This window comes from Hypanus sabinus, chromosome 5 (assembly GCF_030144855.1).
Source record: "Hypanus sabinus isolate sHypSab1 chromosome 5, sHypSab1.hap1, whole genome shotgun sequence".
Lineage (NCBI taxonomy): Eukaryota > Metazoa > Chordata > Chondrichthyes > Myliobatiformes > Dasyatidae > Hypanus > Hypanus sabinus.
Window position 1 is genome coordinate 68,881,584 of NC_082710.1, and position 69,142 is coordinate 68,950,725.

A 69,142-nucleotide genomic window follows, 5' to 3' on the forward strand; every position below is an offset into this window, starting at 1 on the left:
TGCATCATCCCAACCTGATTGACATCTGAGACCCTGTGAGTAAGGATAAAAGAGGGTCTGGGGAACAACCCCTTCAGACGCACCAGGAGAAATGCTGGAAATCCAGTGACAGCGTTTTATAGCGAACGCTGGTGAGGGCTTGTGTGCATCCTTTCTTGCCAGGGTGGCAGGCTCATCATGGAAGAACGGCTTAGCTAAAGAAGAGGCCACAAGTGAACGGCCACAACAACGAGACTCCGACGGATCGAAATCATAAAAGGAAAGCCGGCAAGTTTTTCTCCCAAAACTCTCTCTCTCTCTCCAACTATTGCAAACCCGGCAGTCCCCAAAGGCTGCAGCCTGCATGAACTGAGTGAACTTTATATTTCCATCAGACAATACATTATCCCCTAGACCGGGGGTCGGCAACCTGCGGCTCCCGAGCCATTTGTGGCTCTTTCACCTCTGTGCTGCGGCTCCCTGTGGCTTTGGGAAATAATTGGTCAGTATTTAATTAAAATGTATTTTATGTTAGTTTGTTAGCTTTTGAAATGTAATTCTAAATTTGAAGATTATGGTGATCTTGTACAATCTAAGTGTGGCTGGCACATCCGAAACGGCTCACAATTAGCCAGCATTCCGGCTAAGGGAGATAGCCTACGGGGGTTTGTGAGTACGCGTCTTTTGCAGCATCTGCGTCCATGGGGGCTGGGTTGAGGGAGGCTTAAAAGCAAGGCTGTTTAGTTCGAATAAAGCTATCTTTGACTGCAGTTTACTGACACCGCTACAACGTGTTTTTATCGCTGGCTGTCCAGACGGAAAGTGCTGAAACGCTTTGTCGCGTGTCTGGAAGAAGTGAAAACTTTCCTGGGCAGCAAAGGGCTCACCTTTCCTGAGCTGGAACAGCCAGAGTGGCTGGAAAAGCTACACTTCATGGTAGACATGACAGCGCACCTGAACACGCTGAACACAGCCCTTCAGGGGAAAGGACGCACAGCCCTGCACATGTTGGAGGATGTTTTGGCATTCGAGCGCAAGTTGACGTTGCTTGCCAGAGATTTACAGAAAGGCACTTTGTCTCACTTCCCCAATTTGAGAGAGTTCAAACAAGGTCACGACATGATAATTTCGGAGTATTTACATTCTGCAATCATCGCAATGCAAACATCGTTTGGGAAACGCTTCTGTGAGTTCAGAGAGGAAAAAAACACATTATCCTTCCCGGTCACTCCCTTAAGCATCGATCCTTCCCTACTGAATACGACTGCATTGGCAGGTGTGAGTCAACCTGATCTTGAGATGGAACTGGCCGACATAGCCGACAAAGACATATGGGTGTCCAAGTTTAGACGCTTGACAGCAGACCTTGAAGATGTTGCCCGTCAGAAGGCCGTTCTTGCTCAGAAACACAAATGGAGTGATATTGAAAACCTTCCAAAACCGGACAAACTTGTGTTCGAAACATGGAATGCTATGCCCGACATTTATGTAAACATTAAAAAGTATGCGCTTTGAGTCCTGTCGATCTTTGGATCCACATATGTAAGTGAGCAGGTGTTCTCCAACATGAACTTTATTAAAAACAAACATCGCGCACGCCTCACAGATGACAGCTTGCGATCCTGTGTAAAGATGAAGGTGACGTCATACAGCCCTGATGTGCAGACGCTGTGCGCTGAGGTCCAGGAGCAGAAATCCCATTAACCAAGTATGATAAATATTTTAATTGCCTATTATTTTATGTATATTCATATTTTTTCATTGTTCAGTGAAATAGTCCTTTTATTTTTCAGGCTGACAGCTGGCTGATGTTATTTTTGGTTTGCTGCTGGCGGAAAATTTAAGTTCGGCGTTTTTCATAAATACAAGAAGGACTCAAATAGACATTGAGTATTTTACTTAAAAGTAACTTTCAACCCAACGTCTTTTTTTCGGAGTTCAAAATGTTTTTGTTGCATGCAGAAATGTAATTTCGTTTTCTCTGCAGGAGTTCATCAATTTCATAAATGCAACACATTATAGTTTGTTTATACATAGCATAAAGGCAAAAAAAAACGTTGTATGCAGTGTTATTTCATTTTAAATGTCAAACGGGTTTTGCGGCTCCCAGTGTTTTCTTTTCTGTGGGAAACGGGTCCAAGTGGCTCTTTCAGTGGTAAAGGTTGCTGACCCCTGCCCTAGACAATGATAGAGCTTATTTCTTATTGATTATTATTATACCCACACTTTTAGATTTAGTATTGACGACTTATATTATCTGTATATTTGCATCAATATTATTTTTGTGTATTTTCACTAATAAATACTGTTAAAAATCGTATCATCAGACTTCAATGGACCTCTTATCTTTGCTGGTAAGTGACCCAGTTACGGGTTCGTAAGAGCCCCAACTTGTTACAGCTTCAGTGATTTCTTTGTCTGGAAGTCACTTAGTTTAGTATGCTTCCAAAGACGAGGAAGATGTAAACTCAATTCATGCATAAATTGTTTAACTGGCTGTGGTTGGTAATTTTTGCATCATAATGGAACATAGAGTCCTAGAAATGTACAGCAAATTCTTGACATTTTAAATAATTAACCTTCGGAATGGTTTAACAGATTAGATCAAGATAGACTAATGCCATCATAATGCTTCCAGTTCTGATACTTGTGCTTTTGTTTGCAGAAAAGCTGGTGTTTTTTTTAACGTTGCAGGGCTACGAGGCTGAAAATCAAGATTCAGAAGTATGGAGGTTGTTGAATCCATCTTCACTTAGACCAGCGAGAGGTCCATTCTGAACATCAAAATGATGTGATCAACCCAACTGACCACCTCAGCAGTGGATGAATGACAGCATCATGTACTGTTGCTGCTGACAGTAGAGTTGCTCAGTCAAAAATCCTGTACAAGTGATTTGATGAAAACTTTTTGAGATAATTGTTTTCTTTCTTAAAGTATGTATTTATACCGTTATTGTTAAATATTAGATAGCTTTCTGGTTTCAACATGCAGTTTCTTTGTATTCATTCTTTAAATAAAATGTTTGACAGAAGTTACTGTTTTCTTATCAAGCAATGATTTACATAGGACAGGAAGAGAAGGAATTGATGTGAATGTATCTCTGTTTTTCATATCTCTGTTATACATCCGATCTATTTACAAGGTCATACAAACAGTTTATGATCTGAGTAAGCAGTTCATCTGTACTCAGTGATGTTATGGGAGAGGTTTGGCCAAGATATTGGAGGAACCCACAACTGTTATTAATACCTCCAATACCTCCCTGAACTACTCTGAAAAATGACACCTTCAATGATGCAGCCTTCAGAGTCGTCCAGATTATGTTCTGAGAATGTGGGAATTGACTAAATCAAAAAGATCCATTACATAATAAAACACAGGGTAAATGCAAGCAGGCTTTTTCCACTGAGGTTGGGTGGGATTATAACTAGAGGTCATGGGTTAAGAGTGAAAGGTGAAAAGCTTAAGGGGAACATAAGGGGAAACTTCTTCATTCAGGGTCAAGTGGTGCATTCGAGCTCAGTTTCAATACTTAAGAAAAGGTTAGATAGGTACATGAATGGTAGGGGTATGGAGGGCTACAGATTGGACACTTGACCAGTTACATGGTTTGGCATAGACTAGATGGACCAAAGGGCCTGCTTCTATACTGTACTTCTAAGCATATCTTTATCCCACTCCCCTCTGCTTTCCAAAAGGATCGCTCCCTCCACAATCCCATTGTCCATTCATCCTTCTCCTTGAATCTCCTGCTTGCCACTTATCCCTGCAGGCAACCAAAGTACTACACCTGCCCATTCACCTCCTCCCTTACCTCCATTCAGGACGTCAAACAGTCCTTCCAGGTGAGGCAATACTTCACCAGCGAATCTGCTAGTGTCATCAGTCATGTCCAGTGCTCCTGATGCAGCCTCTTCTACATTGATGAGACCCACTGTAAATTGGGAGACCACTTTGCTGAGCACCTCTACTCCATCTGCCTAAAGCAGAAATTCCTGTTGGTCAGACGTGTTAATTCTGATTCCCATTCTCGTTCTGATACATTGGTCCATGGCTTTCTCTTCAGCCAAAATGGGGCTACACTCAGGGTGGAAAGGCAACAGCTTGTATTCTGTCTCTAACCTGGTAGCATGAATATCGATTTCACCTTCCAATAGAACAAATTTCCCTCCTCTCCTCTCTTCTATTTCCCACTCTAACCTTTTACTACCTCTGACCTACCTATTCCTGTCCTCCTATGGCCCATTCCTCTCCTATCAGATTCCTTCCTCTCCAGCCCTTTATCTTTCCCACCCACCTGGCTTCACCTATCACCTTCTAGCTTCTTTCTTCCTCTCCCCCTTCCATTCTTATTCCAGCATTTTCCCTCTCCCTTTTCAGTTTCTCTCTTGGCCCATATCGTTCACGGTTTATTCATTTCCGTAGATGCAGCCTGACCTGTTGAGTTCCTCCAGCTTTTTGTGTTTGTTGCTTTGGAGTTACAGCATCTGCAGACCTTCTTGTGTTTGTAGTCCCCTGGTTTACTGAATGGCTGAAAGGTAATGATTCAATTACCATTGGTGTTCTTTGGAAAAGTAGTCACTTATTGAGCAGCCACTTTTCAGACAGCACAGTCTCCAAATTGCAGTAACAGATAATCTGATGTTGTGATGTTGGTTGAAGAATAAATTCTGGCCACAGAATAGTGTAATCATCTCTCTGAGAAAACTGGCAACCATTGTCAGCTGATGGTTCTGCCTGTGCAATCACAAAAGCACCTAAATGATTTTGCTCAAGTCTCTGAGGTAGGAAATAAATCTACAACATTCTGATTCAGAGATAAGAATGTAATAGCAACAAGACACAGATTGAGGGAAGTCTGTACTGTAAACTTTTATTAAATTACATTTAATATTAAAACTTGAAGACTATAGGTCAGGAATTTTCCTTTTCATAGAATGCTGTACTTGTCAATATTTAACTTTTCCCATGCATTATGAAGAGTAAATCAATCAGTCTCAATTAGAATTGGCAAGAATGGCAGTCAGTTCAGTGTTCATCGGAGAGATTGAGATTCCTGTAAAACCCAGTTCAACATTCTTCAAACCTCTGAATTTTGACCTGAGACGTGGTTGTCCTGAAATACAGAAGTCAGTCATTTAATCTTATATGGAGGTGGACAATTAATCTTATATGGAGGGGATTTCCTGGGATCCTCAACATCACCAAATCAGACTTCAGCAACTTTGTTTCCTTCACATGATATCTAGAGCTGACTGAGAATGTGGGTGCAGTAAAGGCATAGAGCAGAACATACCCCAGCTGTGCTCCAGAACCAGACAGGCAGGGTACTGGCACCCATCTGATAAGCTGCTCACCAAGCACTGATCTGGACTTCACCAGCATCACTCAGCTGCACGCCTCTTCACATTCTCAGTCCAGTTCATAGCCCAGGGGTTTGAATAGAGTTCGTGCATTTGATATCAAGGCAGAATTTATCTGAATGTGGTGTCAAGGGCCCTTGGTAAATATTAGTCAGCATGAAATATGATTTCTCCATATCAAAATTTGGAGTTCTCATTGAAGACTGATCATTGTTTATTCGATTCACCAATGAACCTGTCGTTACTTGCACGCATCAAGATCTTGACAACATTCAGCCTTTGGCTGATTCTGTCTTGCACTATATTGCTGCCTCAAAACAAATTTCGCAGCATATGTCAGAGATAATAAAACTGGTTCTGATTCTTACAAACTTGATTGAGTTTTTTAATGAGGGGGCAAAAATGTTGATTAAGGTAAGGCAGTAGATAATGGACTTTAGTAAGGTTTTTGACAAAGTTCCTCATAGTAGGCTGCTCTGGAAGGTTAGATCACATGGAATCCAGGGAGAGTTGGCTAATTGGACACACAATTGGCTTGATGCTAGATAGCAGAGGGCGATAATAGAGGGTTGTTTCTTGGACTGGAGATTCATGACTAGTGGTGTGCCTTAGTATTCAATACTGGGCTGATTGTTGTTACTGGTATCAACAATTTGGATAGGAATGTATAGGGCATGGTTAGTAAGCTTGCTGGTGACACTAAAATAGGTAGAAAGTGGACAGGAAGGAAGATTATTAAAAATTACAAAGGAACTTGACTGGCTGAGTGAGTGGTCTAAGGAATGGCAAATGAAGTTTAACTGCAGTGAGTATGTGGCGTTGCATTTAGGAAAGTCAAAACAATGTAGGATTTTCACAGTCATCAGTAGGGCCCTGGGGACTGATGTAAAACAGAGGGACCTTGGAGTACAGGTACATGATTCACTGAAAGAGGTTTCTGAGTATTGTTTATAAAAATTGGGAGATCATGGTGCAGTTATACAGAACACAGCTTTGGTCACATTGTTATTAAGTGAGATAGAGTTCAGAAAAGATTTACAAGGATTTGGGGGTTTACCTGGGTTTAAGGGACTGATTGAAGGGAGAGGTCTTACAAGCTAGAGGATTGTTCCTCAGACTGAGACTGAGAGGTGATCTTATTGTATACCATCATGAGGAGCATAAATAGGGTGAATGCATTTAGTCTATTTCCAAAGTTGAGGAATGAAGAACTAGAGGGCATGGGTTAAAGGTGAGAGGAAAAGATTTAATCAGAACTTGAAGGACAACTTTCTTACACAAAGGGTAGTATCTGTGTAGAGGCAGATGCCAGAGGAAGTGGTTGAGGCAAGTATAATAGCAAAATTTAAAAGACAGTAACGTGAATTGAGAAGGTTTAGAAGACAAATAGGACTAGTTTGGATGGTTGGTATGGACCAGATGTATTTAACTCTATGACTGTATGACTCTAAATGCTATGGAAAATATCACCTGCAAATGGTCAGAAACCAGATGAATTGATGAACTAAAATTCCAACACTTGCGGAAACTCTTCATCTGAGAACCCAGTATAACAGATGCTGTTCAATTTGCACTTTTTTGTCCTATGTGACAACAACATGCGGCTGCAATACGAACAAGCTCAAGAACATGTCCTTACCGGATTTTGAGGCAAAGAAAGCATTCATTGTTATGGGTGATCCCATCTGTGCCACACACTGGTTCATATTTGGTGGGACATTTTGTACCTAAATGTATCCTCCCACAGAGTGGCTGAAACAGAGAAGGGAATCAATTATGTGAGCCAATCTCTCCAAAATTATAAATTCATGATGAAAATGAGTTGTAAAATTACCTCTACATAATTTTTAGACATTCCAACAGCTGAAAAAATAAGAGACATATATTTAAGTGTCTTGAATATTGTCACATTGCAAATAAATTCAACGGCATACATCTAAGAGAAAGGAAGACACAAAGAGGGAAGAGAGCACAAAAGGAAAGAAAGCAAGGCAAAAGGTATGAAATAATTTGTATCCAGGCAAGTGCTTTTGATTGGCCATACCCAGTGTATCATGGGAAATATGAAAGCAAGATCTGCATCACTGATGACTACAAAACAGCAATATAATAAAGACCAGATATTAGCCAAGGCAATAGGTGTGAGTTCCCTTCCTCTCTTCAGCACTGTGCCATGACATGGGTTCTTTTACTTCAACCAAATGGAGAAAATAGGCACCTGCTTCAGCTCTCATCTGAGAACTATCCCCTTCCTCAGTGCAAAGCTCTCTCTCTGCTCCAATCAACAGCAAGCGATGCAACATCTTTAGGGGGTAAAGACTGTTTGTTGCTGCAGACTCCAACATCTGCAGTCCCTTGACTGACTACCATACTGCTATTCGGTTTAGACAATGAATGAAAATTTTTAGAGTGGAACTTGAACTTATTTCAGAAACCACTGACTCAAGAAAAGGGAATACCACTACTGAGGTACAATCAGTATGACCCTCAGGGTGAGGAACCATGCAGGTGAATTTCCTACAATTGCTTCAATTCAGAAGAGTGTTAAATGCGATGTGAGTTTAAAGGGAAGCAGGATTTTTGCTGCTGTCTTTTTATCTGATTTTTTTAGATCCTCACTAAAAATTTATTTTCTGGTAATGTGAATTGATTTTCATACTCTTATACTGAGTTCTGCTGACTTACAAATCTTAATAGGACGACATGTAAAAAAAGAAGAGGCAGTTATATGTTGGAACATGTGGGAGTGAAAAAGGATCTAGTGCTTTCCCAGAGTACATGACGAATAAACTCTTCTCCGGACTATACCACCAGACTAGACATTCTGTGAAGAAGATAGCAGAATTTGTCATCGTAATATTGGTTATAATCGATACCTGTACACAGCTGGGAGCACAAGAAGAGTGGGAGTGAGTTTTACACATGCTTATTGAATAATTCTACTGTTTGTGTGGGTATTTACATTATTGTGCATCATAGAGTTGTATGACTCATTAGCATGCAATACCATCTCATTCATGCTGACCACAATGCCTCTCTCTGCCAATCCAGTTTAGCTGTACTAGACCCATATTACTCTATGTTTTTCCTATTCAACAGCCTGTCCAAATTGCCTTGTAATTGCATGTGCCTCTACCATCTCCTCTGGCAACTATTTCAGATAACCACCACCATCTGTGTGAAAAACTTACCACTCAGATCTCCCTTATATTTCTACTCTCTCACCTTAAACAAATGCTGTCCAGGTCCAGACTCACCCTCACTGAAAAAAGGAATCTGACTGTCTACCCTAGCAATTCCCTCATAATCTCATAAACATCTATCAGATCACTCCTCATACTCTTCACTCCTTGTAGCTAAAGCCTTTCAACCTGGTCAATCTCTTCTAATGTTACCACATTGCTCCTCTGGTGTGACAACTGAAACGGCTACACAATGCTCCAAGTACAACCTGACCAATTTTCATACATTTGCAACATGACCACGCAAGTCTTGTATTTAATCTGGCGACCTATGAAGGCAAGTATGCAACATGACTTCTTTGCTACTTTATCCACCTGAGAGCCACCTTTAGGGTGCTACGAACTTGCATCCCACCTCTCTCGGTATACATCAACATTTCTCTGCTGTTCAGGCTATGTATGCTGCCAGCATTACCTCACACTTGCCTGGATTAAATTCCATCTGCCACTGCTCTGTACAACTTTCCAATGAACCCCTGTGTCCTTAGAGAATCTCCTTTGCTATCAATAATTCCAACAGTTTCCATGCCACCAGTACACTTTTCAGACCAGTTACATTCTTGTCCAAGTCATTTATATATATGACAAACAGCAAAGATCCCAGTACCAATCCCTGTGATACATCACTTGTTACAGACCTCCAGGGAAGCAAATGAAGTGCTCCACCACTACAATCTGTCTCCCTAAACCAACTCTCCAGCTGTATGTGCCTGGACAAGTTCTATTACCTCTTTTAAGTAAGAGGCCAACATACCAGGAGTATTAGTCTGGCACAGTGATGCAGTTAGAGCTGCTTCCTTCCTGGCAGAGACGTGGATTCAGCTCTGATGTCAGGCACTCTCTGTGGGGAATTTTCATGTTCTTCCTGTAATTGAGTGAGATTCCTCCTACGTCCCAAAGACATGCAGATTGATAGGTTAATTACCCACTATATGTTGTCCCTGGTGCATAGATTTGGGAAGTTGGGGAGACTGAAAACTAGTAACAGTGTATGTGGATGGTTGGTGCTCAGTGAAGACTCTGTGAGCCAAGGGTCTGTTTCTATGTTGTATCTCTCAACGACTGATAAGTTATTTAGAAAACAGCACCCTACTCCCAAGTTGCATAAATGGTGACATAAGAAAGCATTCCACGCAGTATTTTATAGGTCTGTGGAAATAATCTTGAACAAATTACAAAGAAGCTTGCATTTCTATGTTTCTTTTTCTCAGCAGTCCCTTCTCTCTGACAAAATGGGGGTGAGCAGCTGAGGAGGCCTGAGAGAAGGAGCAGCAAAAACTTCCCCTTTCACCTTAATCCTGATGAATCCTGGTGCCCTAGTTCCCTGCCACAAAGCATCTAAACAAATCCTAAGTTAGGTGAGAAAGATCCGTGACAACCATGTTTTACACCATTCGCTGAAAAGTATCTTTTTGGAGAAACTTTACCTCACATTACCTTATGTAACGAATGAATAGATTTTAAAGACTCTGCTGCCCTGCAGAGGTAGATATGCATTAATGGATCTTTTGTTTGATAAATATCTAGCAATGTTACTGCAAAGAAAGATAAAAATTTTCATATTTGGATAGCTTTTAAAGACCACAAAATGCCCCAAAACAGATTTCTTTTGAAATAGAATCATGATGTAGGAATTTTAGCAGCCCATGGGATTGGGGGTGGGGGGGGGGTGTGGTTGATGTGAAGAGCTGGCATTCTGTAACCTCATAGGCCTGAGGATCCAAGTAAGACAACAGCCACTAGTTCCTGTTGCCAGTAAATTCTGTTCCAAATGAGAACATGTTTTGTTCTGACTACCCAATGTCTTGCAATAATCCTGGAACAGTTCCTTCTCCTTGCAAAATGAGCATGGGGACACCACAATGTGAGATATCTCTTCGACCTTCTCTCCAATGCTTCTGTTTGGACTATGAGCGGAACTCTAAGAACATCGGGCACAAATAAATCCACCATTTATGGGACTCCTTCGCTCTAAGAGAAGTGACAGTGTTTGTGCGTACTCCACAGTGGTTCTGGTGGCAGTCAAGGGTAGCCCCAGCCCAACAACATATCTGGGCTGTGAATGAGGAGAATGCCAGTGATGTTTATTTTCTCTTGGACTGTACAACTTGTCTATGCACTGAGCCTCAGCTACAATTGAACCTTTATCACGTGGTTCTTCCAGTTTTCAGAAAAAGTTGCAGGCACATTTACTCAAAACCTTCACGCCAGTAGAGGAGGGTCATCATAATATCTAGCCCTTCATCTAATGCTGCCTATGGACTGGCTTCACCAGTGGTTCTGCCGCCCAAATCTATTATTACCAACTGATGTGTGAACACTCTGGGTGGAATGGAATAACTCATGTCCCATAAAAGGCTAAAAAATATCCCCAAGTAGATTTCCACCTTTCATATGGGAAGGATGTAATAGAGAAAAGCAGGTCATTTAAAGGTGAAATTTTGAGGTTACAGAATCTTTATGTTCCTGTTAGGTTGAAATGAAAGGTTAAAAGTTTGAGAGAGCCATGGTTTTGAAGGGATATTGGAAACTTGGTTCAGAAAAAGGAAAAAATAAATATAGGCAGCATGGAGTAAATGAGGTGCTCAAGGAATATAAAGAATGTAAAAAGAATCTTAAGAAAGAAATTAGAAAAGCTAAAAGAAGATACGAGGTTGCTTTGGCAAGTAAAGTGAAAATAAATCCAAAGGGTTTCTACAGTTATATTAATAGCAAAAGGCTAGTGAGGGATAAAATTGGTCCCTTAGAGATTCAGAGTGGACAGCTATGTGTGGAGCCAAAAGAGATGGGGGAGATTTTGAACAATTTCTTTTCTTCAGTATTCACTAAGGAGAAGGATATTGAATTGTGTAAGGTAAGGGAAACAAGTAGGGAAGTTATGGAAACTATGATGATTAATGAGGAGGAAGTACTGGTGCTTTTAAGTAATAGAAAAGTGGATAAATCTCCGGGTCCTGACAGGATATTGCCTAGGACCTTGAGGGAAGTTAGTTTAGAAATAGCAGGGGCTCTGACAGAAATATTTCAAATGTCATTAGAAACGGGGATGGTGCCAGAGGATTGGCATATTGCTCATGTGGTTCCATTGTTTAAAAAGGGTTCTAAACCTAGCAATTATAGGCCTGTCAGTTTGACATCAGTGGTGGGTAAATTAATGGAAAGTATTCTTAGAGATGGTATATATAATTATCTGGATACACAGGGTCTGATTAGGAACAGTCAACATGGATTTGTGTGTGGAAGGTCATGTTTGACAAATCTCATTCAATTTTTTGAAAAGGTTACTAGGAAAGTTGACGAGGGTAAAGCAGTGGGTGTTGTCTATATGGACTTCAGTAAGGCCTTTGACAAGGTTCCACATGGAAGGTTAGTTAGGAAGATTCAATAGTTAGGCATTAATATTGAAGTAGCAAAATGGATTCAACAGCGGCTGGATGGGAGATGCCAGAGAGTAGTGGTGGATAACTGTTTGTCAGGTTGGAGGCTGGTGTCTAGTGGTGTGCCTCAGGGATCTGTACTGGGCCCAATATTGTATGCAGATGATACTAAGATAGGTGGCATTGTGGATAATGAAGTAGGTTTTCAAAGTTTGCAGAGAGATTTAGGCCAGTTAGAAGAGGTGGCTGAAAGATGGCAGATTAAGTTGAATGCTGATAAGCGTGAGGTGCTACACTTTGGTAGGAATAATGAAAATAGGACATAAATGGTAAATGGTAGGGCATTGAAGAATGCAGTAGAACAGTGTGATCTAGGAATAATGGTGCATAGTTCTCTGAAGGTGGAATCTCATGTGGATAGGGTGGTGAAGAAAGCTTTTGGTATGCTGGCCTTTATAAATCAGAGCATTGAGTATAGGAGTTGGGATGTAATGTTAAAATTGTACAAGGCCAAATTTGTATTGTGTACAGTTCTGGTCACTGAATTATAGGAAAGATGTCAACAAAATAGAGAGAGTACAGAGAAGATTTACTAGAATGTTACTTGGGTTTCAGCACCTAAGTTACAGAGAAAGGTTGAACAAGTTAGGTCTTTATTCTTTGGAGTGTAGAAGGTTGAGGGGGGACTTGATAGAGGTATTTAAAATTAAGAGGGGGATAGATAGAGTTGTTGAGGACAAGTTTTTTCCATTGAGAGTAGAGAAGATTCAAACAAGAGGACATGAGTTGAGAGTTAGGGGGCAAAAGTTTAGGGGTAACATGAGGGGGAATTTCTTCACTCAGAGAGTGGTAGCTGTGTGGAACAAGCTTCCAGTAGAAGTGGTAGAAGCAGGTTCGGTATTGTCATTTAAAGTAAAATTGGATATGTATATGGACAGGAAAGGAATGGACGGTTATGGGCTGAGTGTGGGTCGGTGGGACTAGGTGACAGTTAGCGTTCAGCATGGACTAGAAGGGCCAAGATGGCCTGTTTCCATGCTTTAATTGTTATATAGTTATATAGCCTAGCAGTGTGGACCCAGTTATTTTTGGATTCATTGGCATCTTTCAATGGACCCAAATGTTACCTTGATTCAGAAGCCTAGGTTTTCATTTCAACTGGAGAATGAGTGATAGAAAACTGCCAATCATTCACCAGGAAGCTGGAATCTGTTGCTACTGCTGGTATTGCATTCGCATAGGGAAGGGCAGATGTGCAGTTGTCACCTCCATATTGTGTTAAGTAATCCTTAAGAACTTTCTTGTTAGATTCAGCTAGCAGTGATACTCTCAAGGAGCTTTACAATGCCCCTTAGCAAATTAGTATGTCACTATTCCTGATGAAAAGAACACAATTTGCAATGGCTGTTTTAACACAAACTAGCCGTGCTCTGGGTGGTTTCAAAACGAGATCTGCCACTTAATGAAATCCTCTTAAATGGATGTCAATAAATACTCATGTTACAACCCAGAGATCTGGTCACATCATTCTGGTTAAGGCTAAAGGATCGATGTGTTCTAGGCACTCTGCACAGAATACTGACCACTACACATCGATCCTTTAGCCTTAACCAGAATGATGTGACCAGATCTCTGGGTTGTAACATGAGTATTTATTGACATCCATTTAAGAGGATTTCATTAAGTGGCAGAGTGGGCAAATAAAGATCGATAAAATTTGTATGATGTTTTGTCCTCTCCAGCTCTGAGAGCCCATTTTCACTGGGCACAGTCAATTTCTTCCATTTCACTGATAACCTTGCATTTCCTACCATATGATTTAGGTTCAAGGTCCAGAGTGGCTTCACAGTTCTAGAATATGTGAGATGTGTTTACTTCAGTGACATTTAATGTCTAATAAAATGATGCATGGGAGCACTGATGCTTCATGTCCTTGAGGTATATTTAACAATGAAGTTCCCCTGTTTGCTTGTTTTTCTTTGCTGTTTGGGACAGTCTACTAATGACAAGTTGGGTAACTATTTTCCATACATAATAATATTTATTTACAAAACATGTAAAAGTTATACATCAAATATCCTGTGGTTCCAGTTTCAAAGATCAAAGTAAATTTATTATCAAAGTACAAATATGTATCATATCTAACCCTGAGATTCATTTCTCATGGGCAATCACAGTAAATACAAGCAACACAAGAGAATCAAGGAAAGACTACACCCAACTGGATGGTCAACAACCAATGCGCAAAAAACTATGAGCTGAAAATACAAAAAGAAAGAGAGAAATAAGAACAAAAAGAAAATAATAAATACACTACCCGCTCACTGGGGCTCATACACCAACTTAGCTCATTAGCTAACTCTGCTAACAGCCACCTGACTTAGTCGTGAGAAAAGCACATTACATAAAATATGCTTAGGGTCTGTGTGATTGGGGTTCAATCAAACCAGTAGGTTGGAATGTTCCAATTAAAGAACTTTGATTGCAGTGAATGTTGTGTAAATACTACAATTATCAGTCGCCAAGATAGTACACCAGTATAAGATTACATAGAAAGTATATTTTTCAATTTTCAACTTTATCAAACAGTTAGTAGGGAAAGAAAGAAAGAGAAAAAAAGCCCATTACAGTTAAACCAGTCTAAAAGTGCACATAAACGTTGGAGCTCGTTTCCGTAGTGGCTGGGTGTATCGCTTTACTCACAGCGCTGAATTCCCATTACCAACCATTGGTAGATCTTCCCTTCTTGGAATCCTTCATTTCACAGAGTAATCCTTGCATCAGGATCTCTCCTTCAAATGAGATTCTCCAAGCATCTTCCCTGGTGCTCTTCTCTCCGCACCTCCTGCCAAAAGGACCCCAAAACACACTACCGGCCTTCAGAACTCTCATCCCAGCCAGATCCCTAGAATCTCCTCCAGCATCCCACTGGACAATCCTGACTGGCTGACACAACATTACTAAATTAGGCAAAGTGACTCCTTATCTTTAGCTGAAGCCAATACACTCTTACAAGCAGAACACACTGCCTTTACAGAAAACCACTAAAGTAAAAATACCTCACACCATAGCGGTAGAAGTCTTACCCAGGGTATTACAAATAAATAAGCAATAAATATCAAGAATAAAGAGTCCTTGAAAGTGAGCCCATAGGCTGTTGGTGTTACGTTATGTAACTCCTGAATGTAAAAACTATATGAAGGGGAAAAAAAGGAGAACCAGGAATGAGAGTCAAACTTTGATCTTTACTTAAAGTGAGGCCCGCACATATCACATGGTAACATGATGACATTTGCCATATACATACTTTTAAATATAACCAGTCATTAATTATTTAAACAAAGAATGCTTAATCAGCAACAGATGTACCAGATTACTTAAATATTACTGAAAGATTAAGTACTCAACACTCCTTCCTTGTATTATTAGTATATAATACAACTACTATACTGCTATATGGATATCCACAACAGCATAGAAAATTTTTTAATTGCCCCATTCAGGCCTATTCTTTGTGAGGCATTCTCACTCTCATGGGATACTGTATTTCCTGACAAGCACAATCACTCTGCTTGGCCAGTGAGACTTGTTGCTGTGATTATCTCAGCTTCTGGGGCCTCCTCCGTGGTGGTTGTAGGAGTTGACTCTGAGACTACGGGAAGTGGCTCCGACAGCTCGCAACACCTTTCTTCTCCTTTTTTTGGCTTTTCCCTTTGGATCTACATCGATCCTTGCTTCTCTCCTTTTTAATTTCTTATCTTCCTTTCTCTTGGCTTCATTTTTCTTCTAATTTCTTGTGAATATCTTTCAGTTTGCTAATTTCTTGAGAAATTAAGTCTCGTTTATGCTCTTCCATTTTCACAGCACTTAAGTCATCCTCATCTTTCTTTTCCTTTTCTGTTTTCTAGGATGTACATCTTGATCTTGGGAAGGTACATTTAGTTCACTGGAGTATTCTCTTATTACTCCTTCTGTTGCTCCCTTTACGATCTGATCTCTCCTCTTGGTTTCTTCATCATCAACTGATGAGTACTGTTTCCATATCTCCATTGACTCCTTTCCTTATGGACTTTCATTCATCCAGCTGGGCTTTGGTCTTTGCTTTTTGTCTCCCACATGAAGTTCTTGCAATAATCTTTAAGCATGTAAAGTAGATTCTGGTTCTTAATGATAACAAAAACTGAATGCATGCAACTTTTCTGAAGCTCTTTCCAGATGAAAACCAAGCCACATCTTGCAAGTAATTGCCCAATTAACACATCAGAAACTTTGTCAGCTATGTTGCCTACAAAAACTGTTTTAGGCAGATCACTTTCATGATTCCTCGAGGAATCGTTGTCCTTCCTTGGTCCAATATGCTTTCCACCTGAACCATAGAGTTTGGCACTCTGTTGGGCAAGGGTTCATGGTGCACAACATGGAGACAGCTGTAGCATCATCTAGTACATTTCTCAATTTGCTTTCAGTTGAATCTATTACAGAGGATGTGGCATGCAAATGATAGACAGACCTCCAATCAGGTTGTAGTTGTCTCAGCCAATCACACACCCACAATACTAGACCTCACAATGTTGTTTTTACCAACACAAGCCCAATGTGGCTTATTGGTTGTAGTATCTACTGTTATGAATGCTATTCCCACAAGAATTATCTTTTCTCCAGTATGTTCTTAGTTGGGTATCTGCAGACTTCAGTTTAGTATCTTTGAAATTGCATTTAAATTCCTTCAGTGGAATGACTGAAACAATTGAGCCAGTGTCCAATTTTGTTTTAATTAATTTGCCATTCATTTCTGGTGTAAACCATTTTGCTAATCTATTGTTTTCTCAAGGCTACAAAGTCCAGTGTTTTGCTCATCATAATCAGATTTTTCATCAGCAGCATGCAAGTTAGTGGCCTTTTTGAAACAGGGGCTTGACTTTTTCTCTTCCTTGTGCAATCCATTTATTTTTTTCTGTCCGACATGTTCTTTGTATTTGTCCTACTGTCTCACATTTTCTGCAAGTTTTGCTTTTAATCTGCATTGGCTTGGCGTTTGTGAGCCCTTGCTACAACAGTGACACAATTTGTTCAGCAAGGTTGGCTTCTGTTCAGATAAGTTCTGCAATTATGCCCTTGTTCACTTTCATTCCTTACTACAACTCAATTATGTCTCTATCTGCCGTTTCCATTGACATAGCTATTTCAACTGCCCTTTTAAATGCAAAGTGCTTCAGTTAGGAGCTGGTTTTGCATACTTTCCTGTAAGATTCCACAAAATAAATGGTCTCACAGTGCATTATTAACCCCATCCTCATTGTAACTCCAAAACATAAAAACTAATTGAAAGAAAAACAAAAGAGCCAGAAGTGCAAGTCTAACTTTTTTTTTTACTTTAAGCGAAGCACATGCATATCACTTGCAAATATAATGACTTATGTCACTTCATTAAATAATGAATTATTTAAACAACGCTTAATCAATAGCATATCTACAAGATTACTGAAATACTAAATACATAACACTGGAACTAGTTCAGTGATGGAGCGAGTGAAGTTATCTCCTCTGGTTCTGGGGCCTAATGGTTGAGGGGTAATAACTGTTCCTAAACCTGGTGGTGTGGGTTCTGAGGCTTCTTCCAGATGGCAGAACGTGGCCTGGATGGTGGGGTCCTTGAGGAATGGATGATGTCTTCCTGTGACAGTACTCCTTGTAGACCTGCTCACTGGTGGGGAGGGTTTTTCCAGTGATATCCTGAGGATATGTCTTGGGCTTCATCAGAATGAGTTGTCCCATTTCAAAGTAGTAAAGGTGTTTCTGATCAAGTTGAAGTGGCAGTCGCAACAGAGAAGGTTCTTGATCATAAACATTGATATAAAAGTAACTTACCCAGCATGGCAAGGAAGCTAAAGGAGACGAGAGCAAAAGCTGAGAATGGTTTCATTCTCCTGCACCAGAGGCCTGGGTCTTATACCAACACTGGTCTCAGTCTTCCATTGCACAAGGTGCAGCTGGGTTATATAAAGGGGAGGCTGCTCAGTGACTCACCATGCAGGGTCACTTGAATTAGGATGACCCAGCATGTGTGTGAACCAACTGTTAGCAATAATACTCCAGGACAAATGTTACAGAGTTCACTAACTTACGTGCCAAGCACAACGTGAACTTAAAAAAAAACACATACTTGAAGGTCTGCTGATGTACATTTACATCTTGGGTACACAGTCAGTTCTTGGAACCTCTGTACTCCTCAATACAGCTGAAAGCAACAAATAATGACAAGTAGCCTTATGTCCAAAGTGTCAATGAAGCAGTCCTGCCCATGTGAGAATGAAGGACCTTGGTGAAGGAACTGGAGCTGAAACTGCCATGTGCTACAATACAAAGACTTTACAATATCTGGCATTAGGATTAGGGTTCAGATTAAGTTGTGGTTAGAGATATTGCTGCACATCAGGAGAACAGTATCACCTTCAAACATGGAGGTAAAATTGAGGAAGCATTTCCTCTGTGCATTCCTTGGGCCACAATCTTCTGGATTTCAGTGTCTGTGAACTCTGGTTCTTATTATGTGTTAGAGATCACAGAATCATTCCCAACCACAGGAAAAGAGGGGTGGAATGTGCCAGCAGAGGGAAGAGGGGGCAATATGAGAGAGGTAACAGGATTGTGAGAAAGGAGGATGAAGTGATTATGATCATAGTCTTTTTATTGAAGCCCAAGGGGTTTATTGGGTTTTGGGGATGGGGGAGATTCCTAGTGAGAAATTCTATATATTCCTATAGAGTGTCACCATTAGACCCATGCAAACTCTCATATTAATTAACTTCTACCCCATTGTGCAGCATTGCATTTGCTGATTGTGAATGTCTAAACTCAAATGAAGCCCTTAAGCCCGATCAGATATAAATAACCATGAGTGCTCTCACTCAGTAAAGGGAGGTTGTACTATTACTAGCCAATTTTCTTCTTTCTTTTTAAATCTTTTTATTAATTTTAAACAAAATAAGACAGGGAAGAAGGAGGAGAACCAAGGGCAGGTGATGGGCAGGTGAAAAGAAGAGAAGGGGTAAGAAGGTAACCATAATAGAAAATGTGAGAAAGGGGTGAGCAATCACTGGAATTCATTTATTTATGGAGCAGGCCCTTCTAGCCCAGTGAGCCATGCTGCCCAGCAACCCACTTATTTAACTCTAGCCTAATTGCAGGACAACCTACAATGACTGATTAAACTGCTAACCAGTACATCTTTGGACTGTGCAAGGAAGCTGAGCACATGGAGGAAACCCATATGTTGACAGGGAGGACATAAAAACTCCTTACAGAGAATGCCAGAATTGAATTTCGAACTCCGATACCCTGCTATAATAGCATCATTCTAACCACTATCCAGATGGAATATGAGGTACTGTTCCTCCCCCTTATTTTAGCCTCATGTGGCAGGAAAGAAGGCCATGGACAGACATGTCAGAATAAAAACAGGAACTCAAATTGAATAGCAAGGATCTTAGCCCATAACGTTGACTGTTTATGCCCCTCCATTGATGCTGTCTGATCTGCTGAGTTCCTCCAGCACTTTGTGAGTGTTGAGTTAGATTCTGACCTATGTGAGATTGGGTCCAGACCAATGTCAGTTGTGGAAGGGATTACGTGCTATAACAGGTTATAGAATGAGGGTAAGCAGCCTCACTAACATCAGTGCATCCCTTCCTGAAGAGCTTTAGGCATTCTATGCACTTTTTGAACAAAAGTGGAATGAACTGTCCACCTCCAATACATAGTTACTCACAGTTAGATCATTTGTCAGATCAGTCTTCTAGAGAGTGAACCTGCAAAAAGCATCTGGCCTGGATGATGTCTCTAGCCGTGTCCTTACATTCTGTGCAGATCAACTGCAAAGAGTATTTGCAGATATTTTTAACCTCTCCCTGCTTCAATTTGAAGTTCTCACCTGCTTTAGGAAGACCACTCTCATCCAGGTACCTAAAAGAAGTAAGGTAACATGTCTTAATGACAATGTCCCGTGGCTCTGACATACACTATCATTAAGTTCTTTGTCAGACACACATTAACTCCAGCATTCCAGGCAAATCAATCCACTGCAATTCACCTACTGCCGAAACATGTCTATGGTGGATGCCTTCTCTCTGACTCTACATTCATCTCTGGAGCATCTGGACAATAAAGACAGCTATGATAGACTGTTGTTTATTAACTGCTGTGATGTGTTCAATACTATCATTCCAAGCAAACTCATTTCCAAACTCCTAGACCTGAAACTCAACATCTCGCTTTGCAGCTGGATCCCTGATTTCCTGATCAACAGATCACAGTTTGCAAAGACAGACAGAATGCTTATTCTCAACACTGGTGCACCAGACGTTTTCAGCCTCAGCTTGCTACTCTACTCCCTGCACACTCATGACAGCATGGTCAGATTCTTCTCCAACTCCATCTACAAGTCTTGCAGATTTCTTCTCCCAACAGCTCTTGATTGGTGGAAAACAAAACCAAATTAAAGAGCTGTTAGGGAAAGGCAGCTCCAATGCTATCTGCATTCTCAATGATGGCAGGATCCAGCACAAGTGTTGAAGCTAAGATTAAAGTAGGTTCAAGCAGAAGTGCTGGGAAGATGATCCAACATGGCTTCCTTCTGTAATCCCCACAATATTTTATTCGTTTGATTCACCTCATGGTTCAGCAAGAAACAGCTGGAAGTAAAAGCAATAAGGTAGAACATCATCCTGGAGTCCTGTAGACCTGTGCCTCAGTCCAGAATGAGCTGTACCTTGAGCCAAATTGTTCCTGTGCACCTTAAATACTGGAATCCACAGAGAAGGAGCATTAACCGGGAATTCACGAAAAGTGGAACATCTGCAATCTGGCTAATCGATCCTCCTAATCATCAGCAAAGTGACATCACCAATGCCTGACCCACTATGTGTTTCCAACATATTCTGCTTTTATAAACTGTTGACAGGTGTCCCTTTGAGTTTTGCCAGAGTCACCCAATCCATACCTCATGATAGCCTTGGTCCAAACATGACACTGAATTCCATAGATGAGCAAAAATTGACTGCCTTTACTTATGTGTGACATCAAGGCAACCTGGCAAAATGTAACTCAGTGGGAAACACAGGGAAAATAGCAATGATTGGAATTGTACTTGCACAATGGAAAATGTGTTTGCTGGAGGCTAATCATTCCATTGCTGCTACAGTTTCTCAGGGCAGAGGTCTAGTCCCAACCATAGAGTTTTATTAATGAACTTGCTTCCATCATCAGGTCGGAATGTTCATTGCAGCAGAGCTGGTTGGGTTCATGTAAGAAAAGTTGTAAAGGTTGTCTATACATCGTAAGTCCCTGGCTTTATATGTAGAAATACAGAATTTTCAAGCTACTGATTAGTCCCCATCCCAGTTCTGAGCAGCACACTCTGAGGTTAAACCCAAAACATTGATAATTCCTTTCCTCCCACTGATGTTGCTTGACCTGATGAGTTCCTCCAACAGATTGTTGTTTCTGTTGAAAATGATGCATCATTTGGATTGGCAAAATGAGAAAAGAAGAATCACACTGACAGAAGAGTATTTTCAGCATGTGACAGAGCTTCTTGGTTCATGAATTCAGTCTGCTGATGGGATCATTGGTTCCCACAAATAGTGGCCTCCTGCTTCTGATATCCCAAATGGCTTCAGTCACAGTTCCACAAATTTTGCTTCAACTTAACCAAGTGCTGGCAGGGAGCGCATCAAAAACGCAGGTCCTCCTCTCCCCAGAGAGGTGGCCATTAGAGGTAATTGACAAAAGTTCCAGCGGTTAAATATGAAATTTTCTGTTTCAACAAGTTGGTGTGATCCAGTTGAAAGTTTAGTGAAAGTAGATTCAATAACATGCAACTGGTTATACACTGCAGGCAAAGAACAAGGTCACAAGATGTCTGAAGTGATTTTTAAATTAATCAACACAAACACAATGAACTAAACAGCCTCCTTCCGGACATATTTGTTTAATGGACCTATGATGCTATTCAGTAGAAAAGCAGCAATTTGTCAAAATTGTTTTGCAAATTAACTTCCTGTGGACACTGGGTGACACATTGAACAACCATGGTTTATATACAAGGCCATGGCTGGTTGTCATTATTTGGAACATTCAGCTTTAAGGACACAAAGGGTTTACTGTTCCACTTCAGTAAGGACATGGCATTTCTGGATGACCCTCAGGACATTGTGCCCAGACCTGAGTGGTGTTATATTCATGTTCCAGCTAACTCATTGTTATCTGTTACTTAAAACATGGACTCCCACAGAAACACGAGTATATATAATCCCTCCAGTACAGTTCACATTGTTCCCAGCAGTTCCAGCCTGCACTGTGCAACACCAGAGCCAGCAGCGATAGAATACAAAGACTGCACACCACTGAGACAGGCTTCTATTACAGAATGAAATTATTCTCGGCTTTTGCTCTCGTCTCCCTCGCCTGCCTCTCCACTCTGGGTAAGTCACTGTTTTTAATTGCTGATCTGTGCTCATTCCTCTCCATGGTTTGAAGTAAGTAACACCAGTGCATCTAGCGTACCTGATTCTGCTGTTTCTGCTCATGTATTAAACATTCTCATCCAGAGTCAAAATGAAACAGCATTGATATCCAGTGAATTTTAAAAATACAGAAGTATTCCCTGCACTGAGACTCTGAACTGGAAAAGACATTGAGCTCTTCTGGTGCCAACATACCTGGCCCAGCTTCAAAAAAGGTGAGAGAGTCTCCTAAAGATGAAAAACCTGATACCATGTGAGAGCAGTTAGCCCTGGGTTTTGTGGTGTAACCTGTTGACGTTAGTCATGTAACAGATGAACACATAGATCAGCACATAGAAAATTGTGCACAATGTTGGTATGCCTGCAGGTCAGGGATTACAACACTGTTAATGATTCAAATTAAAATCTGGTTACTATCATCTACAAAATACTTAATTCCCTGTGGTGGTCCATTGTTGCCAGAATCCACCACTCTACCATAATGATCACAAGCTCCCTCTCGGAGGATACTGGGCATGAACATAACCCCAGAAGAGAAGCAGACAATTGGCTCAGCTGCACGAACAGCTATTAGGCCAGGCCAAGTAGCAAACCTACCAGGAGTGACCCACCTGTATTGGGTGACCATAGATCAGGCTGAACTGCAACCAGAACTTGAGGAGCAGCTGCTTCAGATACTCAGACAGGGGCTGCAACCTCTCACGCTCTATGTTAACATGCTACAACAACTCGTCCGTCGACAGAAATGTAGTCTAACAAAGTTTCTCTAGATTAAGTGCTAGGATGAGAAGACAACAATGAGGTATTGAGGAAAGGAAACTCATCATCTCTGCAGTTTAGAAGAAAGAGAGCGATTTCAAAATTCTTTGAAGGCAAGTCAGTGTAGATTTTGACCAGTTGTTTACCTTGATGGGGTATTTCGAATGAAGGGTAAGTGACCAATTATTTAGAACTCAGAGAAGAATTGCTTCATAATTTAAATCTTAACAAAATTCTGTCCTGACAGGATGTAGATGGTAAGACTAAAACTGACATATCTGGAGACTAAGTAAATAAAAGGTTGTGTAATTTTGATGGGAAAATGGGGTTAATTTTTTGGTTTTATGCTTTCTTTAACTTCCCTTGTCAGTCAAACCTGCCTCATTCTCCCTTTAGAATACATGCTCTTCCTTGGGAAGAACCAAACCTGCATCTATCAAATTACTGCCAGAAATTCCAACAATTATTGATCTACAGTCATCCATGCTAGTGTCCCCTTCCAATCAACTTCGGCCAACTCCTCGCTCACACCTCCGTAATTCCCTTTACTCAACTGTAATACTGATACATCTGCCTTTAGCTTCTCCTTCTCAAACTGCAGGATGAATTCTATCTTATTATGGTCATTACCTCCTAAGGGTCCCTTTATCTTAGAGAAGAAAAAGCATTTCCGGATGTATATTGTATACATTTCTCTGGCATTAAATTGAAACCTTTGAACCTTTGAGGTATCTAATCAAAACTGGTTTATTACACAACACCCAAATCTAGAATTGCATTTTCCCTAGTGGGCTCAATTACAAACATCTCTGAAAAGACATCTCCATAAAATCATAAGACACAGGAACAGAATTAGGCCATTCAGCCCATTGAGTCTGCTCCACCATTCCATCATGGCTGGTTTAATATCGATCTCAATCTCATTCTCCCGCTCTCTCCCCATAACCTCTGATCCCCTTACTAATCAAGAAACCATCAATCTCTGTTTTAAATATACCCAATGACTTAACCTCTACAGCTGTGTGTGGCAATGAATTTCACAGTTTCACCACCCTCTGGGTAAAGCAAGTTCTCCTCTATTCTAAATGGATGTCCCTCTTTTCTGCAGTTGTGCCCTATGGCCTTAGACTACCCCACTATATGAAACATCATCTCCACATTCAATCTATGTCTTTTCATATTCAATATGTTTCAATGAGATTCCACCACCCTCCCCCCACCCCATTCTTCTAAACTCTGGCAAGTACAGGCCTAGAGCCACAAAACACTTCTCGCATGTTAACCTTTTCATTCTTGATATCATTCTCGTAAACCTCATCAAGACTCATTCCAATGCAGGACATCTTTTCTTAGGTAAGGGAACTTAAACTGCTCACAATACCCCAAGTGCATTCTGACCAATGCATTATAAAACCCGAGCAAGGACTCCCAAATCCCTTTACACCTCTGATTTCTGAATTTTCTCCCTACTTATCAATTCATTTTTCAATCTTTTTATTGATTTGCAGTAAAAAAAATATACAAATCAGAGGAGAAGTTTAGCAAACATATAATACAGAAGACATAAACAGCAATAAAGAAAAGTATATATTGTCAAAATCAAATAGGTATAGTGTTATGCTGTTATATGTACAGTATAATCAAAAAAACCACAACTCCACTTAACAAATCATTAAAAAAAATTGGAAATTTTTATTTATAAAGGAAAAAAACCCACTAAACTAAATTGGAACAAAAAAAAAGGAAAAGAGAAGAAAAGAAAGATTGGGCAGTCCATTTGAGGATAAAATTAGAAGAAAAAAGAAAAAGAAAAAAGCACCCTTCCAGTCAGCTCCGAACCTTCACGGATCAGGATTTTCCCCAAAAAGAACAAAGAAAAAAAAATAAATAAATAATATTTTAAATCATGTAAAAATATTGAATAAAGGGTCACCAGACTTGCTCAAAATTAAAAGATGTATCAAACATCCGGCTTCTAGTTTTCTCCAAGCTTAGACATGACATAATGGAGGAGAGCAATAAAAGCAGTAGGTGGATTAGAATCTTTCCTGTATAACAAGATAGCTCTCCTAGCCAGTAAAGTTGAAAAAGCTATCAGATGCTGAGTGGAAGCAGATACTCTACCTGCTTCCTCTGGAATATTCCCAAAAATTGCCGTAAGTGAATTGGGTTGAGCATCCACATCTATAACTTTCGATAGTATTCTAAAGACATCTCTCCAAAAATTATTTAAGTTTACACAGGACCAAAACATGTGAGTTAGAGTAGCCACCTCTACATTACATCTGTCACAAATAGGGCTTATATTAGGAAATATATGTGCCAATTTATCTTTAGACATACTACGTACTATCTTAAACTGAATTAAGGAATGGCGTGAACAGATAGATGAATTATTAACTAGATGATAAATTTTACTCCATTGATCATCTGAAAGTGAATGCTGAAGTTCTATTTCCCCAGTACATTGAACCTTATCATTAGGCAACATGCGAGCATTCATTAACTGTTTATAAATGATAGCTATTAATCATTTTTGAAATGGTTTAAGCTGCAAAATAGCATAAGCCAAATTTGAAGAATAGGCCAAGGGATAATTCGGTAAAAAATCACGTAAAAAATTCCTAACCTGTAAGTATCTAAAAAAATGTGTTAGAGATATCATATTTATCCATTAACTGTAATAAGACAAGATCATAGAATCTATTTTATCAAAAAATGTTTTGGAACAAAAGAGGGAACTGCTTGAAATATATATAAAAATTTCAGTAAAATAACCATTTTTATAGTATTAACTCGACCTATCAATGACATCGATATAGGCGACCATTTAGAAAGCACCTGTTGAGTATATTCAATTAGAGGGGAGAATTTATACTTATATAGGTCCTTAAAATTTTTAGTAATTTTGATACCAAGATAAGTGAAATGGTTTTTAGCAATATTAAAAGGTATTTGATCATAATAATCAGAATGATTATTAATAGGAAATAATTCACTTTTATGCAAATTAAGTTTATACCCAGAAAAAATACCAAATTCCATAAATATAGATAGCATAAAAGGAATAGAGTTCCTAGGGTTTGAAATGTAAATGAGTAAATCATCCACATATAACAAAACCTTATGTAATTTATCCCGTCATAATACCTTGCACAGAATTAGAATCCCGAAAAGCAATAGCAAATGGTTCTAAAACCAAATTAAATAATAAAGGACTAAGAGGACATCCCTAGCAGATTCCTCTATATAATCTAAAATAAGGAGACTTTTGATTAATAGTTATAACCACAGCCACCAGGGTATGGTAAATCAATTTAATCCAGGAAATAAATCCCAGGCCAAAATTAAACCTCTTCAAAACCTGAAATAAGTAAGGCCACTCCACCCTATCAAAGGCTTTCTCTGCATCCAGAGATACAATACATTCAGATTCTTTAACTGAGGGGGAATAAATGATATTTAACAATCTTCAAATATTAAAATGTGAGTATCTATTTTTAATAAATCCTGTTTGATCATTTGAGATAACATTAGGCAAGATATTCTCAAGTCTATTAGCTAGGATGGAGAAAATTTTAAAATCTACATTCAATAAAGAAATAGGTCTGTAGGATACACATTCTAGTGGGTCTTTTCATTTTTTAAGAATCAATGAAATTAATGCCTCATGAAAAGTTTTTGGGAGGTTCCCAGAGGATATAGAATTGGTAAATGTTTGATGAAGATGTGGTATAAGCAGTTCATGAAAAGTCTTGTAAAATTCTACCGTATAACCATCAGGTCCTGGAGCTTTCCCTAATTGCATAGAGGATATAGCCTTGGCTATCTCCTCTTGTTTAATAGATGCATCTACAAATCCCATTTCCAGAAAAGTTGGGATATTTTACAACATGCAACAAAGCCATGCTGTTATAACCCGTGCAGAATGTGGTCTAGCATTGTCCTGCTGAAGTAAGCATGGACGTTCTGGGAAGAGACATCGCCTTGATGGCAATATATGTCTCTCTAAAATCCTAATATACGCCTCAGAGTCAATGGTACCTTCACATACATGCAACTCACCCATGCCGTGGGCACTGATGCACCCCCATACCATCATGGATGCTGGCTTTTGCACCTTTTGCTGATAACAATCAGGATGGTCGTTTTCATCTTTGACACGGAGAACTTGATGCCCGTTTTTTCTGAAAACTAGCTGGAATGTGGACTCATCTGACCACAGCATACGGTTCCACAGTCTTTTGGTCCATCTGAGATGAGCTCGGGCCCAGAGAACTCGCCGGCGTTTCTGCATAGAGTTGATGTATGGCTTCCTCCTTGTATAATGCAGTTTCAAGTTGCATTTCTGGATGCAGCAATGGACTGTGTTAAGTGACAATGGTTTTCTGAAGTACTCCCGAGCCCAGGTGACTATAATTGTTACAGTAGCATGACGGTTTCTTAGGCAGTGCCGCCTGAGGGCTCGAAGATCACGCGCATTCAACAGTGGTTTCCAACCTTGCCCCTTACGCACTGAGATGTCTCTGAATTCTCTGAATCTTTTCACAATTTTATGTACTGTAGATGTTGAAAGACCAAAATTCTCTGCAATCTTGCATTGGGAAATGTTCCTTTTGAACTGATGAACAATTCTATCATGAATTTTGTTTACAAAGACTGAGCCTTTGATGGACGCTACTTTTATACCCAGTCATGATATCTCACCTGCTACCAATTAGCCTGCTTAATGTGGAGTCTTCCAAACCGGTGTTACTTGAATATTCTGTGCACTTCTCAATCTTATTTTAACTCTGTCCCAACTTTTGCTGAGTGTGTTGCAGCCATCAAATTCTAAATTTGTGTATATTTACAAAATACAATTAAGTTGGTCAGTAAAACTATTGAAAATCTTTTCTTTGTACTTTTGTCAGTTAAATAAAGGTTCATGTGAATTAACATAATCACAGATTTTTGTTTTTATTGCATTTTGGAAAATATCCCAACTTTTCTGGAAAATATCCCAACTTTTCTGGAAATCAACATCTTGAGATGAAATTTGAGATATATTTAACCTTTGCAAAAATCTTTTCATAGTAATAGTATTATCAGAGAATTCAGATTTATAAAGGTTAGAATGGAAGGCCATAAATATCTTATTAATTTTATGAGGATCTAAGGTTTCAATTCTATCTGGTCTACGAATTTTTAAAATCTGTCTTCTGACCATCCCAGCCTTTAACTGACCCGCCAAAAGCTTAGCAGATTTTTCCCCATGTATATAAAATAAACTTTTGGACTTAAAAATTTGCTGTTCAATGGGAAAGGTCAGAAGCAAATCATACTGTGATTGGAGTTCGACCCTTTCTTTATATAGGTCCTCAGTAGGTTCAAATGGATACACTTTATCTATCACTTTAATTTTATTAATAAGCACTGACAATTCCACTTTAGTTTTCTTTCTCACAGCTGCTGAGTATGAAATTATCTGTCCCCTAAGAAAAGATTTCAACGTATCCCATATAAGCAGATGTAACCCCCTGGGTCGCCTCAGGCTCGCTCAGCTCATTCTCGTCTAGGGGGAGCAGCCTTCGGCTCCGCCACACTGGGTAATCAGCTGGTGTGGATGCTGTGTGATGTCCCCGCCTCGCCCAAAAACAGACAGTACACCATATGTGATTAAATGAGTACAATTTATAAAGGTTACTATAACTAAGTGATTAATAATGATAATATATGATAATAATGATAAATGATTAATATATGAAGAAAAAAATAAAGAAAAGGCGCCAAACTTATCGAAGTCCAAACCACTTTGTGCACAACTGTTGGAGCTCAATTACTGAAGTCTTCTGGCCACCATTCGATCCCCTCCGAACTCCTCGACTCGCAGCTTAGGACCATCCGAAGTGGTCAACCAAGCACATCTAGCTTTATCTCCTCTCCTCGAGGTACCTCCTGGCCTTGGACTGCCACGTGGGGTCCGTTCCTCGCCCAGCTTACAGCATTGTGTCCTCTCTGTCTCTACCCCTCACGCTGATCTCCCCAAAAGCCCGCCAACAATAGCTTACAGACTCAAAAGAAAGAACAACATTAATCCCATTTGGTTTACAAAGGAATACAATTCTCGTTATCAGTAAATTTTAACCCAAACAAGCTTCCAGCACTCTCTCGCAACAAAGAAACATTCCTGCTTTTAACAAAACAAAGAAGCCATTTTGATGACATACACAGTAACAAAGAAACCCCCTTTACACAGGTTTGACATTCCTTCAGTTGAATTAAATTCAAAAAATATAGAAATTTGCTCCTTAATAAAATGAACAAAAGCTGGATCAAGTAACAGTACGGTGTGACATTTTCAAAAAGCTATCTGAAAGCTTCAGGGTTAACTTTAAAGACGTGTGATCTGAGATTATGTCATATGCACACTCAACAATGGAATATAACAAATGTGTATCTAAAAAAGTAATCAATTCGAGAATACTTATGATGAACGTGTGAGAAAAAAGAAATCTTTATCATTGGGGTGTTTATATCTCCAGATATTGACCAGGTCATATTCTAATAAAAAAGAATTAATACAGGCTGCCGCTTTATTAGGAAGCGATGGATTGATTGATGACCTGTCAATCGAACAACAATTGAAGTCACCGCCCATGATCAACTTATATTCATTCAAATTCGGTAGTTCAGAAAAAAGTTTCTTAAAAAAAATCAGAATTATCTACATCAGGGGTGTATACACACCCCAGAGCTACCTTTTGATTGCATAGTAAACCAGTAACAGTTAAATATCTTCCAATCAAATCAATAATAGTATTAAAGTATACAAAAGGGATTTTGGGGCTAAGAAATATAGAAATGCCTCTTAACTTACTATCCGACAGCAAATGGTACAAAGGTCCTTTCCAAAATTGGAAAAATCTGTCCTCATCCTGTTTCCATATATGATTTTCTTGCACAAAAATAATATCTGCATTAAGTGTTTTTAATTTCTTAAAAATCTTACACTTAATGGGGTGATTGATACCATTCCAATTCCAAGGTATTATATTGATTTTATTAACATCCATGTTTAGAATTGAATTAAATATTATATAAAAGAAATGTTACGCAAGCACAGATTAAACCAAAAGGCGTGGGTACAACCAGAAGGAGTGTCGCGTTTACGAAAGAGAAATCCATCAAAAGAACTGCCCAATCAAGAAAAAAACCTACTCTAATAGTCCCCTCCCCCTCCCAAAAGATAAGAAATACAACGACCAATAGGGTGGCCACATGCTAAACTAATAACCCTTGACCCTATCTCTATTTTGCAGCTACATATATTTAAAGTTAAAGCAAAAATCCCACGGAAAATAGCCATAATAAAACGCACAAAGTTCAACTACTACCATGTTCTAACAGTAATAAAAACATAATCAGCAACGGCCATCTTAAAATCAACTAAAGTATCTTAATCCCATATTCAAAAAAGAGAGTTCTTTCTCTCAAAAAAAAGAGTAAGTGAGTATATATATAACAAACCTAAAACTATGTTAGTATTGAAACAAATAAAAGAAATAAAAAGGTTAATACACGACAGGTCCTGTATGGACCATTAGAGTATAATACTATAAAAATTCCCTACAAAACAGTTATGCATATACTAAGTATAAATAGGTTAAAAAAAGTTTAGTCAGCCATGTCCTATACCAAAGACTAAAAAAAAGTATAGAATGAACTTAACTCAGAAGATCCATAAATATCTCATACAACAAAATACTTCAGGATTACATTGAGTAATTGGATTAACTTCAAGATTTTATTCAGTAGGCTTAACTTTAAGATTTTTAATGTACTCCCATCCTTCCTGGGGAGAGTAGATTCTCAGTTGACTGAGACTTTTCGGGAAAAATTATCAGCCTTGCTGGGAAGCGAAGGGAGGGGTATAAATCTAATTTATACATTTCACTCATAACTTCTCAGTATTTCCTTCTTTCAGCAAAGATTTCAGGGGGATAGTCTTCAACTATACGAATGTCTGCTGATTTAAAGATCAACTTTCGTTTCTTTCTGGCTTCTCGAAGTATGGTTTCTTTAGTGGTATAATAATGCAAAGAAAGTACAATTGGTCAAGGGTGTAATTCGGATGAATGCCAAGAAAATGGAATTCTATGGGCTCTGTCAATGAAAGGGCTAGATTCCAGGGTCTCACTAAAAAGTGAGTACAACATATCTGAGAAGAATTTTAACAGAGCACCAGCTTCAATATTTTCAGGCAGTCCCAGAACACACAAATTCCTCCAATGCCCTCTACTATCTAAATCAACAATTTTTTTTCTTCGTTTTAGATAGTTCCAAGGTAATTTCATTGATTTTCTTTTCCATCAAAGTTATCTTCATTCCTTGATCTTTAATAGTTTGCTTGAATAGATCATGCTCATTCTCAATTCCGGTTGTAGTCTATTTGAAGCTGAGAGTCCAGATTTTTCAAAGAGTCTTGAACCGTAAAAATGGCTTTTTCAAGCTTCCCATTTGAACCCGTCAGCTTATCAATCTTAATGTTAAGCGATCCGAATTCCGATTTCATGTCCTGTATTGAAGAAAATATTAATGCTAATGTAATAGGTTCCTGCATTTTCTTGGTTTGTTCCGTTTGCTCTGTTTCAGGAAAAGTCTTGCTGCTTCTCAGTTCAAAACCAGAACGACTTTTCTCGGCCACTGTAATTCAATCGTAAATCCTTTAGTAGAAGTAATAAATCATCAAAGTTAAAAGGGATCTGTCAGTGGGATATAAAATATATTTAAAAAGGGAGTCGCTAAGAGTGCAACTACTCCATGCGCTGCAAAATGGCAATTCCTCCCAGCTTAGAAAATAGCTTACATCTTTATTCATTTACCGAAGTGCATAATCATACACTAAACTCCATCTGCCACTTCTTCACCCATTCAGTCATCCAAATCACTGATATCATGCGAAAGGAAGAACACCCAACACCAATGCCTGTGCAACACCACTTTTCTGTCTGTCTGCTGTTCACATCCTGATGGCCCGAAACATCGACTCTTTACTCCTTTCTACAGATGCTGTCTGGCTGGCTGAGTTCCTCCAGCATTTTGTGTGTATTGCTTGGATTTCCAGCATCTGCAGATCTTCTCATCTTTGTGCAGGACATAAGAAACTGGGTGACAGTTAGGAAGGGGAAAGGGGTTATACAGCCAGTGCAGAATCCCCCTGTGGGCATACCCCTCAACAACATTTTAGATATCATTGGGGGGGTTGACCTAGAAGAGGAAAGTTACAATGGTCAAGTTTCTGGCATTAAGTCTGGCTCTGTGACTCAGAAGGAAAGGGAGGGGAAGGAAAGGGGGGAGAAGCGGTGAGCTGTGGTGATAGGGGATTCATCAGTTAGGGGAACAGAAAGAAAATTCTGTGGACAAGAACAAGTTTCCCAGATGACATGTTGTCTCCCAGGTGCCAGGGTCCAGGACAAGTTGGAACTAGTTCTTAGCATTCTTAATTGGGAGGGTGAGCAGCCAGAGGTAGTGGTCCATGTAGGTACCAATGACACAGGTAGGTAGAGTACGAGGCTCTGCAAAGTGAGTTCAGGGAGTTAGGTACTAAGTTAAAGGGCAGGACCTCCAGGGTCACGATCTCAGGATTGCTACCCATGCCACGTGCTAGTGAGGCCAGAACTAGGAAGACTAGGAAGACATAGTTAAGGAGTTGGTGTAGGAAAGAGGGTGTGATTTTTGGATCATTGGGTTCTCTTCCAGAGGAGGTGGGGCCTGTACAGAAGAAACAGTTTGCACCTGAACTGGAGAGGGGCTAATATTCTAGCAGGAAGTCTAGCTGGTGCTGCATGGGGGGGGGGGGGGGTGGAGGTTAAACCAGAGTTGCGGGGGTTAACGAACAGGGGTACCCAATTGCCGGACCAGTTAGCAGAGAGGTTGTGGAGACAGATGTTGTTAAGAACTCAGACAAAGTTGGGAATCAAAAGGTTGAGCATGGTGCGACTAATACCCTGAGCTGCATATATTTCAATGCATTGCAGAAAAGGCAGATGAATTCAGGGCATAGATTAAAACAATAATTATGATATGGTAGCCATTAGTGAGACTTGGTTGTACAAGGGGAAGGATTGGTACTCAATATTCTGGGGTTCTATTGCTTTAGATGCAACAGAGCAGAAGGGATTAAAGGAAGAGGGGTTGGGGAAAATGTCACAGCAGTGCTTAGTTAGGACAGAGAGGAGAACTCTTCTAGTGAGGCATTATGGAGTACTTGGTGACACAGAACAAGGTAGGACAAAGTCATCATGGTTTCCTTAAGAGAAAATCTTGCCTGATAAACCTGTTGGAACTCTGAAAAGATTACAAGTAGGACTGATAAAGGGGATGCAGTGGAAGTTGTATACTTGGAGAAGGCCTTTGACAAGGTACCACACATATGGCTGCTTACTAAGGTAAGAGGCCATAGCGTTGCAGGGAAGTTTCTGGCATGGTTAGAGCATTGGCTGATCAGTAGGAAGCAATGAATGGGAATAAAAGGATCCTTGTCTGGCTAGCTGTCAGTGACTAGTGGTGTTACGCAGGGGTTGGTGTTGGGACCGCATCTTTTTATGCTGTATATCAATGATTTAGATAATGGAATAGATGGCTTTATTGCCAAGTTTGTAGGTAATATGAGGATTGGTGAAGGTGCAGGTGAAGTTGAGGTAACAGGTAGGCTGCAGAAGGTCTTAGACAAATTAGGAGAATGGGCAAGAAAGTAGCAAATGAAATACAATGTTGGAAAATGCACGATCATGCACTTTGGTAGCAGAAATAAATATGCAGACTATTTCCTAAACAGAGAGAAAATCCAAAAATCTGAGATGCAAAGGGACTTGGGAGTCCTTGTGCAGAACAATATAAAGGTTAACTTGCAGTGGTGAGGAAGGCAAATGCAATGTTAACATTCATTTCAAGAGGTCTAGAATACAAGAGCAGGGATGTGATGCTGAGGCTTTATAAGGCACTGGTGAGGCCTCACCTTGAGTATTGTGAACAGCTTTGGGCCCCTCATCTTACAAAAGATGTGCTGGCATTGGAGAGGGTTAGAGGATATTCACAAGGATGATTCCAGGAATGAAAGGGTTATCATACAAGGAATGTTTGATAGTACTAGGTCTGTACTCACTGGGATTTAGAAGGATTGGGGGGGGAGGGGCGGGATCTCATTGCAACCTCTTGAATGTTGAAAGACCTAGGCAGTGCAGATGTGGAAAGGCTGACTCCCATGGTGGGAGAGTATAGGATATAGGACAAAAGGGACAGCCTCAGGATAGAGGGACATCCATTTAAAACAGAGATGCGGAGAAATTTCTTTTGTCAGAGGGTGGTGAATTTGTTACCACAGACAGCTGTGGAGGCCAGGTCATTGAGTGTATTTAAGGCAGAGCTTGATAGATTCTTGATTGGACACGGCATTAAAGGTTATGGGGAGACCAGAGAGTGGGGCTGAGGAAAGGAAATAAAGGATCAACCATGATTGAATTGCAGATTAGGCATGAAGGGCCAAATGGCCTAATTCTGCTCCTATGTCTTATGGTCTTACGGTCTGACTGAGAAATAAGAAAAATATGATCATGTTACTGGGGTTATATTACAGACCACGCGACAGTCTGAGGGATTCAGAGGAACAAATTTGCAGAGGGATTGCAGACTATTGTATGAAACATACTTTAGTTATAGTAGATGACTTCAACTTCCCACATATTTACTTGGACTTCCATACCGTAAAAGGACTAGATGGGATAGAATTTGTCAAATGTGTTCAGGAATGTTTCCTTAATCCATATATAGAAGTCCCAATGACAGTGTGCGATATTTCCTTTTTCAATCTTTTTATTAAGTTTCAAATTAATAAACATAGCAATAATAATAATGATACATAGAGATCGGGATTACATTAATAATGGTCAACATGTACAAACACAGATTCCAAGTAACAAATAGATGTCCCAATCTCTTAGTAACAAAAAATGAAAAAGATATTTTATAAAGAGAGAAAAAAAACCCTAAACTAAAAAGAAACTAAACTTTAAAAAAATCAAACAAAGATTGGGCTGCCATATTTCATCAGTTAAAATTATAATTTGTCGTTAACTTCACTCCTCTCTCAATGAGCAAAAAATTACTAAAAAAAAAATGATTCAGAAAAGGGCAACTTACATCATATGAAAATATTAATAAGTGGCCTCCAAATTTCTCCGAAGGGTCCTGAGTACCGCTCCTAATTTTTTCCAAGTTTAAATGTGCTGTCATTTGGGGAAACCATTGAAATGTGGTAGGGGGATTGGAATCTTTCCATGTAAGTAGAATGGATCTTCTGGCTATTAATGTAACAAATGCAATTAGATGACAAGCTGATGAGAATAAATGACTGGAGTCTATCACTGGTAGTCCAAAAATTGCAGTAATAGGTTGAGGTTGTAGATCAACATGCAGAACTACTGAAATAATATCAAAAATATCGTTCCAATATTTTCCTAGAAGAGGACAAGACTAGAACATATGTGTCAAGGAAACTGCTTCAGAATTACATCTATCACAAACAGGATTTATATAGCAGTAAAATCAAGCCAACTTATTGTTGGACATATGAGCTCTAAGAATAACCATAAATTGATTCAAAGCGTGTCTGGCACATATTGAAGAAGTATTAACTAGTTGAAGAATTTTCTCCCATTTCTCTATAGATAAAGATATTTGAAGTTCTCTTTCCCACTCATTCTTAATTTTATCAGATGTATTTTTGTAATCAGATCATAAATAATTGCTATTAACCTCTTCTGATAGGGGTTTAAACCTAACTTTTTTCTGTAATTTCAATTTGATGCAATATCGGAAAGGTAGGTAAATTAGCGTTCAGAAAGTTTCTAATCTGTAAATATCTGAAAAAGTGTGATCTAGGCAAATTATATTTATTAGACAACTGTTCAAAAGACATAAAACAATCATCCATGAATAAATCATGAAAACATGTCATTCCCTTTGTTTTCCATAAAAGAAAAGCTTGATCAATTCTACATGGTTGAAAGAAAAAATTAGATAGAATAGAACTTGATAGGATAAATTTATTCAATCCAAAAAATTTATGAAATTGAAACCATATTCCTATTGTATATTTAATTATTGGATTTATCATTTGTTTATTCAATTTAGTAAATACAAAGGGAAGTGCAGCTCCTAAAATAGAAGCCAATGAAAAAACCGATACAGACTCCCGTTCGAGGTTCATCCATCATGGACATTGAGTTTCATCCAATTCTTGTGTCCAAAATGTTAAGTATCGAATATTAATTGCCCAATAATAAAATCTAAGATTTGGCAAAGCCAAACTGCCTTCCTTTTTTGATTTCTGTAAACATTTCTTACTTAACCTGGGATTTCTATTCTGCCGTATATATGAAGAAATTTTAGACTCAATAATATCAAAAAAAGATTTAGGGATAAAAATTGATACTGCCTGAAATAGATACAGAAATTTAGGTAAAATAATCATCTTAATAGCATTAATTCAACCAATCAAAGATAAGGACAATGGGGACCACTTAGTAAACAGTTGTTTAACATGATCAATTAAGGGTAAAAAAATTAACTTTAAATAGATCCTTATGCTTCTTAGTAATTTTAACACCCAAATAAATGAAATAATCAGTAACCAATCTAAATGGTGATTGTCTGTAAATTGGAACTTGCATATTTAATAGGAAAAGCACACTCTTATCAAGATTCAATTTATAACCAGAAAAACTGCTAAACTGAGCAAGAAGTGTTATTACTGCAGGAATGGATTTCTCTGGGTTAGAGATATATAGTGACAGGTCATCTGCATATAGTGATACTTTATGCATCCAATTCCCATGAATAATGCCAAATATATTAGGTGAATCACGAATAGCAATTGCCAGAGGCTCCAGGGCAATATCAAACAGTAAAGGGCTTCAAGGACAGCCCTGTCTAGTTCCTCGAAAAAGCCTAAAAAAAGGGGGATCTCTGATTATTGGTAAATACAGCAGCCAAAGGTGTATGTCAATTGAATCCAAGATATAAATTTTGAATTAAAATTAAATTTCTCAAGTATATTAAATAAGTATTCCCATTCAAGTCTGTCAAACATCTTCTCGGCATCAAGTGAAATAACACATTTTGGCGTATTAGATGAAGGAGTGTATACAATGTTCATTAACCTCCTAATATTAAAATGTGAGTAATGATTTTTAATAAATCCTGTCTGATCCTCGGAGATAATTTGAGGCAATACCTTCACTAATCTAATTGCTAATATCTTGGAAAAGATTTTAGAATCCACATTCAATAAAGATATAGGTCTGTATGATGCACATTCAGTGGGATTTTTTTTTAGGAATTAAAGAAATAGATGCTTCATAAAAGGATTGTGGTAATTTACCTACAAATAAAGCATCTTTAAAAATTCTACGTAACCAGGGAGAAAGTAAATCTGAAAAAGATTTTTAAAATTCAGCTGTATACCCATCCAGGCCAGTGTGGTACTTGATCTGCTATTAGGGAATGAGAGAGGGCAGATGACAGAAACTTATGCAGGGGAACACTTTGCATCTAGTGATCATAATGCCATTAGCTTCAATGTAAATATGCAAAAGATAATTGGTCAGTTCCATTCGCTGAGATTCTAAATTCACCAATTTTGGTGGTATCTGAAAGAATCTGGCAAATGTGGAGTGGGACAAGAAGAAGTATACTTGGTAAGTGGGAGGCGTTCAACAGTGAAATTTTCTAAGTTCAAAGCTTGTGCCTGCCTGGCAGAATAAAAGGTAAAGATAACAGGTGTAGGGAACTTCAGTTTTCAGAGATATTGAGGTTAAGAAGAAAAAAAGAGGCAAGCAAGAACAAATGAAGATACAAAATGAAAGAGAATACTTAAGAAAAAAATCGGGAGGGCTGAAAAAAGACATGAGGTTGCCAAGCAAACAAAGTGAAGGAGAATCCTCAGGGGTTCTACAAACATGTTATGAGTGAAAGGATTGTGAGGGACAAAATTGGTCCTCTAGAAGATCAGAATGGTAATCCATGTGAAGAGCCAATAGAGATAGGGGAGGTAAATGAACTTTTCGCAACTGTATTTACTCAGGAGATGGACAGAGTCAATAGAAGTGAGGCAAAAGGGCATCAATATCATGGATCCTGTACAAATTATAGGGGAGGTGGTGTTTGCTGTCCTGGGGAAAATCAGGGTGGATAAATCCTCAGAGCCTGACAAGGTGTTCCTTTGGCTGCCTCTGTGACTGGAGTACTGCTGGACCCATTGCTTGTTTGTCAAAGAAAATTTATTATTGGAGTACATACACTATATGTCACCACAAACAATGCTGAGATTCATTTTCCTGCGGGCGTACTCAACAAATCTACAGAATAGTAACTATTACAGGATTAATGAAAGATCATCCAGAGTACAGACAACAACAAACAGTACAACTGAAAATACAAATAAATAGCAATAAATAATGGGAACATAATGGGTCATTTCTTTGGCAGTTTAGACGAAGCATGACTGCACAAGCATGTGAAAGTCAGCCCATGAGGCAGTGGGAGAATTTAAAAAGCAAGCAGATTGAGAAGGGGCAGTCATTTCTTCAGCAGTTTGAACAGGGCATGACTGTGCAAGTGCGTGAAAGTCAGCCCGTGAGGCAGCGGGAGAATTTAAAAAGCGAACAGATTAATGGAGCGGGTGACGTAGTAGAGGGAGACAGAGTAGGAAGGCTTTGGCTTGAGGCTTCGGCGAGCAGAGGCTGAGGACGAGCTTCACTCCAGGTGAGGTAAGGCCAGGTAAGCTCCTTTAATTAATCTAATTAGTTTAGGAGTAGGGAATGGAGGCAGCAGTTGGGGCAGTCGAGTGCTCTGTTTGCAGTATGTAGGAAGTCAGGGCGAGCACAGCTGTCCCTGATGACTACACCTGCAAAAGGTGCATCCAGCTGCGGCTCCTGACAAACCCTGTTAGGGAACTAGAGCTGGAGCTGGATGAAATTCAGATCATTCAGGAGGCGGAGGCAGAAAGAAACAGGAGTTACAGGGAGATAGTCACCCCTAAGAGTCAGGAGGCAGGTAGCTGGGTAACTGTCAGGAGAGGGAAGGGGAATAGACAGGAAGAGCAGAGCACCCCTGTGGCCGTTCCCATCAACAATAAGTATACCGTTTTGGATACTGTCAGTGGGGATGACCTACCAGGGACAAGTTGCAGTGGTTGCGTCTCTGGCACAGAGACTGGATCCTCAGCTCAGAAGGGAAGGAGGAAAAAGAGGAGAGCAGTAGTGATAGGGCATTCGATAGTTAGGGGGACAAATAAGATGTTCTGTGGGAGAGATCGAGAATCCCAGATGGTCTGTTGCCTCCCTGGTGCCAGGGTCCGTGATATCTCAGATCAAGTTCTCAGTATTCTCAAGAGGGAGGGTGAGCAGCCAGATGTCGTGGTCCGTGTAGGGACCAATGACGTGGGTAGGAAGAGTGAGGAGGTACTGAAAGGTGAGTTTAGGGAGTTCGGCACCAAGTTAAAGGACAGGACCTCCTGGATAGCAATCTCAGGATTGCTACCAGTGCCATGTGCAAATGGGTTTAGAAATAGTAAGATAGCACAGATCAACATGTGGCTGAAGACATGGTGCAGGAGGGAGGGCTTCAGATTTATAGATAATTGGGCACTTCTCCAGGGAAAATGGGACCTATTCAGGCGGGATGGTTTACATCTGAACTGGAGGGGGACAAATATTCTTGCAGGTAGGTTTGCTAGAGAGGCTCCAGTGGATTTAAACTAGATATGAGGGGGGAGGGGAACCAGAGTGTAGGGACAGATGTATGGGAGAAGGAAGAAAATGAAGATAGTAAAGTTGTTTGCAGTTTTAGTGATAAATAGAGAGTAAGAGGTGGAGAATTTCTTAAATGCATTTATTTTAATGCTAGGAGCATTGTAAGAAAGGTGGATGAGCTTAGAGCATGGATTGATACCTGGGAATATAATGTTGTAGCTATTAGTGAAACATGAAACATGGAGGGGTCTGATAGGTAGCTAATTATTCCTCAATTTTGTTGCTTCAGGTGTGATAGAATTGGAGGGCGGGGGGGGGGGTGTTGCATTGCTCGTCAGAGAAAATATTACAGTGGTGCTTTGGCAGGATAGATTAGATGGCTCGTATAAGGAGGTGATTCGGGTGGAACTTAGGAATAGGAAAGGTGTAGTAACACTTATAACACTTATTATAGACCACCTAATGGGGAGCGAGAATTGGAGGAGCAAATTTGCAAGGAGATAACAGATATTTGGAGTAAGCACAGGGCTGTGATTGTGGGAGATTTTAATTTTCCACACATAGAATGGGAAGCCCACACTGTAAAAGGGATGGATGGTTTGGAGTTTGTAAAATGTGTGCAGGATAGTTTTTTGCAGCAATACATAGAGGTACCAACTAGAGAAGGGGCAGAGTTGGATCTCCTGTTAGGGAATGAGATAGGTCAGGTGACGGAGGTACGTGTTGGGGAGCACTTCGGGTCCAGTGATCACAAGGCCATTAGTTTCAATATAATTATGGAGAAGGATAGGACTGGACCCAGGATTGAGATTTTTGATTGGAGAAAGGCTAACTTTGAGGAGATGTGTAAGGATTTAGAAGGAGTGGATTGGGACAGTTTGTTTTATGGGAAGGATGTAATAGAGAAATTGAGGTAATTTAAAGGTGAAATTTTGAGGGTACAAAATCTTTATGTTCCTGTTAGGTTGAAAGGAAAGGCTAAAAGTTTGAGAGAGCCATGGTTTTCAAGGGGTATTGGAAACTTGGCTCAGAAAAAGAGATCTACAATAAACATAGGCAGCACAGATTAAATGAGGTGCTCGAGGAATATAAAGAATGTAAAAAGAATCTTCAAAAAGAAATTAGAAAAGCTAAAAGAAGATACGAGGTTGCTTTGGCAAGTAAGGTGAAAATAAATCCAAAGGGTTTCTACAGTTTTATTAATAGCAGAAGGATAGTGCGGGATAAAATTGGTCCCTTAGAGAATCAGAGTGGACAGCTATGTGTGGAGCCGAAAGAGATGGGGGAGATTTTGAACAATTTCTTTTCTGCAGTATTCACTAAGGAGAAGGATATTGAATTGTGTAAGGTAAGGGAAACAAGTAAGGAAGTTATGGAAACTATGATGATTAAAGAGGAGGATGTACCGGGGCTTTTAAGGAATATAAAAGTGGATAAATCTCCGGATCCTGACAGGATATTCCCTAGGTCCTTGAGGGAAGTTAGTGTAGAAATAGCAGGGGCTCTGACAGAAATATTTCAAATGTCATTAGAAATGGGGATTGTGCCGGAGGATTGGCATATTGCTCATGTGGTTTCATTGTTTAAAAAGGGTTCTAAGAGTAAACTTAGCAATTATAGGCCTGTAAGTGTTACATCAGTGGTGGGTAAATTAATGGAAAGTATTCTTAGAGATAGTATATATAATTATCTGGATAGACAGGTTCTGATTCGGAACAGTCAACATGGATTTGTGCGTGGAAGGTCACGTTTGACAAATCTTATTCAATTTTTTGAAAAGGTTATTAGGAAAGTTGATGAAGGTAAAGTAGTGGATGTTATCTATATGGACTTTGACAAGGTTCCACACGGAAGGTTGGTTAGGCAGCTTCAATCGTTTGGTATTAATATTGAAATAGTAAAATAGTTTCAACAGTGACTGAATGGGAGATGCCAGAGAGTGGTGGTGGATAACTGTCTGTCAGGTTGGAGGCCGGTGACCAGTGATGTGCCTCAGGGATCTGTACTGGGTCCAATGTTGTTCATGATATACATTAATGATCTGGATGAAGGGGTGGAAAATTGGATTAGTAAGTAGGCAGGTGATACTAAGATGGGTGGCATTGTGGATAATGAAGTAGGTTTTCAAAGCTTGCAGAGAGATTTAGGCCAGTTAGAATAGTGGGCTGAACAATGGCAGATGGAGTTTAATGCTGATAAGTGAGAGGTGCTACATTTTGGTAGGAATAATCCAAATAGGATATACATGGTAAATGGTAGGGCATTGAAGAATGCAGTAGAACAGAGTGATCTAGGAATAATGGTGCATAGTTCCCTGAAGGTGGAATCTCATGTGGATAGGGTGGTGAAGAAAGCTTTTGGTATGCTGGCCTTTATAAATCAGAGCATTGAGTATAGGAGTTGGGATGTAATGTTAAAATTGTACAAGGCATTGGTGAGGCCAAATTTGGAGTATTGTGTACAGTTCTGCTCACTGAATTATAGGAAAGATGTCAACAAAATACAGAGAGTACAGAGAAGATTTACTAGAATGTTACCTGGGTTTCAGCACCCAAGTTACAGAGAAAGGTTGAATAAGTTAGGTCTCTATTCTTTGGAGTGTAGAAGGTTGAGGGGGGACTTGATAGAGACATTTAAAATTATGAGGGGGATAGATAGAGTTGACGTGGATAGACTTTTTCCATTGAGAGGAGATTCAAACAAGAAGACATGAGTTGAGAGTTAGGGGGCAAAAGTTTAAGGGTAACATGAGGGGGAACTTCTTTACTCAGAGAGTGGTAGCTCTGTGGAATGAGCTTCCGGTAGAAGTGGTAGAGGCAGGTTCGGTATTGTCATTTAAAGTAAAATTGGATAGGTAAATGGACAGGAAAGGAATGGAGGGTTATGGGCTGAGTGCAGGTCAGTGGGACTAGGTGAGAGTAAGCATTCAGCACGGACTAGAAGGATGGAGATGGCCTGTTTCTGTGCTGTAACTGTAATATGGTTATAAAATAACAAGATAAAGAGCCTTTAAGATGTGATCATCATTTGTGAGACCATCCTAATGGAAGAGAAAGTGAGTGTAGTTATCCCCTTTTGTTCAAGGGCCTGATAGTTGAGGAGTAGTAACTATTCATGAACCTGATGGTGCAAGTCCTGAGGCTCTTGTACCTTCTACCTGCTGGCAACAGCAAGAGAAGAGCGTGGCCTGGCTGGTGGGATCTCCAAAGATGGAAACTGCTTTTCTGTGACAGTGCTTCATGCAGATATGCTCAATCATTGGACAGGCTTTACTTGTGACCTACTGGGCCAAATCCATAACCTTTTATAGGATCTTCTGTTGATAGGCATTGATGTTTCCATGCCAGACTGTGATGCCTGCAGTCAATACACTCTCTATGTTGTGATGAACGGGTGAACCCAAACACAGGACACTGACAGGGAGAGACACAGGCAAACAACAGCGCAGAAACAAAAGTTAGAATACACAATTCTAAGCGGCTAGGACGGGAACTACCACCCTGGCTGAAGCAACGACCTGGCTATGAATGGATGGAAATCCGGAGTACTTAAGCTGCAGGTTAGTGGAGATTCAGGTGCAGCGCAATCAGGAGGCCCGGGAAAACAAACGGAACGGCACACCCCCGCCCCCCCCCCGCGCGCGCACACACACACACACACACAAATAGAGAGAGAGAGACAGACTGGAGCAGGTAAGTAACGGGGAAAAGGGAATTAGGAGAACACGAGTAATAAACGGCCAGGACCGTGACAGTACCCGCCCCCAAAGGGGGCCACCAGGCTTGCCCGGATTTTCGCGATGGAAATCTCGGATGAGGGAAGGGTCTAAGATGAAGGAGCGGGGGATCCAGGTGCGCTCCTCAGGACCGTATCCCTCCCAATCGACAAGGTACTGGAGAGCCCTGCCTCGGTGGCGCACATCCCGTATTCTCCGGACGGCGTACGCTGGGTGATCGTCGATGACCCGGGCGGGTGGAGGGGATTCGGCAGGAGGGCACAAAGGGCCGACAGACTCAGGTTTCAGTTGGGAGACGTGGAACGTGGGATGAATGCGCATGGATCAGGGTTGCTTGAGCTTGACCGCCGAAGGGTTGATGATGCTCTCAATTTCGAATGGTCCGAGGTAATGAGGGGTGAGTTTCTTGGACTCAGTTTTGAGGGGGCTGTCTCTTGAAGAAAGCCAAACCTTCTGACCAGGCTGATAGTTGGGTGCTGGAATCCGGTGGCGATCGGTGATACTCCGGTTGCGGTCAGCAGAGTGGAGCAGGGCCGAGCCAGCATCCCTCCAGACCTTGCGGCTCCGGCGTGGGCGGGAAACAGAAGGGGTTGGTAGTCTAGGGAACATAGCGGTGGCAGCGCTGACCAAGGTGTTGTGGGCATACTCAATCCAAATGAGATGTGTACTCCAGGATGACGGGTTATTCGGAAATGCAGCGCAGTGTTGCTTCCAAGTCCTGATTGGCTCGGTCCGTCTGTCCGTTCGTCAACCAGAAGACAGACTCACTGAGGCTACCAGGGCTTGACAGAAGGATTTCCAGACTTGGGAGATGATATGGGGCCTTCGGTCAGAAATGATTTCGGAGGGAATTCCATGAAGCCAGAAGACGTGTTGGACAAGAAGGTCGACAGTTTCACGGGCTGTAGGGAGTTTGGGAAGGGCTATGAAGTGCTCGGCTTTGGGAAAACAGTCCACAATGGTGAGTATAGCTGTGTTAGCATGTGAAGGGGGTAGACCAGCGACGAAATTGAGAGCTATGGGGAACCAAGGGTGGCCAGGGACAGGTAGGGGACGAAGCAGCCCAGCAGGTGTCCGATGGGAGGCTCTTCGGTGGGCACACACAGTACAGGCAGCGACGAAGGAGCGAGTGTCAGCATCCATGGGGGCCACCAGAAATATCACTTCAAAAGGGACAGGGTGTGACCGATTCCAGGATAGCAGGTGAGCCGGGAAGTATGCCCCACTGAAGAACCTGAGAGCGGACAGAGTCAGGCACGAAGAGACGAGTGGGTCAGGTTGAGTCCGTTGGGCCTCTCTAACTACGTGCTCGATCTCCCAGGTGAGGGCAGCCATGACACATGCTGGTGGAAAGATGGTATCAGGATTGGAAGGACCCTCCTCGGAGACGAGAGACAGCATCTGACTTCACGTACTTGGAAGCAGGACAGTAGGTGGGGGTGAAGTTGAAGCGGCTAAAGAACAGTGCCCAACAGGCTTGGCGGGAATTAAGGCGTTTAGCTGTCTGAATGTATGCCACGTTCTTCCGGTCCGTCCAAACAATGAATGGGTGTTCTGCTCCCTCCAGCCAGTGCCTCCACTCCTCCAAGGCGAGTTTGATGGCCAGCAACTCACTGTTCCCAATGTCGTATTTACCTTCAGCGGGGGTAGACGGCGAGAGAAGAAGGCGCAGGGATTGAGCTTTTGGTCCGGGACGGAGTGTTGAGAGAGGACCACCCTCACCCCAGTGTCGGAGGTGTCCACCACCACTATGAGCTGGCGAGATGGGTCAGGCTGGACCAGGATGGGTGCAAGGGTGAAACGTCTCTTAAGCTCTCAGAAGGCTGAGTCCTCTTCGGGGATCTAGTGGAAGGGGGTCGCAGGAGAGGTGAGCTGAGTAAGAGGTGCTGCCACCCGGCTGTAGTCCCTAATGAAGCAACGGTAGAAACTGGCGAATCCCAGAAATCGCTCCAGTCGTTTAAACGACGTGGGTTTGGGCCACTCTGCCACCGCACGGATCTTTTCGGGATCCGCACTCACCTGCCTCCTGGAATGGGCATGGAATTCGCACTTCTCGACCTTAACAAATAGTTTGTTTTCCAAGAGCCTCTGAAGAACCTGGCGGGCATGAGGGTGTGCTCCTGGAGGTTACGGGAGAAGATTACGATATTGTCCAGATAAACGAAGACAAATAGGTGATGAAGTCCCTAAGGACCAGAGCCTGGAACACCGCGAGAGCGTTGATCAAACCGAAAGGCTTCACCAGGTATTCAAAATGGCCGAGGGGGGCGGTGTGTGTGTGTTGAAGGCCGTCTTCCATTCATCTCCCTCCCGTATCCTGACCAGGTGATAGGCATTCTGCAAGTCCAATTTGAAGAAAACTGTGGCTCCGTGAAGGGGCTCGAATGCAGAGTTGTTCAGGGTCAGAGGATACATTTTTTTATGGTAATGTTGTTCAGGCCATGGTAGTCGATGCGTGGGCATAGCAAGCCGTCTTTTTTGACCGCAAAGAAGAAACAGGGGTGAGATGAGGGTCGGATGATGCCAGCCGCGAGGGAGCCGTTTATGTACGTCTCCATAGCTTCTCTTTCTGGACAGGACAGGTTATACAGCCGGCTGGTGGGTAATGAGGTTCCAGGGAGAAGGGTAATCATTGTAGAGGCAGAGAAAGGGCCCGTTGCTTACAAAACACCTGTCCAAGATCATGATTCACTACGGGAATGTCTATGGACAAGTCAGGGGGCTCAGAGGTGGAGGAGGTAGCAGTGACTTCCACTGGGGGAAGGGCTGATTGCAGGCAGAACGGGCTCCAGCTGACTATCTTCCCGATGGACCAGTCGACGGCTAGCCACGGGTGGCCGAGGACTAAAGGGGCCTGAGGAGAGGAGATTAGATTGAACCGTATCTGTTCCCGAGGGTTTCTGGGGAGAAGGAGAAGCAGGGGTTCTGTGCAGTGCGTGACACGACCCAGGATCCTAGCGTCTAGCGCACTGGCGTCCGGGGGCATACAGAGAGGCTGAAGAGAAATACCGGCTTGGAGGGCTGGGTTTCGTTTAGGAAGTTTCCCTCTGCGCCGGAGTCCACTAGCGCTAGGAGAGGCAAGGACGGTTGATGGATGGCGTCTGACCAAGATTTAACCAACATTTTCTGTTATTAAGAGCCTTGGCATTTGTAATTGTATTTCCCCAAACAATTCAGGTGTGTTTCTTGGTTTCTTTTTAAAAGATTACTCATGTATGGGATGTGGGCATCACCAGCTGAGCCAGCATTTATTGTCCATCCCTAGTTACCCTAAGATGGTGAAGAGCTGCCTTCCTGAATACCCACAGTGCTGTTAGGGAGGGAATTCCCTGATTTTGACTCGGCCACAATGAAGGGACGGCAATATATTTCCAAGTCAGGATGGTGAGTGACTTGGAGGGGATTTCCCGGTGGTGGAGTTCCCAGCCATTTGCTGAGACTGGAAGCTGCTCTTGTCATCCTCTCATGCATTTTTCAGCTGGTCCAAAATTGTGAGTTCGACCAACAGAAAGAATTTACAAGGGGAGAGAATTTTCTTCAGCGTTTGATTGAGGCACGACTGTGCAAGTGTGTGGACGTCGGCAAGTTAGACCGGCAGGAAGAATTTAAAAAGAAGACAGCATCATAGAGTGGATGACAGAGTAGAGGGAGTCGGAGTCGGAGGGCTTAGGCGATAACGGGTCGATGCCAGGTTAGTTACTTGTGGAGAATAGAAATTGGAAGTATGTCTGTGAGGCCGGTGTTCTGTACTGGGGTCTGACGTGGAATATCAAGGTGTATTCCAGCCTCCCAGACGGCCACATCTGCACCAGGTGCATCGAGCTGCAGCTCCTTAGGGACCGGGTTAGAAAACTGGGGATGCAGCTCGATGACCTTCGTCTGGTCAGGGGGAGTGAGGAGGCGATAGAGAAAAGCCATAGGCAAGTAGTCACACCAGGGCATCGGGAGACAGATACATGTGTAACAGTCAGGAGAGGGAAGGGCAAGAGTCAGATACTAGAGAACACCCCAATGGATGTTCCCCTTAACAAACATAGACATAGAACAATACAGCACAGTGCAGGCCCTTCGGCCCACAATGTTATGCCGACCCTTAAACCCTAACTCCCATATAACCACCTTAAATTCCTCCATATACCTGTCTAGTAGTCACTTAACTTTCACTAGTGTATCTGCCTCCACCACTGACTCAGGCATTGCATTCCACACACCAACCACTCTCTGAGTAAAAAACCTTCCTCTAATATCCCCCTTGAACTTCCCTCCCCTTACCTTAAAGCCATGTCCTCTTGTATTGAGTGGTGGTGCCCTGGGGAAGAGGCACTGGCTGTCCACTCTGTCTATTCCTTTTAATATCTTGTACACCTCTATCATGTCTCCTCTCATCCTCCTCCTCTCCAGAGAGTGAAGTCCAGCTCCCTTAATCTCTGATCATATTGCATACTCTCTAAACCAGGCAGCATCCTGGTAAATCTCCTCTGTACCCTTTCCAATGCTTCCACATCCTTCCTATATAGTGAGGTGACCAGAACTGGACACAGTACTCCAAGTGTGGCCTAAACAAAGTTTTATAGAGCTGCATCATTACCCCATAACTCTTAAACTCTATCCCTCGACTTATGAAAGCTAACACTTTCTTAAGCTTTCTTAACTACTCTATCTACCTGTGAGGCAACTTTCAGGGATCTATGGACATGTACCCCCAGATCCCTCTGCTCCTCCACACTACCAAGTATCCTGCCATTTACTTTGTACTCTGCCTTGGAGTGTGTCCTTCCAAAGTGTACCACCTCACACTTCTCTGGGTTGAACTCCATCTGCCACTTCTCAGCCCACTTCTGCATCCTATCAATGTCTCTCTGCAATCTTCAACAATCCTCTACACTGTGTCATCCTGTGTCATCTGCAAACTTGCCATCCCACACTTCCAACCCCACATCCAGGTCGTGAATAAAAATCATGAAAAGTAGAGGTCCCAGAACTGATCCTTGTGGGACACCACTAGTCACAACCCTCCAGTTCAAATGTACTCCCTCCACCACAACCCTCTGCTTTCTGCAGGTAAGCCAATTCTGAATCTACCTGGCCAAACTTCCCTGGATCCCGTGCCTTCTGACTTTCTGAATAAGCCTACCGTGTGGTACCTTGTCAAATGCCTTACTAAAATCCATGTCAATCATATCCACTGTCATCAAGTTCCCTCTCACTGGTGAATACTGAAGACAAGTATTCATTGAGGACCTCGCTCACTTCCACAGCCTCCAGGCACATCTTCTCAGCTTTATCTCTAATCGGTCCTATCTTCACTCCAGTCAACCTTTTGTTCTTCACATAATTGAAGAATGCCTTGGGGTTTTCCTTTACCCTACTCGCCAAGGCTTTCTCATGCCCCCTTCTTGCTCTCCTCAGCCCCTTCTTAAGTTCCTATTAAGCTACCCTATATTCCTCAATAGACTCATCTGATCCTTGCTTCCTAAACCTCATGTATGCTGCCTTTTTCCACCTGACTAGATTCTCCACATCACTTGTCACCCATGGTTCATTCACTCTACCATTCTTTATCTTCCTCACTGGGACAAATTTATCCCTAACATCCTGCAAGAGATCCCTAAACATCGACCACATGTCCATAGTACATTTCCCTGCAAAAGCATCATCCCAATTCACACCCGCAAGTTCTAGCCTTATAGCCTCATAATTTGCCCTTCCCCAATTAAAAATGTTCCTGTCCTCTCTGATTCTGTCCTTTTCCATGATAATGCTAAAGGCCAGGGAGCGGTGGTAACTGTCCCCCAGATGCTCACCCAACTGAGAGATCTGTGACTTGACCCAGTCCATTACCTAATACTAGATCTAGTACGGCATTCCCCCTAGTCGACCTGTCAACATACTGTGACAGGAATCCATCCTGGACACACTTAACAAACTCTGCCCGTCTAAACCATTGGAACTAATCAAGTGCCAATCAATATTAGGGAAGTTAAAGTCACCCATGATAACAACCCTGTTATTTTTGCACCTTTCCAAAATCTGCCTCCCAATCTGCTCCTCGGTATCTCTGCTGCTACCAGAGGGCCTATAGAATAACCCCAGTAGAGTAACGGCTCCCTTCCTGTTCGTGATTTCCACCCATACTGACTCAAAAGAGAATCCTGCTACATTATCCACCCTTTCTGTAGCTGTAATAGTATCCCTGACCAGTAATGCCACCCTTCCTCCCTTTCACCCCCTCTCTATCCCTTTTAAATCACTGAAATCCAGGAATATTGAGAATCCATTCCTGCCCTGGTGCCAGCCAAGCCTCCGTAATGGCCACTACATCATAATTCCATGTATGTATCCAAGCTCTCAGTTCATCACCTTTGTTCCTGATGCTTCTTGCAATGAAGTACATGCACTTTAGCCCTTCTGCCTTACTACCCTTATGCCCTTTATTCTGTTCCTCTTTCCTCAAAGCCTCTTTATATGTTAGATCTGGCTTTACATCATGCACTGTACTTGCAGTTCTCGCATGACCTTTATCCTCCTCCACTTCACCATCTGCTCTAACACTCTCATTCCCCTCCCCCTGCAAACCTAGTTTAAACACCACCCCCCCCCCTCCACCCGGAGCAGCACTAGCAAATCTTCCCGCAAGGATGTTAGTCCCCCTCCAGTTCAGTTGCAACCCGTCCCTGTCGGAACAGGAACAGGAACAAAGCCCAATTGTTCAGAAACATGAAGCCTTCCCTCCTACACCAACTCCTTAGCCATGTACTTAGCTGCATTATCTTCCAGTTTTTAGCCTCACTAGCACATGGCATGGGGAGCAATCCTGAGATTGCAACCCTGGAGGTTCTGTTCTTCAACTTTGCACCAACTCCCTAAATTCTCTTTGCAGGACCTCCTCCTTCTTCCTATCCACATCACTGGTCCCTACATGGACCACGACATCTGGCTGCTCACCCTCCCTCGTGAATACTGAGAACTCAATCCAAGGTATCACGGACCCTGGCACCAGGGAGGCAACAGACCATCCAGGTTTCTCGACCTCTTCCATAGAACCTCTTATTTGTCCCCCTAACTATCGAATCCCCTATCACTACTGCTCTCCTCTTTTCCCTCCTTCCCTTCTGAGCTGAGGGCCCAGTCTCGGTGCCAGAGACGCAACCACTGCATCTTGTCCCTGGTAGGCCGTCCCCACTGACAGTATCCAAAACGGTATACTTATTGTTGATGGGAACGGCCACAGGGGTGCTCTGCTCATTCTGTCCATTACCCTTCCCTCTTCTGACAGTCACCCAACTACCTGTCTCCTGACTCCTAGGGGTGACTGTCTCCCTGAAACTCCTGTCTATTTCTGCCTCCGCCTCCCAAATGATCCGAAGTTCATCCAGCTCCAGCTCCAGTTCCTTAACACGGTTTGTCAGGAGCTGCAGCTGGATGCACCTTTTGCAGGTGTAGTCATCAGGGACAATTGTGCTCACGCTGACTCCCCACATACTGCAAACGGAGCACTCAACTGCCCTAACTGCTGCCTCCATTACCTACTCCTAAGTTAATTAGAGTTATTAAAGGAGCTTACCCGGCCTTACCTCACTGGGAGCAAGCTCGTTCTCAGCCTCTGCTCGCTAAACCCTCTCAAGCCAAAGCCTTCCTATTCTGTCTCCCTCTACTCAGGTCACCCACTCCATTAATATGCTTGCTTTTTAAACTCTCCCGCTGCCTCACGAGCCAACTTTCAGGCGCTTGCGCTGTCATGCCCTGTTCAAACTGCTGAAGAAAAAAAGAAAAATAAGTATTCCTGTTTGAGTACTGTTGGGGGAGATGGCCTACCCGGGGGAAGCAACAGCCTCGGGCACAGAGTCAGGCCCTGTGGCTCAGAAGGGTAGGGAAAGGAAGACGATGGCAGCAGTGATAGTGGACTCTATAGTTAGGGGGTCAGACAGGCGATTCTGTGGACGCAGGAAAGAAGTACAGATGGTAGTTTGCCTCCCAGGTGCCAGGGTCTGGAATGTTTCTGATCACATCCGTGATATCCTGAAGTGGGAAGGAGAACAGCCAGAGGTCATGGAACATATTGGTACAAATGACATAGGTAGGAAAAGGGAGGAGGTCCTGAAAACAGACTACAGGGAGTTAGGAAGGAAATTGACAAGCAGGACCTCAAAGGTCGTGATCTTGGATTACTGCCTGTGCCACATGACAGTGAGTGTAGGAATAGAATGAGGTGGAGGATAAATGCGAGCTTGAGGGATTGGAGCAGGGGCAGGGATTCAGATTTCTGGATCACTGGGGCCTCTTTTGGGGCAGGCGTAATCTGTACAAAAGGGATGGGTTACACTTGAATCCCAGGGGGAGGTTTGCTAAGGCTACTGGGGAGAGTTTAAACTAGAATTGCTGGGGGTTGGGAACTGAACTGAAGAGAAGGAGGAAGGGATGGTTGGCTCAGAAATAGAGAAAGCTTGTAGGCAGTGTGAGAGGGAAGATAGGCAGGTGAGAGAGAAGGGACGCACTCAGACCGATGGCTTGAGATGTGTCTATTTCAGTGCAAAAAGCATTAGAACAAAGCGGATGAGCTTGCAGCGTGGATCAGGACTTGGAGCTATGACGTTATGGTTTTGAGAGATTTGGATGGCTCAGGGGCAGGAATGGCTACTTAGATTGCCAGGCTTTAGATGTTTCAGAAAGGACAGGGAGGGAGGCAAAAGAGGTGGGGGTGTGGCGCTGTTGATCAGAGATAGTGTCATGGCTGCAGAAAAGGAGGAAGTCATGGAGGGATTGTCTACGGAGTCTCTGTGGGAGGAAGTTAGTAACAGGAAGGGGTCAATAACTCTACTGGGTGTTTTTATAGACCACCCAATAGTAACAGGGACATCGGAGAGCAGATAGGGAGACAGATTTTGGAATGGTGCAGTAATAACAGGATTGTCATGATAGGGGATTTTAATTTCCCCAGTATTGATTAGCATTAACCTAGAGTGAGGGGTTTAGATAGGGTGGAATTTGTTAGGTGTGTTCAGGAAGGTTTCCTGAAACAGTATGTGGATAAGCCTACAAGAAGAGAAGCTGTACTTGATCTGGTATTAGGAAATGAACCTGGTCAGGTGTCAGGTCTCTCAGTGGGAGAGCATTCTGGAGATAGTGATCACAATTCTATCTCCTTTACTATAGCATTGGAGAGGGACAGGAACAGACAAGTTAGGAAAGCCTTTTATTGGAGTAAGGGAAAATATATCAGGCAGGAACTTGGAAGCATAAATTGGGAACAATGTTTTCAGGGAAATGTATGGAAGAAATGTGGCAAATGTTCAGAGGATATTTGTGTGGAGTTCTGCACAGGGATGTTTCAATGAGACAGGGAAAGGATGGTAGGGTACATGAACCGTGGTGTACAAAGGCTGTTGTAAATCTAGTCAAGAAGAAAAGAAAAGCTTATGCAAGGTTCAAAAACTAGATAATGATAGAGATCTAGAAAATTATAAGGCTTGCAGGAAGGAGCTTAAGAATGAAATTAGGAGAAGCAAAAGGGGCCATTAGAAGGCCTTGGTGAGCAGGATTAGGGAAAACCCCAAGGCATTCTACAAGTATGTGAAGACCAAGAGGATAAGACGTGAGAGAATAGGACCAATTAGGTGTGACAGTGGAAAAGTGTGTATGGAACTGGAGGAGATAGCAGAGGTACATAATGAATACTGAAGTAAAGTATTCACTATGGAAAAGGATCTTGGTGATTGTAGGGATGACTTACAATGCACTGAAAAGCTTGAGCATGTGGACATTAAGAAAGAGAATGTGCTGCAGCTTTTGGAAAGCATCAAGTTGGATAAGTCACCAGGACCAGATGAGATGTACCCTAGGCTACTCTGGGAATCAAGGGAAGAGATTGCTGAGGCTCTGGCAATGATCTTTGCATCATCAATGGGGATGGGAGAGGTTCCAAAGGACTGGAGGGTTACGAATGTTGTTCCTTTATTCAAGAAAGGGGGTAGAGATAGCCAAGGAAATTATAGACCAGTGAGTCTCACTTCAGTGTTTGTTAAGCTGATGAAGAAGATCCTGAGAGACAGGATTTATGAACATTTGGAGAGGTATAATATGATTAGGAATAGTCAGCATGGCTCTGTCAAAGGCAGGTCATGCCTTACAAGCCTGATTGAATTTCTTGAGGATGTGACTAAATACGTTGATGAAGGTAGAGTAGTATATGGATTTCAGCAAGGCATTTGATAAGGTACCCCATGTAAGGCTTATTGAGAAAGTAAGGAGGCATGGGATCCAATGACACCTGGCTTTGTGGATCCAAAACTGGTTTGCACACAGGAGGCAAAGAGTGTTTGCAGACGGGTCATATTCTGCATGGAGGTTGATCACCACTGGGGTGCCTCAGGGATCTGTTCTGGGACCCTTACTCTTCGTGATTTTTATAAATGACCTGGATGAGGAAGTGGAGAAATGGGTTAGTAAGTTTGCTGATGACACAAAGGTTGGAGGTGTTGTGGATAGTGTAGGGGGCTGTCAGAGGTTGAAGCAGGGACATTGATAGGATGCAAAACCGGGCTGAGAAGTGGCAGATGGAGTTCAACCCAGATAAATGTGAAGTGGTTCATTTTGGTAGGTCAAATATGATGGCAGAATATAGTATTAATGGTAAGACTCTTGGCAGTGTGGAGGATCAGAGGGATCTTGGGTTCCAAGTCCATAGGACACTCAAAGGTGCTGCACAAATTGACTATCTGATTAAGGCGGCATATAGTGCATTGGCCTTCATCAATTGTGGGATTGAGTTTAGGAGCCGAGAGGTAATGTTGCAGCTATATAGGATCCTGGTCAGACTCCACTTGGAGCACTGTGCTCAGTTCTAGTCACCTCACTACAGGAAGGATGTGGAAACTATACAAAGGGTGCAGAGGAGATTTACAAGGATGTTGCCTGGATTTGGCAGCATGCCTTATGAGAATAGGTTGAGTGAACTTGGCCTTTTCTCCTTGGAGTGACGGAGAATAAGAGGTGACCTGATAGAGGTGTATAAAATGATGAGAGGCATTGATCGTGTGGATAGTCAGAGGCTTTTTTCCGGGGCTGAAATGGCTAGCACGGGAGGGCACAGTTTTAAGGTGCTTGGAAGAAGGTACAGAGGAAATGTCAGGGGTAAGTTTTTTATGCAGAGAGTGGTGAGTGTATGTAATGGGCTGCTGGTAGAGGAGGATACAATAAGGCCTTTTAAGAGACTCCAAGATGGGCACATGGAGCTTAGAAAAATAGAGGGCTATGGGTATTGTAGGCCAAAGTGCCTGTATTGTGCTATAGGTTTTCTATGCTTCTATCGCTGTGTGGTACAAGCTCTAAACCATAGGATGAGAAGGGCAAATGGAAATTAAGGAGCAGATATGGGTGGGGTAGTTGTAGAAGGTGGGATAGGGTAGGAATAATTGGGGAGATAGGAGGCTGGGTTGGTTTGGAGAGATTATGGAGAATGGTCAAGGGTGGGAGAAAGTGACTGAGGTGGGAAGGGGTGGGGAGTGTGAGGCCATTTCAATCAGATTTGTAAAATCCTATCTTTGGATCTTTAAAGGTACAGCTGAACTCTAAGGGCTGGACTTCCTCACTAACAGCATTATAGTTGGAAAATGCTGAACTGACTGGTAATGAAGTGGGAAGGGACAGAATTTGGGAGAGATCTGGGGTGAATGGAAGGAAATGGAAGCTGAGATAAGAACAGGTTCTGTTGCTCCAGATGTCTTGAGCCTTGTGGCGCCCATGCACGGAGCACTGCATGCACCAGGTTACATCAAGGACTAAACAACAGTAAGACCAAGGAATTAATTGTGGACTTCAGGAACAGGAAATTGAGGGAAAACACACCAGTCCTCACTGAGGGATCGGCAATGGAAAGGGTGAGCAATTTCAAGTTCCTGGGTGCCAACATCTCTGAAGTTCTGTCCTGGGTCCAACATATTGATGCAATGACAAAAGAATGCAGCTACATTTGGTACGTCACTAAAGACACCCAAATTTCTACAGGTGCGCTATGGAGAGCATGCTAACTGGTATGGAGGGGCCACTGTACAGGATCAGGAAAAGCTGCAGAAAGTTGTAAGCGCAGCCAACTCCATCATGGGCATTAGCACCCCGGCATCAAAAATATCTTCAAAAAGGAAATTTACTCAAAAAGGCAGCATCCATCATTAAAGACCCTGATCACCCAGAACATGCCATCTTCTCGTTCTACCATCAAGGTGGTAGTACAAGAGTCTGAAGACACACACATAATGTTTCAGGAACAGCTTCCTCCCCTCTGCCTTCAGAATTCTGAATGGACATTGAACCTACGCACACTTCCTCACTAATTGTTTTTTGCAGTACTTAATTTTACATACATTTACGTAGGTTTCTATTTATTGTAAATTATAGTTTTTATTATTCTATATTACAATGCACTGCTGCCGCAATCAACACATTTCATGACATATGCAGCGATATTAAACTTGATTCTGATTTGGAGGAATACTTGGCATTTGTTACTCAGGTGTAAGACTGAGTTTTTAAGAAGGGTCAGTTGAAAATCCTTTAATTTTGAAACAGAAACTACTGAAGAATTATTGTCGGGTAGAACTTCAGTAAATTCACCTGTATTTTTCCTGAGCTTTTATTACCTTCGCCTCACTTTTTGTTATCCTTGCTTTGGAATGTCTGAAGTAAAATTTCCTGCAAGTGCTGAAAATACTCAGCAGGTCAGGCAGCATTTGTGGAGAGGGAAGGAGAGTTAATATTGAAAATTGTTGACTTGTCCAACTATCATGAAAGTCCTGATTAAGTCAACATCCATAGTTTTTCTGAGAGTGAATGCTGCTCGATTCCAAATGGGTTAATAGACTCAGTCCTTGAACAGAAGCTCTAGAATTACCTCACGTGGAAGGAACGTTTTCTAAAAGAGGTTTGTTATTTTCACATTGCATGCTGGGTACATGCAGAAAATCATAAATATTTCAGGTGCTGGAAATACAAAGTGAGAGCAGTGGATATACCCAGCAGGTCAGACAGCATCTAAAAAGAAAAAAAAAATAAAGTTTTTTTTTGTCTTTCAGTTGCAGAATTCCCATTTTCAGATGAAGCTACTGAAGTGAGTTCTGACTTTATACATGCTGACTGAATCTTCTTTGGTTACTTTGCTTTTGCTTTGGAGCTTTGAATGACATCAAGTGATTACATTCTGTGTTTCAGCCAATTTGTGAGCAGCTAAGAGAGTTGTTCCAAGTATGCCCAAAGAGCTATATACCAGTGTGTGGAACTGATGGCGTAACCTATGACAATGAATGCCACCTCTGCAATGCAGCTCAGTGAGTATCACCTTGGGGATAAGAAAGAAGTCATGCTCAGAAACGTAAGCTGTTGTTACATTTTAGATGGGAATAATTTCTACAAGGCCAGTTATTTATTAATGGGATATGAATTGACAACATTGTGAATGGAGTACTAAGGTTTTGATCCAGAAACACATGATGGCAGCAAAGGAAATTATATTCAAATAATTGAATTAATCTATGATTAAAAGGTAATGGCAATTATCTATTCCCCTCCCCCCACACTCCCTATGCAACACCCTTGTCCATTCGTCCCTCCCCACTGATCTCCTCCTTGCACAGTCAACGTTGCTGGCCGACAAAATGGCTGAGGTGTAGATTGAAAAGTGAGGGGAGGGAGGAGAGAAAAAAATCAGGCATTAGGTGAAATCCGGAGGGGTAGGAATGAAGTAAAGAGCTGGGAAATTGATTGGTGAAACGGAATATAAGGTGTTGTTCCTCCAACCTAAGTGTGGCCTCATCACAATGCTGGAAGAGGCCGTCGATGCACATATCAGAATGGAAATGGGAAGTGAAATTAACATGGGTGACTACTGGGAGATCCCATTTGTTTTGGCAGATCGAGCATAGATGCTTGGCGAAATGGTCTTGCAGTCTACATTGGGTCTCTCTGATGTACAGGAGGACCAAACACTTAAAATGACCCCAACAGACTCACAGGTGAAGTGTCACCTCACCTGGAAGAACTGTTTAAGGCCCTGAGTGGTAGTGAGGGAGGAGGTGTAGGGGTAGCTATGGCACTTGTTCCGATTGCAAGGGTAAGTGCCAGGAGGGAGATCAGTGGGGATGGATGAATGGAAAAGGGGGTTGCGTATGGAGCAATCCCTGTGGAAAGCAGAAAGTTGGGGGGGGGGGGCTGGGGAGGGAAAGATGTGCTTGGTGGTGGGATCCTGTTGGAGGTGGCAGAAATTTCAGAGAATTATGTGATGGGCGCAGAGGCTGATGGGGTGGTAGATGAGGACAAGAGAAACCCTATCCCTGGTAAGGTGATGAGAGAATGGGGTGAGAGCAGACATGCATGAAATGAAAGAGATGAAGTTGAGGGCAGCATTGATGGTAAAGGAATCCCCTTTATTTGAAAAGGAAAGACATCTCCTCAATTCTGGAATGAAAAGCTTCACCCTGAGAGCAGATCCAACAGAGACAGAGAAATTGAGAGAGGGTGGTATTTATACAAGTTAAAAGGTAGGAGGAAATATAGTCCAGGTAGCTGTGAGAATCCGTGGGTTTATAATAGACCAGTAGATAAGCTATCTTCAGAGATAGAAAGAGATCAAGGAAGGGGAAGAGGTGTTGGAAATGGACCTGTCACCAGGTTTGGATATGGCCCAAGTGTAGAACGAGGGAAACTGAAGCGGGTCACAGACTTTAATGCAAACAGAGTTAGAGGGAAAATAAAACAATAAACACTAGGCCAAACAGGGCTGTTAACTAAAACTCTCAAATGGAAAACAAAGCCAATGCTGTGGCTGAAAGGAATAACTAAATATAAGACAAATATCGCTAGTCTTCAGAATCAGTTGACCCGACAGTCCAGTGTCTCAGGTGAGGCTGAATGCAAGCAGGCAGCGAAACATTGCTGTGCTGAGTTCAAGTCTTGACAAGAACTATGACAAAAAGACTGAAGTTAAATACTATCACAGTGAAATAATAATTGGCTGATATGTGCATATTCACAAGCGCGATTGCCGTATCTGCTGTGCTGCCAAATCCAAGATTGTGACAGGAGCAGATAAATTTGAGGGCAGGGTAGAAATTGAAGGCAAACTTGGTGAAGTTGGTGAGTGCTACATGGGTGCAGGAAGCAGCACCAATGTAGTTGTTGATGTAGTATAGGAAAAGTGCGGGACAGTCACCACTGTAGACTTGGAATACAGACTGTTCCATGTAGCCAACAAACAGGCAGGCATAGCTGGGACTCATGTAAGTGCCCATGGCCACCCCTTTTGTTGGAAGGAAGTGACAGAAGCCAAAGGAGAATTTATTTAGAGTGAGGACAAGTTCAGCTAGGTGGAAGGGAGTAGTGGTGGATGTAGGTGGGAAGGGATTGAACTAGGGGAGATAAAACAGAGTTGAGGTATACAGATATGAGTTCAGTAGAACAGGAACAAGCTGAAACAATGGGTCTACCTGTACAAGTGGGTTTGTGGATTTTAGGTAGGAGATAAAAATGGGAGATGTGGGATGTGGGGACTATGTACAGTAAGACAAAAAAATTAATAATCCTGGAAATACTCAGCAGATGAGCAACCTTCTCTGTCCTGAAATATTAACTTAATTTTCTCTACAGATGCTGCCTGACCTACTGGGTGTTTCCAGCATTCTCTGTTTTCACTTCATATTTTCAGCATCTGCAATATTTTAGGTTCTCTGTATACATTCAGCTCCATGCAGTATGACAAGAACAGAAACCTCTTTCAGACAATGATGTCATCGTTCTTTTCATTCTTTTTTTTCCCTGATTCTTCAACAATTGCAGCTATTGGGACACAATTTGAAATAGCACAGTCTACAATTATTGCCTGAATATCAACTCCTGAGCATTTAACCCATTTCTGTCAGTCATGCCACATATGTTCTAACATTTCTTCTCTTGACCCCTTACCACTCTTTCTTCAAGTAGGACCAAAAGCATGATTACATTTTGGACATAGTTCAGGTGATGGTAGGTTGCCTTAGGGAGCTCACGAACTGGACTATATAGATACAAGATATATTTCCCCTAAAAATTCACCAGTGACTAAACTCTGAAGGAGTTTGTAGTATAATCAAAAAAATCTTCCACTCCCTTTGGATGTAGTTCAAAAATAATGTTTGAAAGAGACCTGAGGAGGTTTATCTCTGACTTTAGCACAATTTGGAAAAATAAATGGCAGCCCTAACATTTTGTGTTTTAATTGATCATGTTTCAGAATTACAGTCTCAGTACAGCTGATGCTTTTTATATTCTAGAAAAGATGGAGCTGGAATCTTGATTCAGAAATTTGGACCATGCAGAAATCAACGTCGCAGAGACTGAGTTTCCACTTATTTGGTCGACCTATCTGTCATTATTGTCTGGTGTATTTAAACGCTGTCTGTCATGAAAAGAGAAATAATTGAAACATTTGACTGCTGGAAATGATATCTAAATGTTTTTTAAATCATTAAAGTTTTTTTTGTATTGGAGTCTAATATTGTTTATCATTTTAACACTTGAAAGCAGGCTACTTCAACAAAAATCCGACCTATGTTGTATCCTTGATAAGACGGCATCTTCTAAGGTGCTTCACAGGAGTAAGTTTAAATATTATTAAAGCAGACATTGTCAAGCTTAGTAGAAGTAGCTGATTATAAAGGCTTAGAGGAAAGAGAGGGCAGTGAAAGCCAGATATTAAGGAGGAGATCAGTGTACAAGACTATGGGAATCAATGCTGCAGCCAATCAGAATGCTTGGAGAGAGTGGACAGTGCAAAATAGGCCAGGAGGATTCAGCAGGTCAGGCCGCATCTGCAGAGACAAGGGGTAGTCAAAATTGAGCCAAAAACCTGCATCAAGACCAAAACTGTGACTATCCTTTTGTCTCCACAGATGCTGCATGAACTGTTAAGTTCCTCCAGAGGTCTAGCTCTGGAGCTAGAATATAAAAAGCTCCAGATTCCAGCATCCACAGTTTTGTGACTCCACAATAAGCTGGAGTTAGAGGAAAGCTAAGTTTACCTGGTGAAATAGGGCGGGAGGTAGCTAGAGAGTAGGAAGAGTGAGTTTTAATTTGCAGGTAGTTGAACCTGAAGCCAATGTGGATCAGAGGGCAGAGTGCTCAGGGGAAAGGCTGAATTGGAAACATGAAACTGGAAGCTTACGGAGGGTGGAAACAAGAATGGCTGGCCTGAAATGCAATGGAATGTTCAGATCTAGAGGAAACAATGACATGAATGAGGCTTCAGCAGCAGAAGAGTAGAGCAAAGGATGTTGTTACTCAGTCGTTAAGTCGAGTCTGACTTCATGACCTCATGGACCATAGGGTCCGTAGGGTTTTCATGTTTAGATACGGAAGTAGATTGCCAGGCCTTTCTTCCACACAGATACTGCTGATGTCCAGGTTGAGACCCAGCTGGATTTGAACTCAGGATCATCTGCCTCGAAGTCCAGTGCTGATGCCACACCACTGCCAGCCGGCCCAGAGCAAAGGATGGAGATGAGTAAAACTACTGTTGGTCTTGGTGATGAAAGGGATATGAGGTCAGAAATTAAGCTGATGTGAGCACAATTAATCTGTTTTAGTGAATGTCCTACATCCAGCATGCATCATGTTTCAATCATGTCAAAGATCTGAGAAGGACTCCGAGATCAGTCGAGGCAATCTTGCTGAGTTCAGAGCAACAAAAAGTAAACCGACATCAAGCTAAAGATGAAATTTCATAGTCAAATATCAAATTAAGCTATGAAAGTCTGATAAAAATCTTGATCAACCAAGCAGTGCTTAAGGTGGAAAATAGGAAAAGAGACAAATGCAAGAAGAGAAGGAGACTGTAATCCTGGGGCTTGGGCAAATAAAGAGTCGCCAAAAATTGGAAAAGGTATGGAAGATGGACAGGGCTGGGGAGTTCAGGTTTTGCAGTACTAACTTTGCAGATGAAACAGAGCACCCATATTAGATTTAATCATAAGAATGAAAGTTATAACATATCCATTTTCAGATTCAGCCATGGTAGGGCTGTGCAAGCAGGTCGTGTTAATTCACATTGATGGGACGGTACTGTTTTGAATAAGGCATCTGTTCCCACTACACCTTTCCTTAGCCAAAAGAAACCAACGGGAAAATACAGAGCAGGGTTTGCCACAGAGATGAACAAGGATAAATGTGGAAAGGGGCAGTTGCTGAGTCATGGACTAGAAAAGGGGAAATGGTCCTTGGCAAGAACAGAGATAAAGATGTGAAGCAGACTTGGTCTACAAGTTGTGGCAGAAATGGAGATGGATTTTTACAACGTGTTAAGATACAGGATTAACCAGAAAATCAAATGCAGGAGTGAAAATTGAATAGACTTTGATGTTTAGGATACTTGCACTTGCGGACAAAAATGGTCAGGAGATGCATTACAATATGTGAGTCTGGCAATAACAAAGACATGGATCATCATTTCAGCAGCGGATGAGTGAGGTGCAGTTAGAGTGAGGCTACATTATAGAGATGTGCAGCCAGGATCTGTAGCAGCAAAGTCACACACCTTTTGTTAGGAACAAAGGTAGAAAAAAAGTTATGACCAGTCTAGTTCAATTAACGGTTAAGAAAAGGATTCATGCTGTATGCTGCAACAAATGGTTCGCAGAACAAGCTATGTCTGGCAGAAAGACACAAATTCCAATTATCTACTTAGAACTACAAATCTTTGATTACTAGAACAGAAAAGAAGATGTCACTATCTCAGAGGACCTGTCCTGCACACAGCATATAAATATAATTGCAAAGAAAACACAACAGTGACTCTACTTCTTCAGGAGTCTAAGTAGATTTGGCACGTCATCAAAACCTTGGCAAACTTCTATGGCATTATGGCCTGGTATGGAAACACCAATGCCTTTGAGCAGAAAATCCTACAAAAGGTAATCAATTTGGCGTAGTACGTCACAGATAGAACCCTCCCAACCGTTGAACACATCAGCATCCATCATCAAGGACTTTTTCTCTTGTTATTTCATGCTCTTGTTATTTATTGCTATTTATTTATATTTGCAATTGCACCATTTGTTGTCCATTGATCCTGTTTCTAGTTACTGTTCGGGAGTTTTGCTAAGTATGCTCACAGGGTAAAAGAACCTCAGGGTTGTATGTGGTGACGTGTTTGTACTCTGATAATAAATTTTACTTTGAAAAAAAGTTTAATTTTTTTCTCCCCATGGCTGGGGAATCAGTAAGCGTCCCCCTTTCCCACAGCGACACCTCCCTTCTTTTCTTACATTGTCAATGGTCTTTCCATAAAACAGACAAGGCAGTGATGGGTATCTTGTCTACCTGTTCCTTCAGGAGGATCACAAGATGAGGCAAAGCATTTTATGAACAGCAAGAAATGCACTGTCAGCGAAGGTGGTGAACAAAGATATTGTAGCAAAGTTTAAGAGGCATTTGAACAAGCACATGAAAGGCAGCAATTGGAGATTTAGACCATATACAGCCAGGTGGATTTGTATAATAGTTGGCACAGACAAGGTGGGCCAAAGGGCCTCTTTCTTTGCTGTACGGCTCTATTTTCATATTAAGACAGTTTTAAAGAATAGTCACAGTTTTCACGTAAGGAACATATCCACAAATTTGGCTAAATTCCATAAATAACAATGTTTGAAACATGTTCTCTGAATGACACAGATTTGTTGAACCATGTCCATTTGAGGGGGCCAATGTTTAACATAAGCGCTCCTCCTGGTGTTCAAGGTCAAGCTAAAAATAATCCACAGCAATGGAGCTTTCAAGCAGATTTCCATTCAAAAGTGTGCGAGTCCATGGGAAAACACAGAGTAAAAGATGATAATTAATATATGGTCTTTAATATTGAAAAATATTCCTTATCAATAAAAATGTGTCAGCTTACTAGGCCAAATGTTTAGATGTTTGATTAAAAATGTAGATTTTGTAGAGTATATTGGAGAACAAAAGAGAGATAGAAAGATTTAAAGAGGGAATTCCAGAGTTTGACAGGATCGATAGTTGATGGGGTCATTGGTAATGATGAATCAATTTTGTGGGAGGCTTTGAGGTCAAAAAAAGCTGGAACGTAGAGATTCCAGCAGGCTATGGAGGATAGAGAAGATTAGCGGGGTGAAGCAATAGGTGGAATTGGAAACAAGAGTTTTTCAAGCTAGGCAACAGGAGTCAACATTGGTCAGCAAGCACTGAGGTGTGAATGAACAGGATGATGCTAGTCAAAGCACTAGCAGCAAAGTTTTGGATGGAATCAAAGTTATAGAGGGAAAAATATAGAAGGCTGCTTAACAAAGGTGTGGATAAGTCAAGGTAGGAGCAGATTATAAGGAATGAATTGGCATTTCATAATCTCTCGAACATGAGCAAAATGGGGGTGGGGGGAAATTTCATCCATCCAGAAAAACTCCAATTCCACTTCTTCATATGAACTGTCTGGGTTAAAATATCTTTCAAAATCCTGAAATATTAACTCTTACCACACATATTGACATCTAGAAAGAAATCTTAAACTGTGCTGGTTGTGAAGTGATTACATTAATGGTCAAATTCAAATCCCAGCAAGTAATTCAATTAAGTTAACGATCTGATATTTTAAAAATTTCCAAACCAAGATCAATTAATACTAACTGCAAACCACAAGATTTTTGTTAAAAACCCAACTAGTTCTCTAGTGCCCTTTGGAGTACGAAATCTGTGTGGCTTACCCTGATGAGCCAATGTGAAATTCTACCAATGCAGATGACTCTTAGATGTCCTAACTAGTCAATCACATCTAGGAGAAGGATGGGTAATAAGTGTTGGCCTTTGCAATAAACCCAATATTCTGAAAAAATTAATAAATGTTAAAAAACTGATCATCTACACTAAAAGGTAGAAATTTCACTGGATGCAGTTTGGGGGAAGATTCGGACTATTGCACACTGAATAGTATTATGTTGCTTATGGCTATCTGTGCACACTCTTATCTTGCACTGATGATATCTATAAGGTCTGTCTGAATTACTGGGAGAAATGAATTTACACCCAGGTCAAAGATGGCACTCCTCTAATGCAATACTCTCTCATTATTATAGCAGAAGCATTGATCCAAGTTAGGTTGGCATTGGTTAATTGATTAAATCCCAAAACTTCTGGATAGAGTGTACATTTCCTTTAGTAGGAGAGTCAAGGCTATCAGGGCAGATTCTGATTCACTGATTTATCACATGGAAACATACAGTGGAATACCTTGTTTGTATTAACAGCCAACACAGTTTAAAGACATGCAGGGCACAGCCTACAATCTTCACCACAAATTGGGGCACCAACATAACATACCCAAAATGATCAGACGAATAAAAGTGACAACAGCAACAAAGCGAACCCCTTTCCCCCCTCCCATCCACTCACACGTATGGATAGGCTTCCAAATCCAGTACAGGCAGCCTCTGGGACTCCAGCAGAATTGTGGTTTCACAGACATCAGACACTCGATTTTGCCAGTGGACTTACAGACTTACAGAAACAAGTCTTTGGCCATTGGGCCTTGACCTCTGTACTCACTGACTTCAATTTTTGGCCTTTGAGCTTCGTTCTTCAATATCGACCCCAGCACTTACCAGTGATGGAACCCTGAACTCCAGGTTTCAACCTCTGTCAACCTGCCAACCTAAGTGTACACTGGGCCCTTCTGCCTCCTGCCAGCACAGGCATTCAATCCTGGCACCCACCTACTTGGGAGGGAGGGGAGAGATTCACCAACCAGGAGGGAGGAGGGCCATCAGCCCTCATGCACCATGATCTTTTCCCACAGCACTTGCCAACCTGACATCCATCCACGGAGATCACAGGCAGTCAAACGTAGCGCACTCTAACCAGAACTCCTCCACATACTTGTGCCTAAACCCTAACTCCCACTGCATCCCTAAAATCATCCCTATGAACCTAAAAGACAACAAAATCTGAGCCACAACCTCAACATCCACTGCAACTCAGCACCATTTTAACCAGAATATTTCAGCCAATGCAGAACTGCCATTCCTGGCAGAGAGATTCAATACTATATGGCGACCCATTTCCTGGTGCATCCGAACCGACTCACAATTAGATAGCCTACGGGGGTTTGCGAGCACAGAGCTTTGGAGCCTCTGCGCCATGGGGGGCCGGTTGAGCGAGGCTTAAAAGTGAGGCTGAAGTTTTCGAATAAAGTTTTTTCCTTCGACTGCAGTTACCGACTCCGTGTCGTAATTTTAGCGCTGCGTGTAGCACACCGCTACAACAACGTACCTCTCTTCAGCAGCATATCCAATGCTGAAAGAAAAATGCAAAACAAAATATGAAACTGCCAATGAAAACAAAACTTATGCAACAAAAGAATTGAAGATTCTTGCAAAAATCTGCCTATGAAATTTGTTATTTGGATAGTATCTTGATCCATCCCAATTATCAGTTGCATGCCATTCATTCCTTTTGTGCAATCTGATAGGAAGACACAACCTGGTTCAGGAACAGTTACTACCCCTCAACCTTCAGGCTCTTAAATCAAACAGAATACCTTCTTTCGCTCCATCACTAACTGTCGCCACAACTTACAAACTCACTTTTGGAACTCTTTGTCTCATGCTGTCAATATTTATTGTTTATTTATTGATTATTTCTTTTTCTTCTTTCTTTTTGTATTTGCACAGCTCATTGTCTCTTGCACACTTGTGGTCCTGTTGGTGTGCTTGTTCATTGATTCTATTATATTTATTGAGTATGCCCGCAAGAGAAAGAATCTCTGGGTTTTATATGGTGACATACAGATGTACTTCGATAATAAATTTACTTTGAACTTTGTATCTAGTCATTTAATGTAATAAAATGACCGAATGTATTTGACTGGAAACTCATGGTTTAATTAGGGAGAGCCAGCATGGCTTATTGCATGGCAGGTCGTACCCTATCAATTTGATTGAGTTTTTTGACAAGGTGACGAGAGAGATTGACCAGGGTAGGCCAGGGATGTTGTCTACATGGATTTTAGTAAGGCGTTTGACAAAGTCCCTCATGGGAGGCTCACCCAGAAAATTAAGATGCATGGGATCCCCAGTGAATTGGCTGCTTAGATTCAGAACTGGCTTGTGCATTGAGGACAGAGGGTAGTCATTGAAGGTACTTTTTTGAGCTGGAGGTCTGTAACTAGTGGAGTACTGCAGAGGTCTGACCTGGGACCTCTGCTGTTTGTAATGTATATAAATGACCTGGATGAAACTGTAGATGGGTGTGTTAGTAGGTTTGTGGATGATACCAAGATTGTGAAGTTGTGGGTAGTGTAGAAGACTGGCAAAGAATATAGCATGATATAAATCAGTTGCAAATATGGACAGAGAAATAGCAGGTGGAGTTTAACCCAGATAAATGTGAGGTGTTGCACCTTGGTAGGGCAAATACAAGTACACTGTTAAGGGCAAGATCCTCAAGAGAGTTGCTGAGCAGAGAGACCTTAGGACCCAAGCTCATAGCTCCTTGAAAGTGTCTACCCAGGTCAATAACGTGGTTAGAAGACTTATGGAATGTTTGCTTTTATTAGTCAAGGCACTGAGTTCAAACGTCAGGAGGTTATGTTGCAACTTTCGAAAACTCTGGTTAGGCCACATCAGGAGTATTGCATACAGTTCTGGTTGCCCCACTATAGGAAAGATGTTGAGATTTTGGAGAGGGTGCAGAAGAGTTTAAGCAGGATGCTGCCTGGTTTAGAGAGAGTGTGCTTTTACAAGAGGCTGGGTAAACTTGGGTTGTTTTCTCTGGAGCATCAGAGGCTGAGGGGAGAGCTGATAGAGATTTACAAGATTATGAGAGGCATAGATAGAGTGAACAGAGAGTATCTGTTTCCCAGGGTTTAAATGCCTAAAACCAGACAGCAAGCATTGAAGGCGAGTGGGGGTAAGTTCAAAGGGGATTTGAGGGGTAAGATTTTAATCAGAGAGTGGTGGCATGATGGTAGAGGCAAATACATCGTAGGTTTTTAAGTGACGTTTGGACAGGCACATGGATGTAAGGAAGATGGAGGGATATGGTCACGGTGTAGATATGAGGGATTACTGCTTGGATGTTTTTAATTTGCTTTTTAGCTGGGTCAGCACAACATTGTGGGCTGAATAGCCTGTGCTGTACTGTTCAATGTTGTTCTACTGTAAGGTACCTCTGTTCAATTATATTCACTTGTGCCCTACCAACCATAGTTTAAGTCTTACATTGGTTAGACTTGCCAAAATGCATCACTTCACACTGATTTGAATTGAAATCCATTTGCCACTCCTTGGCACACCTTCTAAACTGATCAAGATTCACTGTGATCTCTGATAACCTTCATAATCAACAACACCCAATTTAGTGTCATCTGCAAACTTCCTGATAGCCTTGTGGATTTTCTTCCAAACAATGTATGTACAGTAAATAATGAACAACAAGGCTTCTAATACCAATCCCTACAGCCGTGATATCTTCAACTACCACCCTTTGCTTCTTATCTCCAAGCCTATTTTGGATCCACTGAACTAGATCTCCCTGGATTCCATGGGACCTAACCTTACGTGGCAGGTTATTGCGGAAGAAACAGCCTACATGTGGGACGTTGTCAAAGGCATTGCTTAAGTCCAAGTGGACAACATCCAATGCCTTACACTCATCTATATTTTTGTTCACCTCTTCAGAAAGCTCTAACATGTTCATCAAGCATAACTTATCAGGTATAGTAAAAATATTCTCCAGTGAATACAAATTCACCCTATCTGATCTCTCTGTTTAACCATAGACCTCCATTCCAGGCAATATCTCCAGGATAAAGAATCTCTTCTGCATTTTCTCGAATTCCTACTACATCCTTCTTGAAGAGTATTCACCAGAAATGCACATAATAAGTCAAGCACAGTCTGACCATGCACTTGCACAGTTGCAACATATCCTGACTTTTACTCAGTGCCTCAGCCTGTGAAAGCAAACCTAATGAATGTCTTCTTCATTACTCTATCCATTGTCACCATTTTCTGGAAATTTTGGACTTGCAATCCAAGGTTCCACTGTACATCAAATATCCTATAGTCCTTGGCATTTATCCTACCTATCTTTGTCATTTCAAAGTGCACTACCACTCTCCATGTCATGACCTGGAGTCATAGAGCACTAAGCCAAGAAACAAGCCCTTTGGCCCATCTAGTCTGGGCTGAACTGCGATATTGCCCAGTCCCATGTGACAATAGCCCTCCATGTACTTATCCAAACTTCACTTAAATGCTGCAAGTGAACCGGCTCTCACCACTTCTCACACTCAGAGCACCCTATGAATGAAGAAACTCCCTTTATCCCCTTAAGTATTTCACCTTTC

General features: G+C 41.6%; 2 protein-coding genes across 2 annotated transcripts; both read left to right on the forward strand.

The window, feature by feature from the left end:
• Nucleotides 1-402: 402 nt before the first annotated feature.
• Nucleotides 403-1,764, forward strand: LOC132393714 (general transcription factor II-I repeat domain-containing protein 2-like). Its single transcript, XM_059969120.1, has 2 exons — nucleotides 403-481; nucleotides 795-1,764. The coding sequence occupies exon 2, from the start codon at nucleotides 913-915 to the stop codon at nucleotides 1,492-1,494; it is 582 nt and encodes a 193-aa protein (XP_059825103.1). The 5' UTR covers nucleotides 403-481; nucleotides 795-912; the 3' UTR covers nucleotides 1,495-1,764.
• Nucleotides 1,765-22,326: 20,562 nt separating this feature from the next.
• LOC132393715 (trypsin inhibitor ClTI-1-like) lies at nucleotides 22,327-60,194 on the forward strand. The gene is made up of 4 exons (XM_059969121.1): nucleotides 22,327-22,443; nucleotides 56,841-56,875; nucleotides 56,977-57,092; nucleotides 60,069-60,194. The coding sequence occupies exons 1-4, from the start codon at nucleotides 22,389-22,391 to the stop codon at nucleotides 60,133-60,135; spliced, it is 273 nt and encodes a 90-aa protein (XP_059825104.1). The 5' UTR covers nucleotides 22,327-22,388; the 3' UTR covers nucleotides 60,136-60,194.
• The last annotated feature ends 8,948 nt before the right edge of the window (nucleotides 60,195-69,142 follow it).

What these genes read in the sequence shown, in the direction of transcription:
- LOC132393715 (XM_059969121.1), top strand. Translation starts at nt 22,389, where the DNA reads ATGAAATTATTCTCGGCTTTTGCTCTCGTCTCCCTCGCCTGCCTCTCC. An exon ending in CGCCTGCCTCTCCACTCTGG is followed by an intron (nt 22,444 to 56,840) that starts GTAAGTCACTGT and finishes TTTGTCTTTCAG; the next exon opens with TTGCAGAATTCCCATTTTCA. An exon ending in CACCTCTGCAATGCAGCTCA is followed by an intron (nt 57,093 to 60,068) that starts GTGAGTATCACC and finishes TTTATATTCTAG; the next exon opens with AAAAGATGGAGCTGGAATCT.
- LOC132393714 (XM_059969120.1), top strand. Translation starts at nt 913, where the DNA reads ATGGTAGACATGACAGCGCACCTGAACACGCTGAACACAGCCCTTCAG.